General features: G+C 36.8%; 1 long non-coding RNA gene across 1 annotated transcript; it reads left to right on the top strand.

Annotated features, from left to right (window-relative positions):
• The first annotated feature begins 20566 nt into the window (after nt 1–20566).
• Nucleotides 20567–57759, top strand: LOC118904965. The gene is made up of 4 exons (XR_005022137.1): nt 20567–20788; nt 34113–34252; nt 41555–41660; nt 56269–57759. It is a non-coding gene; the product is annotated as an uncharacterized LOC118904965 (long non-coding RNA).
• The last annotated feature ends 14330 nt before the right edge of the window (nt 57760–72089 follow it).

Here is a 72089-nt window from a genome sequence, read left to right on the forward strand (position 1 = left end):
TCATTGAGGAGAACCAGGTATTATAGGAGCCACAGGCAGACTGTACAATTAGGGTTGGGTGAAAGGATTGGGTAATCCTGCAATAGTCACTGTTACATAACAAGCCAGTTGCTGCCCAGGGATATGAGCGGTAACTGAATATTATAGCGGGAACTGTTAGCTTGGCTGCAGCCAAGGGTCACTGGCTGTTTCCATTACAAATCTTGTTTTGTAGTTGCTTTATAACCCAGACAGTTTAATTCACGTCAGGCTAAAACCTGGCATTCAAATTAGAAGCCTAGAGGCATTTTTTTTTTTTTTTTCCAAAAAGAGAATTTTGAGCTAGAGAGGACCAGAGAGATCATCTAGTCCAACTTCTATTTTCCAGAGAAGAAGATGGAGGCACACAGAAAGAGTAAGATGTACGTAATGTCATACAGTGAGCAGGACACAGACTCAGAACTAGGACACAGTTTTTTCTGCCTTCCCGCTTAAAACAAACCAAACCAAACCCAAACCAAAACAAAATAAACCTCTACTAACCTATGTTAATTTAATTCCTTTTTGATGTAGAGAAGTCAGAGGAAACAGATGTTGACTCTCTTTTATTCACTAGGGATCCCTCTGGACGTGTTGAGTGACTTGCTCAGGGAAACACAGATTGTTAAGTGGTAGAACAGGAAGGAACTCAGATCTATTTTGTGACTATTTAGCAGTTTTATAGCCCTTTTTCTCCAGTCTTACCAATTATCTATTCAATTGATTTATTCAATATCCAGAAAGAAATGACTATTAAACCACTGATAAATAGGGCACTAGTTTACTACATTCTCATGGTTATGAAATGAATCATCAATTGAATTGGAAAAGAAGGAGAGATATGAAGCCAGGATCATGTTTCTATAAAACCACAATTGGCTGAAAAAGGAGCTCAGTCAGTCAACCGAACAATCATTTTATCTCCATAAAATGTAGTGGATTGTTTTTCTTTGATAAATTCCAACAATTATTTTGTCAATATTAAAGTCAGAATTTTTGATGGAAATGGAATAAATGACTTTTTTTGAATTATGTATTACATCCCATTGGCTGGAGTCAGAAATTATATATACATCTTGACTTCATGCACAGCTGGCTTTCCTGAAATCCTACCCAGAAGGGCACCTTACATCATTATACCATGGCTCAGTATTTAAAAGTGACCCGCTCTCTCAGATATGGAAGATCAGTCTATCATGGCAGTAGAGTGGGACTTTTTAAAAGTTTATGCCATAAAATCAGCATTCAAATGTCAAAACCTAGTTCTATACCCAGTATACACGTAGTACTCCTCTTCACCTGTTTTTAAACCCAAGATGCCTGAAACTTTTCTGAATGAGTCTTTTTCCTCTAGCAAATGGTTCTTCGAGAAAAGGGACTATGCTTTGCTTTTCCTATTTTTATTCCTTCTTCCGTATACCATAACCTGCCCTGAACCATTGTGCTTTTCACTGGGCATACACACCATCAAAATTTCTACTATTTATGATGTTATTTACCTGGAGATGTACCTGGGCAGAGTATAGGATTATTGTATTAACAATTGTCATTTCTTGTAGAAGAATATGATGATAAATTGAATTAAACCCAGTTTAAGAGAGGAGAAAGAGAAAAATGCTGAGGAACCCCAGACTTTACTTTTGTTTACAAGAAGTCAGAAATGAGTTGGAAGATAGAAATTAGAAATTCCCGAGTGGAAACTGATAAACTTAACCCAACCAAGAAACTTTGTCTCTTGTTTCTTGTACATTTTTCAGTAATTTTGTGCCCCTTCTCACCTTTATTTCCCAAAATAGGATGTCACATTATGATTACATTTTGTTTATACTTTCTGTCTGTGGTCATTATTATTCTTTATGTTTATGACATTGACAGCCTGAAATTCCTATAAACTAGGAAAACCATACTGAGGAAGTGGGTGGTAATTGGCAAAAGGAAAGCATAATATGGGGAGAATTAGTCAAAGGCTGTTGTAATAATCTGGCTCAGTTAGAAGATTCATTTGTTTTGCATTTCTTGTCCAATGTATTATAACATTATTGGAGATGACTTCATAGATCAAGTGTCATTAAGAAACCTCATATTTTTATTTAGCATGAAGAGATCCAAACTTGCCAGAAAGTCAATATTTATCAGAGTCACTTTATTTAATATTTTTATTTTCTCCATAACTAACCCCCATTTCTGGAGTTGACAACTTTAGTCAGTGGTTTTAGGTATCCTCATTCTGTCGGAAAAGGTGTGTGCCACCAACCTAAGTTCTTGTTGCAAAGAGTGAGACCAGGCTAAAGGTGCTTTTTTACTGAATAGCATGTCTCTGTGGTTTAAAAGGATGGGTATTAGTGGACTTCTTGGCATTACTGTTAGGTTTCAGTGGTGTTTGGGGTCTTATTTTAGGAGATTGGGGCCATCAAGCTGACCATTTATATCTTGTAGGAAGCACAAGTCTTTGTGAAAAATCCTTCTGCAGACACTCAAATTGCATAATAACAAAACCCAAAATGCATTACAGGGAGCTTGACATGTAAATGAAATTCTCTGTGCTATTTGGTTTCAAAGCCACTAAAAAGGAAAATTGGTTTGGGATGAAATGAAAACTATTCAGAATCCTTGTTGTAAATCTGAACGCTTGAAGGAGTTGGAAAAACTGACCCACCTTTCTAATGACCCAAACATTGCTTTTCTGTAATCACAGAAGTATCAGAATATGCATGAAACTCCATGCTACCCACATTCTCAGCCTGTGTGAAATTGCATCTTGTGATTTCTAGGAATCTATGTGATTTCCACAATGTTGAGAAATAATTCTATAATAAAATGTGTTTTCTGAAAGAAAAAGTGATTTGGGCATATTACACAACTTAACTGTTTAACCAGATACACACATGGTTATACTCACATATTTATATATTAGGTGAATATATTTGTCCCAATTTTCTGTCCACATATTTAGAATTCTTCCATTGTATATTGCATTCTACTACCCATTACTAATGCTATTTTTTATATGTGTAATTGTTTAATAACATCCAAAATATTTTCACATCAATCATCTAATTTTTATCTCTATCTTTTTGCTTCTCATTCTGAGAAATTTTCCTTGATGTGACTAGGTCTTCTACCAGGACTATTCTTTTATTCATCCTTTTTATGAATAACTTTATTTCCACAATCATGGTTTTAAAATATGTTTATTTCTAGGAGCATAGTTCTAAATTCCAAGAAAACTTTTGGTTCTCTGGCTTTTCTTTTTTCATAGCAGCATATTTTGGTTTTATTGATACAATGTTCTCTGGAATCTTGTTGAGGATGATTATTTTAAATTTCCCTTTCAGAGGACTTCTCTTTTTTCCCTGGGTCTTGGTTCCCTTCTTTATTCTTGTTGGTTTTCTCCCAACACTTGATGACCTGTAGTGGTTTGTTTATATATATGAATGGAACACAGAAAGGAAGAAGAGAGAAAGATGAGGAAATGGTATGTTGATTTCTCCACTGACTAGGTTTATTATTCATCCCAGAATCTACATTGTGGTATTTAATACCACAGTATGTGGGAGAGGGAAAGTTTTGACTCATACTTAAGGGTGCAGCCTAAAGTAAAGGTCAACTTAACCTCCTAAATCTGTATACTTTGATTCAGCAATTCTATTTCTAGAAATTTACACTAAGGAAATAATCAAGGTTGTATGTACGAAGGACTAAGTATAAGAATGTTCATAACAGTCACAACAATACAAGAATAAAAGCATACAACGTCAGTGTCAAAATTGGTGTGCTGGATAAATAAGCTATAATGATTCAAATAATGGGAAATAACACAGTCTTTAGAAGTTATGTCTTAAAGCACTATTTAAGGAAAAAAATGAAAATGTTCACAATAATGTTAATAAAAAGAGAAAATATCTAATTGTCTAAATAATATGATCTTATTTAGAAAATAAAATGGGAAATGTGTGTGTGCATGTGTGTACTAGAAGGAAATACACTAAAATATTAACTAAGGTTATCATTGATGGCGAGAACATTGTAGTTGTTTTTGTGCTTTATTGCAATAATTTTGTTCCTCTTATTTATAATACACAACTTCTAAAATTTTTATCATATTGTACTTAATCTATATAAAATGTATGTAACATATGTTATGAAGCATAATAAAATAAAAACAGTGAATCCATATTCAGATACATGAGCTAGAATATTATCAATTGCTTTGGAAATACCTGTGTATACTTGTGTATTTCTCCAAATCTCATCTTTCTATCCCTAAAGGTAACTACTCTCCTGACTTTTGAGTTTATTGTTCACTTCTTAAAGTTTCCCAAAATATATTTCTTAACAGGTGAATAGTTTAATTTTTCTTGTTTTTGAGTCTTATAAAATTGAATCATATGATATGTAATATTTAATCACTTTTTTCCTACATGTGCTTCAAGGTTTCATTGTTTTCACTCCTATATCCTGGTCCACTGTGTCACTATATATTCCTATTTATATATAATATCTTCTGTTCATTGTCATTTAAGTTTCAGGTATTTTTTGTTATATGAATAAAGCTGTTAGAAGATTACTATGCCTGTCTCAAGATCCAGGACATATATGAAAAGATTTCTCTAGATGATATATCCCTAATAGCTAGGGATATTGACTTTTTTATGATAGGAAAAGTCTTTTTTGAAAGTGGCAAAGTTTTTAATTTATTTAGGTTTTCCTTAATGTCTCTCAATAGTATTTAAAAGTTTTCTCCATAAAGGCCTTATACATTTTCCTTAGATATGTTTCTATGCATCTTATACTTTGTGTTGATATAACAAATGGTATCTTTTTCAAAATTACATTTTCTAATGCTTTATTGTAACTATATACAGCTTTTTATATATTAAGTTTTTCAAGCACCTGACCATATTGCTTTATTAATTATGTTGATTCTTTGCAGTTTTTTTATCTGTGAATTATAAAGATTTTAGGTTTTTCCCCCCAAACCTTAGAACTTATCTTTCTTTTTGTCTTACTTGACAGTCTTAGACTTCCATGTTGAATGGGAGTGGTCTACTTATTTCTGATTTTAAAGGGAGCACTTTTAATATTTTACCTCAAAGGTTGATGTTTAGTGTAGGTTTTCTGTTGAACTCTTTTATCAGATTGTGTAAATTATCTTTTTCTCCTTAACTTACTATGAGTTTTTAAGATCATAAATGATGAATTTTAGCAATTATTTTCTCTACCTACTGAGATTATTATATAATGCCTTTTTCTCTTAAAATAGTGAATTACATTCATAAGTTTTTCTAAGCTAGTTAACATTGTTAAATTTCTTGATCATAATATGATCATGGATTAAGAGTCCCAAAGTATTTGTTGCCAAACTATTGTCTAGAATACTTGCATATATATTGCACATATGTTTATGATCTCTAATTTTCCTTTTTCATATATGCTTGTTGGGTGTGATAGGCAGAATAATGGTCCTTCAGAAGATGTCCATGTCCTACTATCTGGAACCTGTGAACATTCTGTTACTTGGGAAAATGGACTTTGCCAATGTGATTAACATTAAGGATCTTGAGGTGGCAAGGTTTTCCTGGATTATCCAGGGGACCCAATCTGATCATACCAGTTCTTAAAAGCGGAGACCATTTCTCAGTTGTGGAGAACCAGAGAGATGTAGTGTGAACACTTGGCCCACAGTTGCTGGCTTTGAAGAGGGGGATGGAAGCCATGAGCTAAGAAATACAGGCGGCCACTAAAAACCAATTCTCCCCTAAGCTCAAGAAAGGAACATATAGCTCTGCCCACACCTTGATCTTACTCTGGTGAGATCTGTGTCAGACTTCTTACCTCTAGAACTCTAAGATAATAAGTGTGTGCTGTTTCAAGCAGCAAAGTTTTTGGTAATTTGTTACAGCAGTAAAAGCAAACTAATATGTCTGGCTTTGTTATTAAGATCATATTTGGCTTTTAAGATGAAATGGGGTTCTTTTCCCTCGATTCCATTTTCTGGAAGAATCTGTATAAGACTACAACGATGTATTAAAAGAAGGTTTAGTAAAACGTTTCCTTTAAAATTATCTAGACATGCTACTGGCTTTGTAAAAGTTTATATCTAATATATATATTCAATTTTAAATTGTTATAAGATTTGGAGGGGAGGAAAAAGTTTTCTTTGACCCTCTTAGGGTCCTGGGCTAGGTCTGAAATTTTAACTGACCAAGACAGAGTCACAGGAGAAAAGCATACAAATTTATTTAATATAAGTTTTATGTGCCATGGGAGCCATCATAAAGAAATGAAGATCTGAAGAAATAGTTAGACCTGAGTGTATTTGTCCTAGGTTTCATGAAGAGTGGGCAGTCGTGTAGAAATATGATAGGTCAAGGAGTATGAGGTAAGTGTAGTCAACTAGGGAAACAGCAAAGCCGGTTGAAATTTTTCTTGGTGTCTCTGTCTTCAGAGAAAAAGAGTGACCACCCCTCTGAGTGTAGGGAGGACACCTCACACATGAGGGTTTTATGACCTCACAGGAGAGAAATGCAAGGGAGAGGTCAGAGGGACCTTCCTGCTTCTGCCATTTTCTCAAGATCCTTTGGCTTAAAATATTCAATATGCCAAGGTGCCACATTTTGGGGTAGCCTTCCTGAACCCCATCATATTATTTTTTAATCCTATTATAAAATTAATATTATTATAAGGTTATTCTTTTATTGTCTTACTTTTTTCCAGGAATTAAAATTTTTTTCCAGGAATCAAGATTTTTCTAACATATAAATATAAAGGTTCATAGTATTCTGATATTTCTAATCTCTGCTCTACCTTTAGTTATGTTCTCTCTTCCATTACTAATACTATTTATTTGCCTCTTACTCCCTTTTATTTTTCTTAAACAATTCACCACTGGTTTGTTTATTTTGTACATAATTTTAAAAACATTTCTTTTCTTTTATGCATCTTTGGTCTTTCTTTTGGAATCATTTCCTTTTATGCTGAAGAACATACCTTAGAAGTTAGTTCACTGAAATTCTGCTGATGGTGAAAACTCTCAGTTCTTATCTATGTAAATATGTCTTTACTTTGCCTTTGTTACTGAAAGAGAGTTTGGCTGGTTGCACAATTCTAGGTTGTCAATTTTATCATTTCACTGTGTCCTGGCTTCTGTTATTGCTGTTGGGACATTTATTGTTTGTTCAATTTTTTGTTTTTGAGGAGATCTGTTTATTTGCTTGAGCTGCTGCTCTTACGAGCTTTTCTTTGTCTCTGAAGTTCTAAAACTTTAGTGGAAGGTGCATAGTTATAGAGTCATTTTTATCTGTCCCATTTGGTATACATTGTGCTTCCTCTGTAAATTCTTGTCTTTCATGATTTCTGGAAAATTTTTTGTCATGACCTTTTCAATAATTGGCTCTTGCTCTGTAATCTCTATTCTCGTCTCACTCTAAGACAAGGTTTAATTCTCTTAATCTATCTTCCCTATCTCTTAACACTCTTCAGTAATTTTCATTTTCTTTTGTCTTTGTGCTGCATTTTTCAGTACTTTTTTATGATGAAATGTATTGACCTTTTGCCTGTGTTACTCTAATCACCCCTTAAATTTTTAATTTAAAGATTATATTTTCATCCTTAACAGTTGTATTTTGTTGAAATCCATCTGCTATCTTAAGAAACATTTTACCTTCCATTTTTAAAGTATTTTATACATGTCTTAGATCTAAACATTTCAATATCTGCAGTCTATGAGATCTATATCTATTGTTTGTTGATTCCATGGACTTCCACCAGTGACAGTGGTTCTCTTTTGCTGTGATCTTTGATCAGAGATAACATTTCACTGCCAAAAATAAATTAAAATTCTGAGGACCTGAATTTCATCTGGAGTGGATTAATGCAACAGTGAGGTCCTGTTTTTACTCTATTGGCTGAGTAGAAATTGCAAGTGATAATACCCATTGCTGACACAGATTTTTCTAAAGAGAAAAACTTGAATTGTTACTGCCTGTCAGAGTTGAACAGGTTAAATCACAAGGTTTGTTATAAACAAGATTATATAGCAGTAGAAAGCTTAACAAATGTTCTCAGTGTGTTTTTGATACTACCAAGTAAGTTTAAGCCACTACAAAGGCAGTTTCAGAATAAATCAGTGATGTCTTAGAATGAGTTAATTATCATGAGACTAGTGGGTAACCTCAATCTCATTCAAGAGACATAATTAAAAACAAGTGAATACAGTGTTTTATAAGAAATATTACGTTAACAAATGTACTTTTTTTATTTAAAAAAAAACACATACATTTGGAATTACCAGTGAGAAGTCCTTAGAATCTTTTAATAACACAGAGAAACCTTTTGTCTTTCTTTTAAAATAAACAGACAAAAACTCAAATTTCATGATGACAAGATATGGGCTAAATGTAGATTTATATTACACTTTATGAAAACTAGCATGCAAATATTTCCTAGACTTTTCTTATCCTTCTGATAAGATACAATGGCTATACAAGAGCTTTGTCCTTTCAAAGCAGCTATATATGTTGTCTAACCATTATGCTTAAGGTTTCTTATTAAACTTTGCTATAGATTGAATGCTGTGTCCCTCCAAAATTGATATGTTGAAATCTAATCCCCAATGTGATGGTATTTGAAAGTGAGGCTTTGGGAGGTGCTTAAGTCATGAAGGTGGAGCCTACATGAATGGGGTTTGTGCCCTTACAATACAGACACTAATAAGAGAGCTCCCTCGCCTCTCCTATCATGTGAGGGCACAGTGAAAGGATGGCTGTCTATGAACTAGGATGTGGGTCATCACCAGACACTGAATCTGTCAGTGCCTTGATCTTGGACTACCCAGCCTCCAGAACTGTGAGAAATAAATTTCCATCATTTATAAGCCACCCAGTCTATTTTTGTTATAGCAGCCCATTTTATTAGGACTAAGATGTTCTAATTAAATTCTATGGTCTCTGCATTGAGTTGCTTTGCTAGGAAAGATTAAATTTAAGAATATGAGGCTTATCACTTATTTTTTCCACTTTAGGCACTAAGTCATTCTCGGACACACGAAATGTTAATTTTAACAGCCTTTTGGTAGAGAAAACCTGCAAAATATATTAAAATTAAATGTATCCACTTCTACCTAATCACTCCCCTGGGAAATTATCCAAAGGAATAAATAAGCAATACATAAGGGTTATTACAGCAGCTGGTACTGGTTTTTAATGAAAGTAGTGCCACCAATGGAGGAGTAGAGAGGGGGGAGTTAAATACATCTAAGTACATCCAAACCATGGAATGTATAGGGAAACAATTCTAATGGGTCTTTCACAGTTGAGCACATCTTGGGAACAGAGGCACTGACTGTTTTTCCTTCTGAACTATCTTTTTTAGGATGTTTGTAAAATGAATAACCTTGATAGAGATAGTGTCTCCCCCTGGGTCAAAGAACAGGCATGCTTACTGTCTGCTATAATAAAGATATTATCTCTCTCTGGAGCAAAAGGCAGACATGCTTATTACCCATTTTAAAATATTGGCCTTCTCTATGCTAACAGTTTCTCTCTTGAAATGCAAACCACTACACGTGTAGGCTATATCTGGGCCTTCCTGTGTCTTCTCTATAGGACTTGGGGGCAGAAGGAACTCTCAAAAATAAGCTGATGTTCATACTGTTTACCATGTTCTGAGTAATAAATTCCTTTGTCTTTGACTTAGGAGTCTTGTGTCATCTTTTAGCATCCGTAAGCCTGTGGCTGACTATCTTGTTAGCTTGCAAGTAAGAAAACATATAAGACTCATCACAATTCTCAACAGTTTTGGTGACAAGGATGGAATGCTGATTGAGATGTGCCTTTCTGGAAGAGAAAGGACAAGGGTCCTGCAGGCCAGATTTGGGACTGCGACAAGACTCTGGGATCCGACAGCAAATGTTAGGCAGGGGGTGGGGGGATGTGGTAATAACTATTCCCTGCTGTCCTGCCTGTTGATAAATGTTTAGAGTGGTGAGAGGTAGGATTAAAGTAAGCTGCTCAAACGGTGCCCTGGCTATTGCTCACTCTCCTCTGGGAGGGTGGATGAGCAAACGTTACCATGACAATGGGGCATCGAGCCTACAGCTTCAGCCAAAAAGTAATGAGGCTGCAACTGATGAACGAAAGAGTCCTCAAAGCCAAAATAACTGCTGTCAGCAATGAGGACCTTGCTATTCAACACAGAGCTTTGGGCAGACCAAAACAGTAAATAGTTAGAAGTTCTTTTTGTTGAGCTTTGAGCTAGCACCTACTCAAAACCTGCTCAAATTGAATGCAATACCTTGTTTACTGGCAAGGAGCTTCTCTCTCCACTGATGCCCTCTGATTATTCTCTTCCACTCTACTGCTGATCTCAGCTGCTTTACAAAGAGCTCTCCCTGTCCCCCAAAGAGACAAAAGATCATACACATCAGTCTTATTATGCTGGAGAACTCTGCTGGCTATAACAACCCAAGTTGTCATCTTACTTCTTCCTGCCTGGGGAGTGGGTACCCAGATTCGGTGAATGGATTTTGGGCAAGGTTCACAGTGGGAAAAGGAAGCTAATGTGATCTTGGAGGTTGAGAGATTTGGGCCAATTTAATGTACTATTGCTGCTTCTACATCTGAATGTACTTCCTCATCCCACGAGTGCCAAGGCGATTCTCCCAATCCTAGAAGAGCTGCATGTAGAGAAGTGCTAATAGAACTCACAACAGTAATGACACCTTTGAGCTCAAGTTTCATTGACAAGTTTCAGTCAATTCGGGTCCTTGGCAAAGGGAAGCAGCCTCTACCCTGAGGGGCCCTTTGAGGTTTCAGACTCACTGCCTCTCTGGCATGGCTACCGGGTAAGGCTTTTTTATTTTTGGCTGCACTGGATCTTTGTTGCTGCACCTGGGCTTTTCTCTAGTTGAGGCAAGCAGGGGCTACTCTTTGCTGTGGTGCACTGGCTTCTCATTGCGATGGCTTCTCTTGTTGCAGAGCACAGGCTCTAGGTGCGCGGGCTCTAGAGCACAGGCTCAGTAGTTGTGGCGCACGGACTTAGTTGCTCTGCGGCATGTGGGATCTTCCCGGACTAGGGCTCGAACCCGTGTCCCCTGTATTGGTAGGCGGATTCTTAACCACTGTGCCACCAGGGAAGCCCGGATAAGGCTTTTTTGAAATCACTTAATAGCTTGCTACTAGGTTCTTGGCAAAGCTTAACACGTGATCCACAGAAACCTTGTGACTCTATGGCCTGCTATTCCCATTTTTTGGGGGGGGTGGGTCAACTGGGACTCAATGACTAACGAGATGGGAAAGGCCTAATAAACCTCACTTGTCAGGTGAAAATAATATATTCAAGAGCACAGTCAGCTTGGCCCCTGCAACATGTTAGACTGACATGAAAATTGGCAGCCGCCCACAAGGGGAAATTTCATCTCTCAGTGTGATTCCTGAAGTGAATGGGGCCCTCAATTCAGAGAGATGCTTCTGAACACCTGGTCTGGTTCACTATGGTGAACATTTCTGTTTGTTTTGTTTTGACCTAAGTAATTCGATTTCTAGTAATTTAGAGTACACACAGATTGGTATGTGTGCCTACAGTCATGTTTGCAAGGATATTTATTGCAACATTGTTTTTGTTAGCAAATGACAAAGAACTACTAAAAATCTCTCATTTAGGGACTGGACAGAGATTAGTTGTTCCAGACAAACTGGAACAAATTAACCCAAAACATGACAAATAAAAATAATGTTAACTTTTTTTAAATTTTTATGAACAGTATTTTCTCAGTGTTACGTAAAGTGTGAATAAAAGCATGTTTCGTTACCTTTTCTCTTTATTGACTAGCTCCACACAACCTAACAAATAATGGTAGGCTTGCTTAGCAAAGCCAACTTTAAAGCAAGATTCTTAGTCTCCTCCTTCAAACTCCTAACCTTCTGGTGCCACAAGAATATCACCCCTATGTTCTCACAGACAAATTCTGGTTTCAAGATTTACTGTTATGGGGAAAAGCTAAGAGCTCAAAACTTAGGAAGTATCATTTTCATGTAAAAGTCGAGTATATAAAGATGTCTGCATGGACTACCTCTGAACGGAAACACAAGACACTGGTAATAGGATTGCCTTTGAGAAAAGGACAGGGAGCCCTGAAAGACTTTGGTGAAAATAAGACTTACTTTCATTGCCATATATAAAGAATCACACTTAGGTTAACAGGTATTATCTCTGGGTGGTGAAAAAATCCAAAGGACTGTTTATTTATTTACAGCCTATTATTAATCTTGTATTATTTCTACCATGAACTTAAATTTATTCCAAAGACAAAAAAATTTTGAAATATTTTGAAAGCATTTGCCAGCAAGAATATAGGAGAAGAAAGGCTATATCCGTATTTTGGTAATTGAGAGAGCAACAAAAATTGTTGTAATCTCTGTTGCTGAAAAGAAAAATACAATCCTGAATATAAACCTGGATGCTGACATTGGAACAGGGAAGAGGTAAAAATGACACACAACTAGAAATGCAGATGTCTGGCAGAGAAAATAAATCTAGATGCAAATTTACCTATGAGAAAATTTTTCAGAATATATACTCAAACGGAAATTCAAAGGCCCATCCAACAATATCTTGCTCATTATTTATTTTGATGTCTTCTTAGATACAAGGTTATGACCAATCAAAGAAACAACTAGTATTGTAACAAGAAATTCTCAGTTCCATTCATTAGGTTTCAATAGCTGAGTTTCTCCCAGAAGCCCCTCTGGACTAGCCTTGGTCATTACCATACCATACAGACAGACAGATCTCTCTGGGGCTTTTGGCGGGGATTCTTTTATTCCCACAGCACTTTGAAGGATTTGAGTTGGAGAACGCTGTGCTGTTCCCTTTGCACGTCTTCCAGACAGTGGAGAATGCGTTTGGGAGCAGCAGATTGAAGTTCATCTTCTGGGGGCCTGTGAAAATATCTTTTCTTTGTAGATTGGTGAACTAATAGAAAATAGTTCTTCAATTATTAGATTGGTATTATATACCACCAGTACCCTTCTCATGTTAATAGTAACCTGCATAAACCAGTTTATAAAACTCCAAGAATGTAAGGTAGATCCTTCATCTTTTAAGAAAATAGAACCTCTTAAAACAATTTATTTCATCCTTGGGTTGTTGCTAATGGCAACAGAAAGAATGCACTGGAGTGTCATAATAATCCTCCATTAAATCCCCAGTGTTTAAATTTTAATGCTATAATTCAAGAGCTGACAAAAGCCCATTGAGTGCGTCTATGGAGAGGAAAACAGGCAGGCCCATTTTCTCAGGGGTGATACTATAGCAACATGAAATGAATTTGGGGTCAGGGAACAAGCAGTCTCCAAGCTTTGTTTGCATTTCCTGGCTAAAAGTAGAATCCAACATTATAAATTTTACCCAACTAAGTAGTTATTTTGAGCAGCAGGAAGATAGCTCCCTTAGCACCACTGTTTATATTGAAAACAGAGCGAAGGTAACAAAACCAGAACTGGGAGAAAGACATGCTGACAAGTATATTATGAAGTGACTCTCAAAGTGACCATTTTAGAAACCCCTACATCTCTCCTATGCTGACACCCAACCCCTCTCCCCTGGACAAATGATGCTTTAGAACATGGAGAAGTATTACAATTCCCAAAATGACCTTTAGAAAAAAAGAAACAAAGTCTGGTCCACAGTCCCTGAATGTGACCCTGTTACCGTCATGGATGACTAGGCGAAGTCGGGTGTTGTCAATTACCTCTCACTCTTTATAATGGTCCTTTTGTTTTAGGGGGAGGATTTTTTTCTCCCAGAATAAGCATATGCACCTGAATCACAATTGCCTGTTGTGCAGCAAAAGGCAAAAACAAACAAAACAAAAACAAAAGCAAAAATATACCCTACTTAATTCTCAGAAGTTTGTGTTTCCAACTTTTCTTCCCCTAGGTATCTGGGTTTTCACTTTTGGTTTTAGTGTTGAATATTAGCACATTGAGTCAGTGTGCTGACTCAATAACATAAAATACTACGTTCAGGGTGGTTTTCCAATAAGGTGTATCCAGTTATGTTCTCTATTTATATGACTTGCAATATACAGAAATGAAAGATATTAGGTTTTCAAGGGCTTAGTCACAGATGGATATAGACAGATCAATAAAACTCAGAGCTGATCCTTCTTTTCTACTCCCTTTTCCAGGCCCTCAATATCTCACCTCAGCAATTAAAAATCCTTGCCTCTCTCAACCTCTCATGACCTCCAGAACCCACCTCTCGCAATCCATCCTAAATATAGTGGCAGCATTAGTCATTTTCCTAAAACAAAAACAAAATTTCTCCCCTATTAAAAAGTCTTTAGGGCTTCCCTGGTGGCGCAGTGGTTGAGAATCTGCCTGCCAATGCAGGAGACACGGGTTCGAGCCCTGGTCTGGGAAGATCCCACATGCCGCGGAGCAACTGGGCCCGTGAGCCACAACTGCTGAGCCTGCGCGTCTGGAGCCTGTGCTCCGCAACAAGAGAGGCCGCGATAGTGAGAGGCCCGCGCACCGCGATGAAGAGTGGCCCCCGCTTGCCGCAACTGGAGAAAGCCCTCGCACAGAAACGAAGACCCAACACACCCAAAAATAAATAAAGAAATAAATTAAAAAAAAAAAAGTCTTTGATGCTTACGAATGAATCAAATTTATACTCCTGCAGTTTCACTCTGCTATTATAAGTAAGCTACACTGTACAGTTTGCTGTTCCATTATTGTATCTTTATACTTTCCTAATAGTATATCTTGTTAAGGACCCTACCTAGAATTCTCCTGTCATTACTCTGTTCATCCTTCAAGCTCAGTTTAAATATCACCTTTTCCAGGAAGCCTTTGTGATACTCTCCTTCTAGAAAAATATTTCTTTTCTTTCTTTTTTTTTTTCCCCTAAGCTCACGTGGCACATCTAGAATTGTCTTTGGGAACTTATTTAATTTCTTCTAATAAATCGTCTGACTATTATCCCCGAGGACAGGGACTATATACTCAATTATTTTACTTTCACCCACTTCACACTTGGAAAGAAATGTTCTTTAAAGAAAAAATTCTCTAAGCTGCATTGCTTACCTGGTTCTGCCTATTAGCTATACCAAATATGATAGAAAAAGGAAGCTATGGAATAAAAAATATTAATAAGTAATATATTATGATCAAGTGTAAATGCCTTAAATGAAAGAATGGTTTAGCATAAAGAAAGAAATAAAGGATAGGTTAGTTTATTCTGCGTGAATAAATAAACCCAGTAGCTGAGTAGTTTATTATGATAAAAATTAAATTTTGCTCATTACCTGTACAATGAACATGGGCAAGGAGATTCTGCTCATCCTCATCACTGAGGGATCCAGGCTGATGGGACCTTCTTCTCTACACATGTTTACATGATCACTGAGTCAGGAAAAGGGAACTAGGTGAACTACACCACACCAACTTTGAAAATTTCTGTCCAAAAGTGGCACAAGTCTCTTCTGCTCACACTTCATAAGCCGAAAGAAGTCATATGGCCAACCTGACTTCCAGAGGATAAAAAAGTGCAATCCTACATGTGTTCAGAAATGGAGATATTTTGAAATGGTTGGAAATGGCACTATGACTACTGCTCCATATTTTCCCAAGAGTTAGAGAAAAACAAAAGCAATACATTTTGAAATTTACTTAAAAACAGCCAAATACTTAAAATTAGGAAATTTCCTAAGGTTGATTGAAGATATCTCTCAATAACCTTAGCAAACACCTTCCTCATGGTGAAATGTTAAATATTTCCCCTTTAAGATTAAAGATAAGAATGCTTATTATCATTTCTATAGATCAATACAAACTACAAGTCCTGGCCAAGACAATAAGACATAAAAAAAAAAATGAGATATAAGGTTTGGAAGAGAAAAATAACTGCTATTTCTAGAGGTATGATACAAATTGTTGATACTGCTTATCTTTTTTTTTGATTTTCTATCAGAATTATTAACAATTATGAGCAAATTAGCCATAAAAATTACTTTAAAAATCAAAAGCAGAACATCAGTGACCTGTGGAATAATAGCAAATGAACTGACACTTGTATAATTGGAGTGTTAGAGAGGTGAAAAAGTATGGGGCAAAAAATTATTTAAGGAAATATTGTTTGGAAAACTTGTTAACTTTATAAAAAAAAATCCACCTATAATTATAAAAATTTAAGCAAATACCAAGCAGAAGGGAAAAAAAACCCTAGGCATATTATATTAAACTGCTGAAAGCCAAAGTTAAACACAACATAAAAAGAGCAAGAGGAAAAATACACATTAAATACAGGAGATAAAATAAGAAAGCTGGCTTCTTACCAGAAACTATGAAAATCAGAAGGCAATGGAACAGTATCTTTAAATTTATTAAAAATATATAAAACCTATCAATCTAGAAAAAGTATTGATCAGCAGATACGCACTACAAGAAATACTTGAGGAAGTTCTTTTGTTTAACAGTAAATGATACCAAAATTTGATAACACAAGAAAGAATGAAAGATTAAATATTGTGATGAATTTTATGACAATAAATTAAATTAGATGAAAAAAGATACAATTTTTTTGAGAAAAACAATAAACCAAACTGACAAAAATGAAAGATAATTGAATAGTCCTATTAAGTAGATAAAATTCATAATTAAAAAGGTAGTCAAAAGGTACAAACTTCCAGTTATAAAGTAAATAAGTCCTGGGGATGTAAAGTACTGCATGGTGTCAGTTGATAATACTGTATTGTATTGAAAGTTGCTGAGAGTAGATCTTAAAAGTTCTCATCACAAGAAAAAAAATTGTAACTGTGTATAGTGATTGATGTTAATTAGACTTATTGTAGTCATCATTTCATATATATACATATACTGAATCATTACACTTGAAACTAAAATAATGTCATTTATTGATCATATCTAAATTAAAAAAACCCTTCCTTCAAAGAAAATGCTGGGCTCAGATGGCTTCACTGGTGAATTTTATCAAGCATTTAAAGAAGAAATTATACCAATTATTCTCTTCTGATTTGTTTTTCCAGGGGAATTGGCATTTAAGGGAACAGTCTGAGTTTATTTGCTGAATGGAGATATTTAGATTCAGGTCTGGCCAATAAAGAATTTCACTATAATTTCAGCTGGGCTTTAATATTTTTGAGGTTATCCATTTATTGTTCAGTTAGCACTTGACATTGGCACTTATCTTCAGCCGGCTTCTCCCCTGCTATAGGCTGATGTACAAGAAAAGAAATGAAAAACATAGTAACCTGGCACTGCTGTTGGGCAGACACATCCAAGTTATAATCTTCTTGAAAATGATTAACATCAACATTGATATAAACAAAGTCAATGCGTTGGAAAGAAGAAAGAAAAGGAACTCTGGTAAATTTAAGCCTAGATCAAGGTGAGTTGTGCATTTCATAAACACATGCTTCAGGCCAAATATTTTGTGGACTAAGGCTAATTGTAATTCCTTTCAATCTTTTTATCACAGGGTTCTTATTGTAGGTAAAAAAGAAGTAAGAAAAGACAGTCTTTTACGTGCATTTCTTTCTAGTTCTAACAATTCCTTTCTAGCAGAAATTTTCCCAAACATGAAGGAGAATAGGCAAAAGTGAGGAAGAGAATGAAAAGTGTGTATCTGTGAACAGACATCTGAAAAACAAACTTTCAGGGAAGAAGGAAAGTTCTGGCAAGCTTAAGCAGCATCCTTTCACTGAATCATTAAGTGCGCAGACTGCAGTGCATGTATTAATGTTGCAGGTCAGGTTCCCTAGAAAGCTGACTCTGAGATAGAGCTTAGTCTACAGAAAGTGTTTGAGGAGTTTCTGTCAGGATCAACACTTGTGCAGGATGGGAGGGAAGCAGAATTAGGCAAAGGGAGAAGTTGGGCTGCAGTGTAGTAGCAACAAGAACTAAGGCAGGGCTTCCCTGGTGGCGCAGTGGTTGGGAGTCTGCCTGCCAATGCAGGGGACGCGGGTTCGAGCCCTGGTCTGGGAGGATCCCACATGCCGCGGAGCAACTAGGCCCGTGAGCCACAATTACTGAGCCTGCGCGTCTGGAGCCTGTGCTCCGCAACAAGAGAGGCCGCGATAGTGAGAGGCCCGCGCACCGCGATGAGGAGTGGCCCCCACTTGCCACAACTAGAGAAAGCCCTCGCACAGAAACGAAGACCCAACACAGCCATAGATGAATAAATAAATAAATAAAAACTAAAAAAAAAAAAAAAAGAACTAAGGCAAGCCTGAGGGGAGCCCTGAGGCTGGAATGGCTCTTTAGACATATCCCGAGTTGGGGAAAGGAGACCAACCCTTCATACCGCACATCAACCAGTCTTGGGTTGCATCTTGCCCTCTGGAGGAGGAATGACGATGGGCAATATGGCTCTCTTCATGAGAGGGCAAATCCCAGGGAGAACTGACAGCTGACAGCTCACAGCCAGCAGCACACTCAGTGGTTGAGGGAATTAGCACTTTCCTTCCTAGAAAGGGAATCTGGGCAGCGTCCACTACTGCCCACTCTTGCATAGCTTGGATCCTCTTGCTTCATCTAAACCCTGAAGGTCTTCTTCCCGAGAGATGGGCCTCTTTCCTAGGGTAAACTTGTTAGAGGAAACTTAGGAAAACGATAACCTTCACTGATGCAGGCGGGATTGAGGCTACAAATGTGATATGTCATTGTTTCCTTCTTCCTCAGTTTATCTTAGATTTTCTTCTCTCACAGCTAGCACCTGTGCTGCTTTTGGTGGCTTAGCTGGTGGGGTGACCCAAAGTCATATCTCTGATTATCCAAGTCCCTGGTCATCAAGCCCTTCTCAGACCTTGGCTACTGTATTTGTCTATTTACCAACACAATTGAGCAAAGAAGTATAAAGAGATAACCAAGTGCCAAACATTTTCCTCCCCGTCCCCAACGTGCCATAACAGCCTTCCTCCTGAAGATCATGTCAATTGCTTCTATCAATATTATGTTCCTCTCCTTGCCCGCTGGCCCCTTGGTATGAGAAGTATGAAGTACACAGGCATAAATCATAGCTTATATCTCCCTGGTGGATGTTTCCCACATTGAGAACTAAGACCAGTAAACACACAGAGGTCAGAATTCAGAAAAATGAAGCAGAAATTCCCTCTGGATCATTCCTACATTCATCCCTTGGTTCCTGACCCTATGTATTCTATCTAACTAATGGGGCACAGCACTATATAATGGTTGTTAATTTGAGTATGTATTGCATCCTGGAAGATGACTCCCTATCCTTGCATGGTACCATTTTTGAGCGTGTGCCTTTTCTACGCCATCTGTAAGCTATTCTATTGCTCTTCAATGCCAGCTGTCTTGGATGCTGTGGTACATGACAGGACCAGTGGATCTCATGATCATGGGCCCACAGTTGCACCTCCTTCACTATAAAGCGAGTATCTTAGTCAAGGGTTTCTGAACAGTGGCATATTGACACTTTGGGTGAGATAATTCTTTGTTATGGGGAGTTGTCCTGTCCATTAAGATGTTTAGCAGCAACCCTGACCACTAGCCACTAGATGTCAGTAGCATCCTCCCAGTTGTGAGAACCAACCATGTCTGCAGGCATTGCCAAGTATGCCCTGGGGTGGGGAAATACTGCCCTTGGTTAAGACTATTGCCTTAGACTGATGCAATATCATATGGGATTCCATGCAGGTGGACTAAACTTTCTGTAATCATATGGATAATGGTGCTGCCTGAGGTTCTTCAGACAGGAAAGGCAAATCCATATCTAGAATATGTAGAGATGCAAGAAGTGTTAATTCAAAATGAATTGGTTCTTCTTCCAGGATGGAAAGAGTTCGATGTATTCAACTTGCCACCAGGTGGCTGGTTGGCCTCCTGAAGGGATGGTGCTGTATGTGGGAGTTAGTTTTGGTCTCTCTTGCCAGCCTTAGTAAATGGGAGCTCATGTAGTTAGACCCATGCAAAGCCTCCGTCTCTGGACACCATGGTTTCTCTGTTCATTGTGCCTGGTGTTCCAATGCTGTGATCTCAGATGACAGAGAGATGGCTGACATGGATGAGATGACATTTTGTCTACTGTGATTACTTGGTTGTTTAATGCCTATTCCAGAGTAGATGAGCTCTGGTAACATGCATGCAAAGATCTTCACACTTTGTGCCTTCTCCCATTCGTCCATCCACATACCATGACTGCAGACCTTGTTGCCTGTGATCTCTCCACCTTTCTCGTCCCAAGCTATTTGCCACCCATGAATTCGCATAGATTTTAATCTTGGGCCATTCTCTTTTCACCAAAAGAGGGTGATCAGTTGTACCATCTGGAGTCTGCCTATCAGAAAGATTTCCCCCCACAACGTAGTGAAGTTCCAACCCATTTTTAGTTTATGCACACATACTGGGATGACAGGTCATAAATCAGCTTTGCTCTTTTCCTCCTTTGTCAGCTGTCCTAAGGCATCCCCTATGCAGCATATATAAATATTGGTTCAGAGGTCTTGCTTGGTACAACTGTGGTGGATGAAATGGAAGTCTGGGCCAGACTGTGTTGCTTACTTGGGCCTCTGGTATTGCTTGTGCCAATCCTGGTTGTACTATTTTTGTCTTAAGACTTGGCGTGTCTGATAAAGTATATAATTTGACCTAGGCTTCTCGAGGCCAGAAAAGCCAAGCCAACAACTTACAATCAGACTTTGTTTGCAATACCTACAGATATGAGTGAATTCCTCCTTTCTCAAGGTCCCTAAAATATGCTGAGGCCTGCATCTGCTAGGAAGGTGAGTAAGGAAGGGTATATAGGTATGTGTTATAAGTGTTCCAGAAATTATATAGGTATGTGTTATAAGTGTTCCAGAAAAGGTTTCTCTTTACCCTTAAATAACCTGCCTAGAAAAAAGGAAAGATCTTGTATCTTGTCAAAATAATCACTTAACGTTCTATGTTGTCTTTATCAGGCCTTTGATTACTCACGTAAACCTAGTCATCTCGATACTAAAAGAGCTTTGTTTTACTCAGAACTATATAACCTTCTATATCTGCCTATGAAGTCTTTAATTGTTACCTTCCTTACTCACCTGGTAAGGCTGCTGGGAACCCTGTAAGCAAGATACCAGGCTGTTTTTCCAAGGAGCTTTATTGGCTCCATAAAGTCAATCTTAGTTGCTTAGTTCCTTAAAGCTCTCTGGTCATATCTGAGTTTATGCATTCTCTTAAATCTGACATTTCAGTCAAAGTCTTGGTAATATAACCAATTTTCAGTTGCGTCCTGTTATAAGGAGAACAGATTCTTATTGAACTTATGCAAATAACTATATTGTCATAAAAGCAAGACTACTCACTAAAAGTTTCTAAATTCTGGAGGGATCAAGTAGGGAGAAAAAAAATAAATGTTTCAATTCTGCTTATAAGGGTATAATTTACCAACCATTAGTTCTGTCAACCTTGTCTGATGTTTGAGGGTGATAGGGACAGTGATAATTCCAAGAAGTTTGCAAGCTGTTTGCTAAGGCTCATATGATTTGCCCAGCAAAGTGGGTATCTTGATCATTGGAGACTGTGGAAAATATACCCCAAGTGGGAAACACATTTTCTAATAGTTTCTTTGCCACTGTGAGGGTATCAGCTTTCTGGCAAGAGCAGGCTTCAACCTATCTGGAAAACACATACAATAACAAGAACATATTGATAACCCATATTAAGTGGTGGTTGAATGAAGCCCAGCTGCAGGTATTCAAAGGGTCCAGAGGCAGAAGATCTGAGGCCTCTGCTGGGTCAGACATTGCTGGTAGACTATTTTTTAAATTTTATGGAATTCTCCCCACCAATATCTATTTCCAATTTGTGCCATCTTAAATACACTATAGTGGGTGAAGGAAAGGAAAAACAAAAAAATGGTGTTTACCAGGGAGCTGGGAAGAACCAAGGGGCCGTCCTCTGTTTCCCACAGTCCTGACTGTTTGTTTAACCTACAGCAATTGTTTCCCATCTTAATACCCCTGATTCAGAAGGAGATTGTTGCCATGTTACAAAAACATCAAGATGGCAACAGTATGTTGCTGCTGCCTTTGCGTTAAAGTCAGCTAGGGTCAGTCCTTTCAGTGTGAGCCCCAATTTTGATGACAGACAACATTTTATGCCAGGATACGTCAGACTTTCAGGAATTTCACACAATTTCTGGAACACTTATAACACATACCTATATATCTCTTTTTCCTGAGGAGAGAAAACAAATCTTTCAGATATTTCAGAGGCCTCTGAAATGTCTCATATCTCAAAGTTAGTTCTAAATCAAAAAGACTTCATTTAGAGCTTGATTTTGGAAATTTGTTAAAACATCAAAAATGTTTTGAACTAGTCAAATAGAATAATAGGTCAATTGAAACAATGCTTACCCATTTAACCAAAATAACAATTAAAGACTTCATAGGCAGATATAGAAGGTTATATAGTTCTGAGTAAAACAAAGCTCTTTTAGTATCCAGACGACTAGGTTTACTTAAGTAATCAAAGGCCTGATAAAGACAACATAGAACATTAAGTGATTATTTGACAAGATACAAGATCTTCCTTTTTTTCTAGGCAGGTTATTTAAGGGTAAAGAGAAACCTTTTATAATCTGTTATTATCAAGAGCAGACCAATAGGAAAAAAATTGTCCTTTTAATGTAGAGAAAACCAAATTCCAATTTTGTACCAGTTTACTTTTGATATTAAAACTCATTTACTTAATTATATTCATTCCAACTTTATCCAGTCCTGACCACATATAAAATTTCTTTCCAAAGATTCCTTTTCATAGATCTTCATTTACTGAGAACACACATCCTATTTTCCTTGCATATGAAGATGCTTCCTTTTTTACCCTTAGAAACCTTTAATTTCTAGAGAAGACTGCAAAGTAAGCAATTATGAACTGTCTTTTATATTAGCATTCTGTATACTGGCAAACATAAATACTTTTTATAATTTCTGGAAATATGTGCTTTCTCATAGAAAATTTCACAGCACAGCTCAAACATGTTTACTAATACTCCCAAATATCTTTAGCTTCTCTGTAAACGGAAGCCTATGTTCAGTAATTAATATTTCAGTTTCTCATCTTATTTGGGAATGATCTAGATATTCAATGAATGTAACAACTTATTGTTCAACTTAATTTAGCAAAATTTGAAGGGTGTACATTGCCAAAGAGATGTGGGAAACTACTTAAGTAGACATATCATAAAACAATCATTGCTAAAACGTTCACATAACAACTCTCAACTCATTTACATTTATTTAATTCATTTGCTTTTAACAATCATGTTTAGTTACCTACAAAAAAACTTCATGAGACATTATACAACTTCAGTCATCATCCTAAGTTATTTTTCTGGCTGACAAATTTTGTAAGAGATAATATGAGCTTATCTGACTTTTAGTAACCTAGATTGCATAAAAGTATTATACATAATGTTGGTAACATTAAAGACATGTCTATATTAATTAAACCAAAAAACAAACAAACTAGCTTTTATTTACTAAAGAGTAATCCTAGATCATGTGAACTTGAAAAGCATTTGGGTTAGTGTCTATTATATTTTCTGAGAATTTAATTTATGTATAAGTGCTTGTTTAAGCCAATTAAATAGAACTCTTTTACAAATTACTTCTAGTAATACCATCTGAACGTAGAAAAAAACCCACACATCTATAATACATGTATAAATAAGACACACATGACATACAGACAGATACAGAGACCTTACAGTTTTTGTTCTAAAATTTTCCTGCAACTAGATGTTTGGACAAGGGTGCTTCTACAGCAGTTTGTATTTTTTAAAAAACCACCTCCCCTGCCCCTTTTTCTTCTTCAGTCTTAGGAATTGTAGATGGTCTAGATAAAAGTTCCTGGAGAGGTTGAGATAAATAGGGAGATAAAATGGTGATAGATGTAAAGGAGTGGGTGGAATTTGACCTGCCTCTAGAGCTGCATTTATAATTTTGCAAAGATTTGTCAGATGTAACTTAAATGACATTATATGATGGATAGTTGATCCATCCACCCAATCTCTTCGATTTGCTTGTTTACATCAGGGAGATTTCTAACTAAGATGTAAATCAAATGATTTTTATGTTCTGCTCAGGCAATTTTGTTGGTTCCCTTTAGCATGTCCTATTAATATTGCTTAAGGGGCAGATTTACACGCCTTCTGTTTTACAATACTAGGTAGAGGAAACATTTCCCAGTGAGATACAATGTCCATGTCCATAATATAATCAGGTAAAAGAAATGCAATTATTTTATATAAAGCCTGTTCAAATATACCAATTCTCCTATAAACTTTTTACCTTAATTCCATCAACTCTTACATTCTGAACTATAGCCTCCATCAGGATTTCATGAATAGGTTTTCATTTTACAGTATTGGGTGGGGAAAGTGTTTCCAGCCAGACATAATATCTATTCCCATAAAACATTCAAATAAAGTTGGCATAACTTCTTAACATAAAGCCTATTTAAACATTCCAATTTTCATAACTCTATCAACACTTACATTTCTATATTCTTCCACCCTAATTGTAGCCAGAGTCAGAGCTCCACCAGTGGGTTTTGATGTCACACTTTGTGGGGTTCCCATATCAAGGAATCCTGGAAACCCCTCTTTTCTACCCCTTGACCATTTTCCTTACTCTTGTGCAAAAGGCTTTGGGTCCCCAGTGAGGGGTCAAGTCAAGGGATCCTGGCCCTTTTGTCCATCTTTAATTTGATTAACTGGCCTAACTGTTGCTGGTCAGGTTTCTCATTGTAATCTCTGCCTTCTAGCTTTCCAGATTTCTCCAGTCTGGGGTAAATAGACCTGACTTGTTTAGGTTCCTTTAATATTGAGGGACCAACAGGAGATCACTTTGACCCATCCAGCCTTTGGTAGTGCTGCGTTGAAACCTTTGTTTTAATCCCATTACTGTCCATTTTATTCATCCCAATTCAATTATTTATATTGCCTTTTTTATGTATCCATTAATCTCAGGAGGTGATCTATTCATAAAAAATTTTGAGGATCCTCCATGGGTTTAAATAATTTTTCTTTCTCTTAAGTACAAGACAACTGGACCTCCAGTGTCCTGATTTTTTACAATATCTGCAAATGTCTGAAAGTAAATAGATTTTCTCTTTTCTCTTCTGTTTCTTTCTAAAAGTTTTAGAGTTCTATTTTTTACCACTAAGCCTATGATCCATTTTGATTTATATTTTATATAAGGTGTGAGGATTAGGTCAAAGTTCTTTTTTTTTTTGCCTACAGACATCCAATCACTCCCATACCATTTACTGAAAATGCTATCCTCCTTCTATTGTATTGCTTTTGCTCTTTTGTCAAAAACCAGTTGGGTGTAATTATGTGGGTCTATTTCTGGGTTCTTTATTCTATTGCATTGATCTGTGTGTATATTCTCCACCAATACTACACTATTTTAATTATTGTCACTACATAATAAGTCTTGAAATAAGGGAGAGAGTTCTTCCCATTTTACTCTCTTTAAAAATCATCTTAGCTATTCTACTTCCTTTGCCTTTCCATATAAGGTTTAGAATAATCATGTCCCTAGCTACATAAAATCTTTGCTTGGAATTTGACCTGTATAGAAATCTGTGGAAAACTAACATCTTTACTATGTTGAGTCTTGCAATTCATGAACACAATATGGTTCTATATTTATATCTTTGAATTCTTTCATCAGCATTTTATAGTTTTCAGCTTATAGGTCCTGTACATGCTTAGACCTAAACATTTCATTTTTTTTGGAGTGACCAAAAATGCCATTGTATTTTTAATTTTGGTGTCAATGTTTTCTTAGTATGTACAATTACAGTTGACTTTTACATGTTTATTGCATCCTGCAATCTTGCTGAACTCACTTAACAGGTCTAGTAGTTTTTAATAGATCCCTTGGGATTTTCTACACAGACAATCATGTCATCTACAAATAAGGGTAGTTTTATTTTTTTCTTTATGATCTGTATGGTTTAAGACTTTTTTCAGAGCAGTTTTAGATTCACAGCAAAACTGAGGAAGGTGCAGAGATTTCTCATATACCCGCTGCCCGCAACACATGCAAAGTCTACCCCATTATCAACATCCCTCACCACAGGGTACATTTGCTATAACTGATGAACCTATGTTGACGTATCATAATCACCCAAAAGTCCATAGTTTACCTTAGCATTCACTCTTGGTGTTATATATTCTATGGGTTTGGACAAGTGTGTAATGATACATATCTATTATTATAGTATTATGTAGAGTATTTTCACTGTCCTAAAAATCCTCTGTGCTCTGCCTATTCAGCCTTTCACCCTGTAACCCGTGGTAACTATTGATTTTTTTTTTTTTTTTTACTGTTTCCTTAGTTTTGTTATTTACAGAATATTGTACAGTTGGAATCACACGGTATGTAGCCTTTACAGATTGGCTTCTTTCACTTAATAATATGCATTTAAGGTTCCCCCATGTCTTTTCATGGCTTGATAGCTCATTTCTTTTTAGAGCCCATTGTCTGGATGTACCACAGATTATTTATTCATTCACCTACTGAAGGACATCTTGGTTGCCTCCAAATTTTGGCAATTATGAATAAAGCTGCTATAATCATCCGTGTGCAGGTTTTTGCGTGAACATACATTTTTAACTCTTTGGGTAAATACCAAAGAGTGCAATTGCTGGATTGTATGGTAAAAGTACATTTAGTTATGTAAGAAACAACTGTCTTTCAAAGTGGCTGTACTATTTTTCATTTCCACCAGCAATGAATGAGAGTTCCTGTTGCTCCACGTCCTCACCAGCTCTTGGTGTTGTTAGTGTTCTGGATTTTAGCCATTCTGCTAGATATGTAGTGGTATCTCATTGTTGTTTTAATTAGCATTACCCTGATGACATAAGATATGGGGCATATTTTCATATATTTAATTGGTAACTGAATATCTTCCTTGGTGAGGTGTCAGTTGTTTGACTCATTTAAAGAAATTGAGTTGTTTTCTTATTGTTGAGTTTTAAGAGTTCTTTGCATATTTTGGATAACAGTCGTTTCTCAGATGTGTCTTTTGAAAATATTTTCTCCTTGTCTGTGACTTGTCTTTTCATTCCCTTGACATTGTCTTGCACAGTGCAGAAGTTTTTAATTTTAATGAAGTCCAGCTTATCAATTATTTTTTCCATGGATTGTGCCTTTGATGTTGTATCTAAAAAGTCATCGCTCTACCCAAGGTCATCTAGATTTTCTCCTATGTTATCTTCTAGGAGTTTTAGAGTTCTGTGTTTTATATTTGTGTCTATGATCCATTCGGAGTTAACTTTTGTGAAGGGTGTAAGGTCTGTGTCTAGAATTCATTTTTTTGCATGTGTATGCCCAGTTGTTCCAGCACATTTTTTGCTCCATTATATTGCCTTTATTCCTTTGTCAAAGATCATTTGGCTATATTTATGTGGGTATCTTTCTGGGCTCTCTATTCTGTTCCAATGACCTACAGGCATACTTGTAGATTTATTGCACTTAGCTTTACTGTGCTTCCTAGATATTGAATTTTTTAAAAATTGAAGGTTTGTGGCACCCCTGTGTTGAGAAAATCTATTCGCACCATTTTCCCAACAGCATTTGCTCACCTCATGTCTCTATGTTTCATTTTGGTTATTCTCACAATATGTCAAACTTTTTTATTACTATTATATTTGTTATGGTGATCTGTGATTAGTGATATTTGATGTTACTGCTATGACTCACCGAAGACTCAGATGATGGTTAGTATTTTTTAGCAATAAAGTATTTTTAAATTAAGGTATATATATTTTAAGGCATAATGTTATTATACACTTAATTGACTACAGTATAGTGTAAACACAACTTTTGTATGCACTGAGAAATGAAAAAATTCATGTGATTCACTTTATTGTGATATTCACTTTATTACAGTGGTCTAAAACTGAACCCTCAAAATCTCTGAGGTATGCCTATATTTACCTATTTACCACACTCTCCTGATTACTGTAGCTTATGGTAAATCTTGAAGTCGAGTAGTGTCAGTCCTCTGACTTATTCTTTTCCTTCAGTACTGTGTTGGCTCTTCCTGGTCTTTTAGCTCTTTTTAGAATCACTTTGTCGATATTCACAAAATAACTTGCTGAAATTTTGATTGGGGTTGCAATGAATCCATAGATGAATTTGGGAAGAACTGGCATCTTGGCAGTATTGTCTTCCTATCGGTGAATGTGGACTATCTCTCCACTTATTTAGTTCTTTAAAAAAAAATTTCATTCATCAGAGTTTTGCACTTTCCCCCATACAGGTCTTGTACATATTTTGTTAGGTTTATACCTAAGTGTTTCACTTTTTTGGGTATTATGTTCTGTATGGTTTTTATCTCCTTTCCTTGCTGTATTGCGTTGAGTAGAACTTCCAGAACTATTTGAATAAAAGCAGTCAGAGCAGACATCCTAGTTTTTTTCCTGATCTTAGGGGGAAAGCATTTAGTCTTTTTATCACTAAGGATATCTTTGCTATAGGGTTTTTTGGTTTTGTAGATGCCCTTTATAAAGTTGAGGAAAGTCCCCTTTATTCCTCATTTTCTGACAGCTTTTATCATGAATGAATACTGAATTTTTGTCAAGTGCATGTTCTGCATCAATTGATATTATCATGTGATTTTTTGTCTTTCAGCCTATTAACATGGTGGATTACATTATTAATTTTCAAATAGTGAACTAGCCTTGTAGCCCTGAAATAAACCCTGCTTTGTCACGATATATAATTCTTTTTATATTTTGCTGTATTCTATTTGCTAATATTTTGTTAAGAATTTTTGCATCTATATTCATAAGGGTTATTAGTCTTTATTATTATTATTTTTTTACTATCTTAGCATTGTTTTGGTATCAGAATAATATCAGCTTCATAAAACTAAATGGTAAATGTTTTTTCTTATTCTATTTTCTGAAAAATATTGGGTATAATGAATTATTCTTTCAATATCTGTATAATTAGTTTTAAAATTATGAATTCAATTTCCTTAATAGATTTTGGGCTATTCTAATTCTATATTTCATATTGAGTGAATTGTGGTAGCTTGTGCTTTTTGAGAATCCGGTCCATTTATTCTAAGTTATTAAATTTATTTGTGTAGATTATTGATTTGAGATATTTGCTCCCTTCTAATATAAACATTTAGTGTTAAAAAATTTCCCCTCAAAACTGTATTCGTTATGTCCCACAGATTTTGATATGTTGTCTTTTAATTTTCATTCAATTCAAGAATTTTTATTTTCCTTGAGACTTCCTCTTTGACTCATGTTTTCAAATGTGTTGTTTAGTTTCCAAGTGGTTGGAGGTTTTCCTGTTATCTTTTTGTTATTGGTATCTAGTTTGGCTCCAATGTGGCTAGAGACCACACTTTGTATAATTTTAATTATTTTAAATTTGCTGTAGTTTGTTTTATTGCCCAGGATGTGGTCTATCTCAGTATATGTTCTATGGGTCCTTGAGAAAAGTGCATATTCTGCTGTTGGTGGTGGAGTATTCTATAAATGTCAATTCGAGCTTGTGGGTTTATGGTGTTTTTGAGTTCTTTTATATCCTTGCTGATATCCTGTTTAGTTGTTCTATCAATTACTGAGAGAAGGGTATTGAAATCTTCAACTATAACTGTGGACTTATTTCTTTTTATAGTTCTACCAGTTTTTGTTTCACATATTTTGTTGCTCTGTTCTTTGGTACATATGAATTTAGGATTGCTATATCTTCTTGGAGAATTTATCTTTTAACATTATGTAATGTCCCTCTATGTCCCTGGTAATTTCATTTGCTTCAGTTAGCTTCTTCTGACATTACTCTGGCAGGTGAAGTGCATGTGTCACCTCATTACTGCTAGAAGTGTTTCTTGTTTTCTGCTCAGCCTCTGTTGACTTCCAAAAAGAGAAGGAGCTCCTTATCACTGCTAGGCATGGATGAGAATTCAGCCTCCCCACTAGCATCATCTGATACCACCTGGCTGGTAGAGATCGGAGGGCTTCCTATTACTCTCCCATGTGATACCAGAGGGTGGGGTCTCATTACTGCTGGGCAATGGTGAAATTCCTGATGTTCCACTAGGCTTCCTGTGACAACACCTTAGTGTTGGAGGGCACTCCTTACATCCTGGTGATGGTGGAAGTCTAGACTCCCCTGTCAGCCTTTGCTGGCATGGGTGGGGAGTGGAATCACAGTTTTTTTCCCTGTGGTATTTAGCTGAGGTAGAGCAGCTTTTGTCTAAAAAATTTGTCTTGCTAGACTGCCCTATTCATGATCCTTTAGCTAAAGAGAGTAGGCTTTTGTTAGGGTTTTTTTTTTTTTTTTTTAAATAAATTTTTTTAAACTTATTTATTTGGCTGCTAGGGCTTTTAAAATTTGTATCCATTTGTGTTTCTTAGTTGCCAGTTTCTTTAGCTCCAAGTCTGGGATGTATAAGGCAAAAGGAAAATATAGAGAACTCACCACTGTGTCATTTCTTAGGTCCTGAGGTCCCTAGTCAGTCTACCTTCTTTTCTCACCTTTCAGAGTCTTCCTATGTTTGTTTTGTACATAGTGACCAGAACTTTTAATTGTTCATAGTGAGACAAATAAGGAAAAGTATGTCTACTCTATATTCTCAGAAGTGGAAGTCTCTTACTGACAATTTTGACTGAACTCCTACCTCTCTATACTGTATAAGCATTCTCATTTTAAAGAGAGAGTTTGAAATGAGCTCCATTAACTTTATTACTTGAGTAGAAAATGACCTCTTTACATATGTGCTTGGTTGTAAAAGATGTGAATCATCTTAATTGCAATCAAGTTTAACCTGTTTTCTTTGGAAAGATTCTACTGGGTCAGTGATGCATAGTCATAGCCAAGTGCCCCCACCCCATGCTTATATAACATCTTCTGACCTAATGATAATATAACAAATTCAGCCAATATGTAAGAGATGCACAATATAAACGAGTATTTCAGGCAATGAGTTTCAGAAGGAAATAAAAGAAAGACAAAAAAGATTTTATTCATGAAACTTCTAATACTGACAACAACAGCCGCCAGGAAAGTTATGGTGCCACATAACAAAATTCTCTAGTTTATTCATCTGGGCAACATAAAAGTTCTAGTAGTTTTTAGGATACCATTTAAAAATACATATATTTAATGTCATTATATAAATTTGGACTAATTTTAATAGCAGAAAAATATCTTTATTCAATAACTAAAAGCAACCCTGAGCACAAGACACAAACTAAAAGTCCTAAACCATTTTCATAATGTTTTTCTTTTAAAAATACTTTTCTAACTCTATAATTGTTTTTATAGTAGCAGAGTACAAAGTTTTAAGAAACACATTTGGGAAAATACTTGAAACTGAAAAAAATCTGCTTTTAAAATTTGAAAGAGCACATACTACTTTCTTACAAGAAAAGATAGCTTGATTCTTCACAGATATCTAATGACTTTGTAGCAAGCCACAAAACTGAAAAAGTTCTGATAAATGAATTGTTGTTTGATTTGATTCTGAGTCTCAATTGTTAACTTGAACTGCACCTGTACATTCAATCTTGTGCTTTGAAATGCCACTGTGTCCCTAATAGAAGGAAGAGAGGAAGGAAGGAGAAAAGGAAAGAATGAAGAAAGGAGAGAAGGAAGGAAGGAAGGGAGGAAGGGAGAGAGAAAAAGAAGATTACAATATTTCAAATAAATCAGCAGTTGTGGGAAAAGGCCACTATTTTTCGTTCATATACCTGACTTATGAAACAGGTGAAATAAATTTAAAAGACTGGACAATTTTTTTTGCCTTCTCAGCTTTCATTCCCATTCATCTGGTAATAGCACCCCAGTTTTACTTTGGAGGTATATGCTTCCTCATGGGTCAAGTGGTGAGCCCATTACCCAAACTGGGTCAATAAGTTACTTATAATACAGAATGTTAAAAACTTTAATAAGATACAATAAGGCAACAATATTTGTTTTCACCTAAAATTTTATCCATTAGCCTCAGTCAACTAAAATATAAAGTCTAAAATCATCTTGAATAAAACCCACCTGAACCTCTATATTGAGTGATGCCCAATGGCCTTTCAGAATATTTACCAGTATTTACCTAAAAATGCCCAGGTTTCCATAGGTGACTATGATTCCAACTTCATATTGATTCCAATATCCATAAGGATGTTCACTGCTTGAGAAATGTCTTTCTCCTTGAAAAAATTCAACCAGAGTGCTGAAGACAAATGTCCTCTGAAAAAAATTAAGGTAACTGCTCTGCCTTAAATGGCACAGGCTGGAATTCCACAGACAAACCACTGTCATAATTTTCCACTGGATAATCTAAACAGGTAGGCTGTTAATGAGACTTGTGTAGAATTTGTACTATGTTGCAGGGGAATGTTTGTGGTCTGTGTAGACTATTTTATAACGTTTTTCAAAAAAAAACTTCTAAGAAATCATATTCACTGTAGGTATTACTTGAAGGTACCAGAAGGCATCAGCCTTTGGTTAGAGGGAAATATTTCTGTTGAAAGAGAGCAAGGAATAGAAAAATATGCAACTTCTAATGGATTAAAGGCACATTCTACAGTTTATATTAAAAACTGGATTACCACAGTTGAAAATCAGAACCAGGGTGTACATTAGAGTTGAAAATTCTGGAAATTTTCATGGTTTTATTTTATTTTAGAACTATGTTGACTGGATATGGAGATGTAAAATGTTGGGTTGAGAGAAAATATACTCAGTTATTGGGTAAATAATTCCACATGAGGTATTTGCTATGATGAATTAATGCCACTACAGCCTGGGGATTTAAAGCAATATCCAACATTTAGAGAAATGTGCCTTTAAGTGGAAAAACCTAACACACAGAAACCCATAAAAGTGATGGTTCATAACCCACCCGTGCTTTCATTGTTCTGTACCACATATTGGCACTTATTCTCCACATCAAGCAGAGCAATAACCTTACCCTCTGTCAGACCCAGCCTCTTTTGGGTCATCAAGGCAAACATTTTCATCTGAAACGTCACTTCAAAGTAAAACACGTGATTTGTGACATTTCTCAATACAAATATATTTCTAAGTAACTATCCACTTTCCTATATAAGAGGAATAGAAAAAAATACATTTTCTATAGATCACCAGAATAAGGTATGAAATGAGATACAGTTTCAGGAAAATAGTAGTTTTTGAAAGATTCCAGTATGGAACCCTTGTTAGTAGATGGTAAAGAACAGAGCCTGAATTCAGGTCCCTGGAAACTTGTTCTGCCTTGACACACTGCCCCTTCAAAATAAATATATAAATCAATACAGAAATAAAATCAGAAAAATACTTAACTAACTACTAAATTTTTTAAATTAACAAAGGTTTTTTAAAAAATCCCATATTCTGCAAACAAAAAGATAATGACTATTAACAGTTTTATGCTATATTTTTACCTGATTTATTTTTCTATCCTAGCTTTTACAAAATCATAGTTGTACTAATGTAGCATCATGTAATTTTAGATCCTACTTTCCCATTGAACATTATGATAATCACACACCATAGTTTCAAAACTTTTGTAAATATGCCTGGGTGATGTTGCCTTCAATTGGATGGTCCATAGTTTAGAAAATGGTTTCGGTTTGTGGTCTAATTTTGGAGTGAAGTCCTCCAGATTTAAATATTTTGCACTGATGCCTGAACATAAAATCATTTTGACTTGCACCTCTTGGGACTTTGGGAGAGCAGTGTTCATTCTAGTTAAACTCAAGCTTTCTCAAGAATCTTAAGAAGAAAACCTCGATGGCAAAGTGTGAACAAGCAAAAGAACGGCCAATAATGGGAAAAGAACTATTCGTATGATGTTGCAATTCTCAGAGCCAAGGAATAAATCTTGGATATTTTGGGATTGGTTTGTCCAAATATCAGATTTGAGGAAATCTTCAGGTTCACATTTTTCCTGGATTAGCCTGTCTTTGACTCTTTATCCTTATATAGAAATGGCTGGACTGGTCACATTTTAAAGAGAAATGGAGAGAAGATTTTTCAGGCCAAATCAAATTTTATGTTTCTGTTTCTCCCAAATTATTTTCAGATGCAAGAAAAAGCAAACCACACAGAAGAACTGCACACTGCAATGAAGTTGGAATGCAAGTCTTCATCAGAAGGGAGGGAACAAACTTTGGATAATACAACCACAAAATATGTGAACCACAAACAAGTATAAACACACAGGTAGACACAACACACACATGCATGCACACACACACGCACACACACACTGACACAGGTCCGCCCTTTTCCCAGGAATTTTCATCAATGTAGTTTTTTTTTTTAGAGAAGATTATTAACATCCCAGTAAAAGTATATAAAAATTTCATGTCTCTTTCCATATTTAAATGCTTGGCTTTACAAATATTGTGACTATTCTGAAACATAAACCCTAAAAATATAAAAAATAAAAACCTTGGAAGTAAGTTTTTTTTTAATGATCAGGCCATATATAGTCAATTAAAGTTGAAAATAAATTAATATGCCTCAAATCTTCCTTTAGGATCCAGTCCCCAAAACTTTCCCTAAAATATAGGAGTTTCTAGCATAAATTGCCTTTTCCCCCTCTATCACATGGGTTCATTTGTGTAGAGGACAGAAAATTTCCACCAAATTAAGCAAAGATAGGGATAAAGATACCTATCAGATTGTCCTTTTCTTGAGTGCAAACAATTAAGCCAAAGCTAGGCAATTAAAGCATAGTAGTCTAATATCAAATTGCACTCTCTCTGTCAGTTGCCATAAATTTAAAAAAATATCTAGTTATGCAAAAGTTATAGATTTTTAGCAATATTTTGACTTTTCGATTTTGTCAGATAATTTACATTTTCACTGGGCTATGCAATTTCTTTTAGATACCTTTATAGTAAAATGAGAAACTCAATATGACTTCCAAATCCCTTGGGGAAATAGTAATGTCATATATCTTGAATTATTTGTAGTTTCAAAGACCTTGTGCTATAAGATTATATGATTGGTGCCATTCATTTCTTTCTTATTCCTTCATTGCCTTAAATGTGTCAGGTACTGGGTTTGGTTTCGGGGATTTCTACATGCATACCATAGCACATATCCGTGAAGGGCTTTCATTTGTCTAGAGGTAAGCAAATAATTTAAAAGATGATTAGGCACTTTTATTTTTGAAAATATGGTAGGTTAGTTGTCCAGAAAAACTCCTCCAGAAAATAATATCCATAAATACTGAATAAATTTTTTAATGATATATTTTTGTATTACTTGTCTGAGCTCATGAGAAAGCCAAGATCTTGTTAGGCAGATGGCAAAAAGGTGTGAATACAGAAAAGTAGACAAGTTCCAAAATCATTGTTTACCATGAGGGCATCTGCCATACCTGGTGGCTCACAGCTGCATGGGCAGAGCAGATACAAAACCTGGAGTCTGTGCAAGGGGAGGTATAAGAGCAAAGAGGTAGTCTAAAACCAAAAGCTTTCAAAAGGTGCCACATGAGTAGATGAACTAGGAAAGAATATCCTCACAAGGAGACTGAAGTCATACGAGCAACTACGAGTGAACATCGCCAGAAAAATCCAACTCAAAATGTTGTAGATTTTGGAAAGACACATACAGACTATGAAATGAATAACAGCCACATGTTTCAAGAAGTAAGAAAATATCAAGTTTATGAAGAAGGACAAGAGATATTTTTAAAAGTCACCAGGGAGTTAAAGAATCTGAAAATAAAGGCGTCACTGAGAATACAGGATGGGGCCAAAGAGATTAAACATCTGAAAGATAATTAAGCAAAACAGAAGACAGCGAACGTAACTGAAGGTTCAGATGGAGAGAGAGAGAGAGACAGAATGGGAACAAGGAAATATTCACAGATTTAATTATTTAGGATTTTCTAGTATTATTGATATATAACAATCTTTAGCTCCAGGAAATCCAATAAATATCAAGTAACTTAAAAAAAATAGCACACCTAGACACATTGCAATAAAACAGAATAACATCAAAGACTAAAACATCTTAAAATACAGACAAGATAAAATAACTTCATACAAATAAAAATAAACTGAAGCAGACTTCTTATAGCAACATTGTAAACCAGAATAATATCTTCTAAGCTCTGAAAGAAAATAACTGTCAACCTAGAACTTTATGCACAGTAAAACTATCCGTTAAGAATGAGAATAAGATAAAGACATTTTTTTGTATTCTCAGGAAAAACCAGTTAAAATATTGAATACTGGAATTTGAGACATAATCCAAATTATCAGAAAAAGCTCTTACTTTTTCTGCTTTATAATTTACAACATACTCACATTTATTTTCTCATTTAAAACATTTTAATGTGGTTATTTTCTGTTGCCCCAAATAAGAAGTTATGTTCTTTCAAAGTTGGAAGAACAAGTTTTACGAATTAACTGTTTGAATTGACAAAATGACAAAAATAATATGTAATCAATCCAGCTGACTTGGAAAACGTTGAAGAGTACGTACAGAGGAAGAAATCAAAATCATCTAACAGAGCATTCCTCAAAGATAACCACTGTTAATATTTTGTTCCAAAATCTTCCATGCACATGTGTTTTTGTAGTGTAATTTTTCCCTTGAAAATAGATTCTAAGCATATTACTATGCCAATCATTTTTTCCTATTACAATTTTTTAAATGGATAGATAGATTTTCATCCTATGAATGTTGCTTAATCATTAAATCACTTACTACTTAGCTACTGTGATAACTTGGATTATTGTACAGTAAATATTTACTTTCCTCCTCTCCTACTGTAGATAACTTTTTAACTTTGTTGATATTGAGCTTGGCCGTAGAACTTATTTTGGCCAATGGAAGTTAATGTATTTATGCAAACAGAGTTGTTAATTGTGCTTGACCAAGTTAGTTTGGCTCAAATGCTTTGATGACTCACTATAGGCAGCTGCTGTCCTTCCAGCTTGGACCCCCAAGTAAGCACATATGGGAACAAATCAGAACCCAAATTGGACCTTGGATCCAAGTACCACCAATGCAGAGTTTCCATTCAAGGCTAGACTAAATTAGCCAATCTCAACTTATCTGCAGATACATGAGCATTAAATGAATGCCTGCTGTTGCAGACCACTGAGTTTGGAGATGTTTTTTACATGCATTATTGTGAGCTGATGAATACAACTAGAATTGGACGTTGAGGCTGTTTTCCAGTTTTGTTAGTATGAATAGTGCTTCATTGAACATGTCACTATAGCTTTTTAAAAAGTATCATTATTCTCTTTTCACAGAGGAGGAATCTGAGGCTTGGTTTAAGTTTGTCACCCAATGGTACACAGCTATTAAGGGACAAAAGCATAATTTGAATCTGGGTCTGTCGAATGTCAAAGCCCATGTTCTTTATAAGATGCTACATTGTCACTGAAATATGTTTACTATTTTGGGTAAATATATATTAAAATAAGTCTTGTTTTTCATAATAGTATAGAACAGCTTTGACCGGCAAAGTATTAACTGCTTTTTGTCTCATTTTCACTTAAAATTAAACATTGCACTGAATTCTTATTACATGAAACACTAAAGCTTCTACACCTATCGTTTAAAGCAAACTTAGCTTGGTACAATGTTTTTTCTTAAAGCAGACATTAAATAAGACCATAATTTGTAATGGAAATTGTAGGTTCAATATAAGAACGAGTTGCCTTGCTAAAACTTTCATTTCTTGGTGCCCTTCTTTAAATACCCATCTTTTTCATAACATCATTGTAGGTTTATTCATGCTTTCACAGACATATACGGTGAGATAATACAGGCAACCTTTGCTTGTAAAAGACAAAACTGATCTGTATGTTTCACTTAGTTAACTTGGCTTCTCTTTTTCTGACTGAACACAATCAATCAAAATAGTATGTACAGAGTCAGGTAAAGTAGCACTTTAATATTTAGTAATTTTCATTAGGAGTCAATAATGTACACATTATTCACATAGGACGGGGTCATAAGAGAGTAATATACACCTTGAGTACAGGCAGACATACAAATTAGTAGCTGACGAAAGAACCCCTATATTCCACTTACGTTTGATAAATTAAACATGTTTGATGTTGAAATGGTCCATTTAGAACTAAGGGTATGTCTAGTCAAGAGAATACCATTCATTTCTTTATGTTCTTCATATATCTAACTTGACATCACATAACTCAAAAAAATAAAATTAAATTAGAATAATTTCAGTAGGCCAAAAACCATTATCTTCATGAGCCCTCTGTACAGGAGATACAGATCTTTCTGATTTTGAGGTCCATGGATATTATTGCCAAAGAGAGGGACTATGGCACTAGGGATCACTTTACAAATATAATCATTCTGCATATGGCCCTCACTTTACCTGACTCTGCACATACTATTTTGATTGATTGTGTTCAGTCAGAAAAAGAGAAGCCAAGTTAACTAAGTGAAACATACAGATTAGTTTTGTCTTTTACAAGCAAAGTTTGCCTGCAGTAAAAGCTAACAGATCACTTCCAAAATTTAATATACATTTAAGTGCACAGACCATATTTTTGAGCATGTACACAATGATCATGTCACAAGATGGAATGGAATGTGAAGTGACAGAGGTGAAAACAAAATCCTGGAAGCTAAAGGAAGACAGAGTCATTGTCTAGTCAGATCCTTCAGAGAAATTTAATCATATCTTTTTAGTTGTCTTAAAGGAGAAGTACAGAGACTGGGCTGGGGCAGTAGTGGAAATGATGCAGAATAAAGGTATGATGAAAGGAAATAAGCGTAGTTTAGGTAACATCCAGAATTCTGACAGAGTTATGAGAGTTAATATAGGAAAGGTAGACAGTGTGTCCAGGGTAGATGACTATCTATCTATCTATCTATCTATCTATCTATCTATCTTTCTATCTATCTATCTATCTATAGCTACCGAGATGAAAGTGCATCTTTCCATATAATGCTTAAAATATTATAATAATGAAGGTTTATGCATTCAGGCATAAGATTTTTGAAATTTATTATTTTTTTCCCAGAGCAAGGGTGGGCTTGTGCCTTACGCATGCCAGTGCTATGACAGGGTGTTAATTGGCATCAGTGAAACAGGGCATCAGTATCCTAGCCTTCTGGCTCCTTACATGAACATTCTCCATTAAAGAGTTTAATTCAAGAACATCTCCTGCCATATTAATCTCATTTGCTGTAAGGTATTAGGGACATGTGGGGCAGTGTGGGGTTTGCAGACATATCCAACCCTCCCTGAGAAAGCTCAGGCTGAAGGGTGTAGGCTTGGGTCATGATCAACTATTTCTCAGGCTCTAGGAACTGCTTAAAAACCAGAGTTTACTCACTGAGCATCCAAGACCATGGAGGTCTGTGGAATTTCCCTTCGCCCCACGGATTCTCAGGCTTCTTGGCCCACAGATTGTTCATCCACATAATGATGTCATAATGAATGTATTGATGAAGCCCTGTCAGCTGATGCTCACAAAGACAGAGCAAAGCCACAGCCCTGTCAAAGGCTTCCCTGCATTCCCAGAATCATTTTGGGGATAGTCTCTACTAGCCAGATGTGAACTTAATCCACCATAGTCAGCTAACTTTGGGATGACTTTACTGTCACATTGCTGACCATAATTATTTCCTGCTGTAGGAATACTACTCTTACTGCATGTGAATTTTTCTTTAATTTTCCTGTATTGGATACCATGTTAGGTTATGAAATAGTATGTTTTCAAAGTATAAAATCTATAAGACCTATTAATTAGCACCCCCAAATTCCTGCTCTACTAACATTTACCTAGAGAGAGACTTCTTTTTCAGTGTTTATAAAATGGCATTTAAGGTCTCAGTTATAGACCAAAGAAGCTGATTCCCATGGACAATCTAATTTAGCTAAAAACCACATGACCAACCACATCCAACTTCATTTTGCACATAAATGGAGGGGCAAAAAGGGTTCACTCTAAGCAACAATAAGCACACAGTACTCACGTTTAAAGTCTTCCCATCCTATTTGAAGACCTCCCCACTTCTTCCTTACTCAACAGTCAAGTGGTATGGGGGTGTATAACACACATGGGTTTCCTCTTCAGCAGTTTTGATGGATCAACAATAAATTTTTTTATCCCATCAAGAAATTTAACTATGGTAAAACATCTTTTGATACTTTAGAGTTCTACAGACAAAAACCATTCAAATTTCGCTTGAGCGAAGGAATTTGGTGCATCCCGTCATTACACATCTAGGTCAAAGGGAAATGTGATGTTGCCTACATTTCTGATGGCCAGTGGCTAAATAAGTCACTTCAGGCTGAAACTGAATTCTTCTCTGCTGTCTCTTACTCCAAAACAGTGGCTCACACACTTCTCTTCTCAGTGACACATTTATGCAAGAACATTTATGTGCTCAGTATACTCCCCTGGGCATATGTGGATTTTCATATGATCCAAAAACTCTCTTTTGTCAAGTGCTTCAATGATTTAGAATCTCCACAATTGTTAATGGTCTCTCAGTAGCAGTCTCTCTTACTTGGTGGTCAGAGGCTGCTAGTGATGGGTAATTTTGGAGCAGCTTCCTGCAACTCTATTCTCTCCTGCAAAGCACATCAGAGTGCAAGCAAATGAGAGAGACACTACCACAAGACTAGCCTATAAAGCATTCTAACTGATATTATAAAAATTAACTCAGTCACAAACTCAGTACTCTAAGACTTATTCACACCAAACTATTTTATGACAATTGATCCATTCAACTCAGAGCCAGAACAGGAATTTGGAAAGTGCTGCACTGAAAGAGAACATCAATCTGTTCTCGGGCAGCATGTGGACTCTTAGGATGGTCGTGTTGGGCTTGCAGTTGGAATTCTAGTTGCTAAAATTTCAGGCACTGTTGTGAAAATATCAGTCTCACTGCCACTTCCACTTAATCTTTACAGAAAAATCTCTGTGTGGGATGGAGAAGGAGAAGTCAGGAGATACAGGAGATAATAGAAGTCCACTCAGGTCTGATAATGGCGTAAAACAACTACAACCACAAAGATTGAGGGCAATTGGAACAGTGATTCAGCTTAAGGTGAAAAGTACCACATATGGCTTCTAAGCCAGTTCCTCTTAAGCCTGAGCATCAAAAATGCTGGTGGGAAGTTGAGAAGGACCTGTTGGTTGCAGAAATAAATGGGTCATTAACCAGGAAGGTAAGAAATGACTGATGGTCCCTGCAGACTTACAGGCTTTGGGGCTCCTGAGATTCTTTTGGCTAAACATAATTTTGGCTTGTAATATTTTGCTGGTGAGCTTTTTGGCTTGAACATGAAAAATGGTGAAGGTTGGAGGAAGAGGGAAAGGAATATGGGCAAAAAGAGAGAGGGAGAAACAGACTGAAAGAGAGAAAACAAAGAGGGAAAAGGAACTTGGAGGTAGGGTGGGAGGATGAAGAGTTACCATACATAATAAACATTTTCTAAGTTATTGAATTACAGTCTTGTGTATAATATTCATGACATCTTCTGAAATAGATGTTTTGTTATAGATGAGGAAACTCAGATGGAAGAACCATCTTGCCCAAAGCCACCAAGCTTCTAAGCTGGAACACAAATCCTGGTTTCTCTGCTGCCAGAGCCCTGTGTTCTTAACAGGTAGGTCCCCAGGTGTTCAGGTTCCTGGGCCTTTGGGAGAATCTTCCTCTCTTTGAGGATGGAGTGGGTGTTGGTGAGTGAGGGAGACCCTTTGGCTCTGGAGAGTTCAGGGGTGAGACCCCATAACAAGAAAGCTGGGAACTGACTACAGGCTGCTTTGGGGAGGAAGGGGAGAGATGATGGTGTTTTGCAGTCTTTTTCATTTCCTTCCAGGTCATCCTGAAAGTTCACTAAGATCAGTAACAAGACAGGGATTCAGGAGAACACTATGTAGGAAAAAAATTGCTTTTGGCTGTAGCTTTCCTTTTGTCATGGCTCTTTGGAATCAAAGTGTTTTAATGTGGGAACGCAAGGATACAGAGTTCTCATGGTTTGGGAATTGTTGATTTAACTGATCAGTCTCATTTTTCAGGCACTTTGAATGGTTTGGTAAACATAAATGTGTTCATTTGCATTCAGACTAAAATTGGCTTGTAGTAACAGCAAAACTTGTGAAGCCCAAGTAGGGGCAACTCTTTGAAGACATCTTAGGTAGCAAATTTTACTTCTCTCTCTTTCTCCTTCTCTCTCCATCTCTTCTCCCCATCAATCCCTCTCTCCCTGTCTCTTCCTCTCTCGCTCTCCCCATCTCTTTCTTTTCAAAGTATGAGAACTCTGTATCCTCCTTTCTTTCTCATTCTCTCTCTCCCTCTCCCTCCTCTTACTCTCTCTCAATAATTTCAGCTCTAAAAATTCATTACCTGTGTGTCTCTTGAGTAAACCAGTACCATTGTGGAATTAAATGATGCAGGTTGGACCTTGCAAGCTACAGTTCACCCTTGAACAAATCAGGGGTTAGAGGCCCCATCCTCTGTGCAGTTGAAAATCTCCATGTAACTTACAATCAGCCCTACATACACGTGGTTCTCTTATCCATGAATTCAACCAACAGCAGATCATGTAGCACTGTAGTAATATTTACCATTCGAAAAATCTGCATATAGGTGTACCCATGAAGTTCAAACCTGTGTTATTCAAGGGTCAACTATACTTCTTACTCTGTTTCGGACTCCTGTTAAAAAAGTCTGATTGAGGAATATAAATGAACTGGACCTCACTTCCAATCATTTAATCACGTTAAGTATGAAGACATCTTTCCACACCTTCGTGATACCACAGAGTAGATTCTCAAAGAAGACATTACTCTGAGTAGCCACAGCAAAACTTCCGGCTACCACTGTACAATCCTTGAGATCTTGAAGTACATACAATGGGTTTAATAATCTTAGCAATGGAACCTTTGAAGGAATGAATAGAGGGTATTTTAACTAATTGCTGAAACACCACATATAAAGTCCACTTTTATCCTATTCTTAGAGCTACTGATAAATACTCCAGTAAATACTGTGGTATCCATCGTATTCCTGATATAGACACTGAATAGATACACCCACTTGCTTCCATTCTTAGATAAATAAGATAATTTAAACCTGTGCTCCTCAAATCTTAATGCCCATAGAAGTCATCAGGCAATCTTGTTCAAATGCAGATTTTGATCCAGTTGTCTGAATGTGGCCTGAGATTATGCATTTGTAGCAAGCTCTCCGAAGGTGTTGCTGCTGCTCTGGGGCCCATACTTTAAGCAATGAGGCTCTAGAGGATGGCTAATGTGTGCTGCAGAGGTCACCCCCGGAACACATTCACATGGATTTTAATGGCATGCTCCTTCATGGGGGCCTTGTCCTAACATATGAAACAGATGTTAGCAGCCTTTTATTTGGTTTGAATTTTATAAATTCAATATAGTGCCAGACAACCCAAATTTATTGAAGAGACTAGTCAAGCGTGCAAACCCAACTGGTTATCATAGCCACACATATTATTTTGTGCATTTTCTGGAGTCTATTTGAGGAACCTAACTACACATAACTTTTTAAAAACAATGTGCACAGTAGCTCTTATCCCACTTGATTGAGAACACATTGGAAATGGCAATCTGAAGACGTCATAACCTCATCTTAATAGCAAATTTTCAAGACTCAATTCAGACAAACAAACAAACGAGAAAAGCCTTTTCCTGTCTCTAAATCCACAAGTCTGATATGCAGCCGGGGCTATTTCTGGGTGTAACCTTCATAAAACCCACATCCCAAGATGCTTTCATGAAGCCATCCAAATAATTGAAACCATTATCCTCCTTCTATTGTTGTGTTACTTAATATACACAGAGACATACAGAGTCATGCACACATGCACCACCATGCACACACACATACATGTGCACACACATAAGCCTGCACATTGCCTAGAGGTATCTGTTATACAAACATCTCAATATCATCACTTTTATTTATCTTGGATTCAGGCACACAACATTTTTCAGGCTTTTCAATAATATGCTGATAGTGAATTAGGCTTTTATATGATCTATGGATTATGTTCTTCCAGGAACTGCCAATTTTGCTCTAATATTGATTCTAGTATGCTGAGAGAAAGTTATTCCAACTAGAATATGCTGAGGGGATGAATGTGGCTTCTATGCAGGGCATATTTCAGCTTTTCCCAAATAGCATTCTTGTAGAGATTAGAGGATAATCTGGTAGCTGGACCAGCCAATTAAAACAGTAATTGAAATGGTTGAAAATGTTTTCCTTGGCAAAATTTGGTTATTTTGCTTCATTTTGGGTTTCCTTGAATAACAGAAAAATAAGGTCAATCATAAGGCTCCTAATTTATTTTCTTGGTTATCTTTCCTCATCAAACAAAAAAAGGACTGCTGTGAAGCTTAAATGAAAAACTAAAATCTGTGGTATGGGATGGTATGAAGACAGGCATGAGAAAACATAAAATGATTCTTAAGCTAACACAAATCAATCTCCTCTCAGAATTGAATATGTGGGAATTTCTGTTTGGGGTGGTAAGGGTAAAGTGAGAAGCAAGACTCAAGAGGAAATAAAAATACAGAAAGGCATTCTTGTAAAATGCAAGTTCAATTTCCCCCAGATTAATAGGTACTTCAAACTTAAGATTTGTAACTTTAAGATAGCTGGGATGAAGAACTAAAAAATTAATTTATGTGCCATAATTTTTTTCCAGTGGAGTTAGTTGAATGCTATCAAATGTTTAATAATCATCTTTGGGATGAGAGAGTATCTGATTTTTAGCATTTGCCAATGTCCGTGGTGTAAACACTTTCACTGTGGCTAATTTCAATCTACCAGCCTGACGTTTCTGAACATAGAGTTAGGAAGACACATGCACAATCAACTTTTGCAGGCCACTGTGAGCTGCTCCAGCACATCACTGACCAAAGTCATAATTCTACCAAAGGAGACAGATATGAAAATGCTATCGATATTGACATCAAGTAAAAATATGGATAGAGGAAATGTGTAGTCGAACATCATCATCTCACAGATTAATTCATCTAAGTTTTGCTGGGTGAAATGATAAAACTTGAGAAATCCCAAATCACAGAATTGATGTTAAAAGAAAAACACATATCTATGTCAATCCATGCTTCTTTCCTTTAAAACCCTTCTTACAAGCTCAAATGCTCTATGAACCTACTCTAAAGAAGTCTGAAATTAGTCACTGTACACATTTTAGCATCCCCTTAGAATTAAGACAATTTCAAAATACCATATAATAGTGAGTCTAACCCTACACATTAGAATCGTGTGGGGAGCTTCCATAAAGTACTAATTCCTTGGTCCCACGCAGCACCAACTAAATTAGAAAGCTTTGTGTGGGGCTTGGCATTGATATTTTTGAAAATCTCCCCAAGTGTTTAATTTGCAACCAGTGTTGAAAACAACTACATTATATATTTATTTGTCTAGATTTTCATTGAGAGTGCTCTGAAGTATGGCTATGTTTTATCCTCTTAAATTATGAACTTTGGATATATATAACATTTCTTTTTTTCTCTGTGCCTTCTCTCATCTCCATAGTACTAGCAAATGATGTCAATAATAAAAACCCCACTTTTGAGTAAGTTTTCAATGGGCTAGAAATAGATATATTCTACGGATTATAAATTTGATGAACATTTATTCATATTCTCTTATTTTTAGATTTCAAAATAAGCTCAGAAATTTTTGAGATGGATTACATTCACCAGCCACATGTACTAATCAGTAATGGTTTTCAATTATTCCAGGCAACACATGCAAAACAAATCACCATTTTACTATATGGAAACTGATTATAAATTTGATTTATTAAATGACTAACTTATGGGATTTATCTACATATATGCTATGAATATTCTGCAAAGCAAAGAATAGATATTTTCTCCTTTAAAAAATATAAAAACATATTAACAACATAGGTGAGGTTTTAATTTTTTCTTGGAAGGACAATCTATTTGATGTTATACCATCATTTTATGTAATTAATTGATTTGAACAAGTTTCACTCTGAGAAAAGAATATTAGACTATTCAAAAATGATCCTCGCCTATTTTCCAAATACACAGTCATCATCATGAGTGGCTGCATTGATCAAACCTCTATCTATGAATCTTGGAAAGCTGCATGGCGTGTGTAGAAATCTATGCCACCCCAGTCATTGCAGCAGAGCCAAGAACAGCAAGAAATACAAAAACAGCAGCTGTGGTTCTTTGCATGTGTGGTACCATTAAGGCTAATGCCCAGGATATCATATCGTTTGTCCAAAGGGTACAGCTGTACCAGCTGGCAGACCGTTGAAGGTGGCAAAAACACAGAAGGCAGAAACTGGCACCGATTCTTACCGCTCCCCACACTCACTCAGTCCCTACAGCACTCCTGTGGGCAATGTTCACAGAGAACCAGGCCAACATTTGGGCAAAACGTAATATAATTCAGTCAGGGAGCAGGTGTCATCACTTGACTCTGTTACTGGTAGGTCATCTGTGTAGGTACATCTGAAATGAAGCATATTAGTTCACTATTGCTACATAACTAACCACCCCCAATCATTTATTATTGCTTCCCCCTCTGTAGGTGGGATGGGGTTCAGATAATCTAGGTTAGGCTTGGCTGGATGGCTTTATTTATTACTGCAATTCTGTGGATTGACCAGTGCAGCTTTGGCCCCTATGTATTCATTCTGGGGCTCAGGTTGAAGGGGCAGGAACAACCTGGAAGGGAACTTTTCTCATGGCAATGGCAGAAATTCAAGGGAGCAAGTGGAAACACAGGGCTCTTAATGCCTAGGCTTAGAGCTGGCAAATTACTTCTGCTCATATGCTTTTGACCAAAACAAGTCATATGGCCAAGTCCAAATTCAAGTAGGGAAGACCCACACTCTGCTCATGAAGAGATCATGGCAAAAGATGTAGAGAGGAACGAAGAATTCAGCCCAGCATATCAATCTACCACATAAACCTGTCAGTTTTTCTGGAAAAGAGTAAAGATAATGATAATGATGATGAGGATAGCAGCTATCTTTTATTATCCATTTACTACCAAACACTATCTTCTTCTCTCTCTGTCTCTGTCCCTCTTTCTTTCTCTCTCTCTCTCTAATCTCATGAAGTCCTTACAGCAATCCTATGAAATGAGTACTACTATATTCTTACCTTGCAGACAAGGTAACACTGGTAGGGAAAGGCTTTATAAGCAAATAATGGGAAATTATCAATTTAAAATAACAATAGTTGCTAGCTTTCATAAACAGTTATATAGGGATATTATGTGGATTATGTATAGTGCCTTTGTGATTTCCCACCTTTATACTTCCTGTCTTGGGAGAAGATATAGATGGTCTGGCCCTTCATGTCATAGTTATCAAAGAACCTGAGAAAGAATATGTTTGCTCAATACTGGGGTTTACCTACAGAATGTGCCCATGAGTAGAACTTAACAGCAATGACTTTCATAAACTAGCAAACACTGTCAGCTCAAAAGTTAAAAAAATTAGAATGGGCTTAAGAAATATAAGGATGAAATTCTGATGAAGAATTCAGTATTCTTTCTCTTTCTTTCTATTTCTTTTAGGTGTAAGGCTTATAGAAATCTGTATATCAAGGGATCTCTGGAGATGGATAAGGGTAAACCTTTGTCCATTTATATCACAGAGAACATCAGGAAATATTAATTCCAGAGACAGGGGAGAAGCAGAGCCATTACTGTTTCTCTAGCAGAAGTGGGCGATGCAGGGACTGGAGCAGACAGCGTATGTAGGGTTTCACAGTAGCTTCTGGGAAATCTGCAAATGGCTTGCCTCAGTGCTGCCAGCTGCTGCTGAGACTGGGAGCAATGGGATGGTTTCTTGTAAATTGCAACTCCCTCAGTTCCCAAAGGTCACAGAGACTTGCTCTGGCCCTCGCTTCTCCAATGAATTTTTTCAGTGCTTACTTCCCTATTTTAAGTCGTCTGGTTGAAGTAACTAGTTAACTACTCTAGTTGATTAAGCCTTACTGTTTGAGGTGATGAGCATTGAAAGCTTGTAATCATAGGTAAGTCTAAACAATTAAGGCAAATTTGTTCAGAACAGAATGATTATGTCCAAAATATTCTCAGAAGTTAAAAATCTATAAATAAAAGTATAATATCTTAAAAATCTAGATTGTAAAGTATTGTTCACAAAGATGAGGATAGTGGCTAGGCAGAAGAGTTGTGAAGTAACAGAAGGAAAAGTACACTTTCCCTCGCAATAATCAGAGAAGGTTATTCTTGATTTTCAAAATATACATCAAAGAATGTTTTCAAAAAATTTAACAGTAACCATTAATAGAATTTAAAACTAGATGTGTTAGTCTCAAATCACTTAATAATATTCAATCAAGAGTAACAAATTGAAAAGCAAAACTCATTCATTCTCTCTCCCATTTATTCAGCAGTTATTTCTTGAACAACCTATGATTGCCAGGCAGTATTTAGATGCTGGGGAAAAGCAGTGAACAAATCAGACAAATCCCAAGCCTCATGGAATTTAGTTCTACTGTTGGGATATATACAATAAAGATGTTAAATATATTACACAATACTTTAAAAGAACATAGTTACTATGAAAAATAAAGTGGATGGGGGAGTTCTGGGTCTTGAGATTACAATTTTAAATAAGGTGGTCAAGGCAAGCCCTATTGAAAATGAGATATTTGAGTCAAGACAAAGTAGGTAACAAGTGAGCCATACTGATAAAGATGAGATATTTCCAGGCACTGGAATTGTTTTTGCTAAGAATCAGAGGCAGGAATGTGCCTGGTATGTTCAAGAAAGAACAAGGAGGTCAGTGTTACTTAGGTACAGAGTCTCTCTGACAAAAAAAAAAAAAGAGGAAATAAGTGATTTAAGAGTTAAACGGAGCAGTTAGCTAAATAGTAACAGAGGAAGGTCCACGTGTTTCCAGTTATTTAACCTTTCTTTTTTTATTATATCTTATTTAGTTAATTAATTAGTTAGGAAGTAGCTAATTTTAAGGAGGTAATTTTTGCGTGTGGTAAATTTTCAGATTTTCAATAGTAAAAAGTGTACATTGAGAAGCAAGCCTCTGCCCTGCCCTTACCCAGAGTTCCCGGCTCCCCACCCCAGGGGAAACAATGTTACCAGGTCTTCCATGGATCTTTCCAGAGACATTCTATGAGTTTTTCTAATATGATCCCTCCATTGAGATAATCTGGAAAAGTAGAGTGTGTCTTTGAAAAAATCGTGACAGAGTCTGCTTTCATAGATGCACCTTCATCTTTGTACTATAATTATAGGCCCCCAAAGAGGATGGCAGCCCTGGTCTGGCTCATCCCAGTTGGGTGTGAAAGGGCCTATCCTGTGAAGTCACCAACTTGCCTCATGAGGAAGCTACCTGTGGGTGGTCACTATTTATTTTGAGAGCTATTTCTGCTCTCATATCCAGAGGAAGATTCCATAACTGTCATTTCTTGTCTGTCATTTTCTCCCAAGGATAAGGAGTGATTTCACTTAGCACTTGAAAACAGGTGTAATGAAGTGAAAAATCAAACTGTGGGCAAAGAGTAAATAAATAAAATAATAATAAAGTGAAAAATAAATGGAAAGTTTCTGTGCTTCACCAATGGATATGGGAAGGAAGGGGACAATATGTTCTCTGTTTGATAAAAGTTAGAAGGTTCAGGCAATCCAAGATTTTCCTCTAAGTGCAGCCAAACTATGTGTAATATATACTTCAGGTTTTCAGGCATTTCCCTTGCAGGTAAATATACAGTGAGTCATAAAAGCTCCTATATGTCTTTGATATCACAGCTGGTCCACTATTTTATCATGGGCCTCACAGTCTGATTCTGCTCAAAGAGATGTCCTGCATAATTTTCTAATAGCATCAGGAAAAGTGTTATTTAATCATAGTCTGTACTCCTCCAATCTATAGGATAAAGAAAAGGAAGCTGTATTCTTCAGAAAGATTCTTATGACTCTAGCACTGCCATCACTCAACAAGCTACCTCTGCAATGACTAGTTTGCATAAGGCAATCCCAGGAAGATGCAAAATCACCATCATCATCATCACCACCACAACCAGAGGGTGAGAGTAAGAATGGCTCCAACTGATTTAACTTTGGAAATTTTTTTTTTTTTAAATCTGTGGCAACATGTCTCAAACTCTGAATGCCATGAGAATGTAAGCTCCATAAGATAATGGCTATTTTTATAATAATTAGAACTGTGCCTTAGCACTATGAGATGGTTAATTTTATGTGTCAGCTTGGCTAGGCCATGGTACCCAGATAAATGAGCAAATATTATTCCAGATGTTTCCGTGAAAGTATTTTAAAAAATAAGATTAACTTTTAAAAAAGCAGACTTTGAGTAAACCAAATTAGCCTCCATAATGTGAATGGGCCCCATCCAATCAATTGAAGGTCTTAGTAGGAAAAGACTGACCTTCCTAAGCAAGAAGTAATTCTGTCAGCAGACTCCCTTTGGACTTGAACTATGACTCTTCCCTGGGTCTCCAGCTTGCTGGCCTACTCTGCAGATTTTAGACTTGCTAAGCTTCCACAACCATGTGTGAGCCAATTCCTTAAAATCAATCTCTCATAGATAGAGATATAGATATATATAAGATTTATAGATATATATAGACATAGATAGTATAGATACAGAATATATATGTGTGTATATATATATACACAGTATATATATATATATATATATATATATATATATATACTATCTATATAGTAGAATGAACTACTAATACATGAGCAATGTAAATACATTTCTTCAGTGGATGTGTTTTATATGTGTTCAAATTTTGATTTCAAAACAGTCATTAAAGCTATTATTGTACAAACTCCATAATTCAGAAGTAAAATTTAACTTTTCAGACTCTTGTTACTATTTTTCCTGATGACCTGTCTAGGTGGCATCCAGCCTCCTACAGAGAGAGGCAAGCAGCAGTAGTTTTATTTTCAGTCCCACCAACCCACCACTCTGGTTTTGTCTTTACTCCACAGTGAGATTGCCAGAGTTTAACAAACTTCCAAAATCAAACCTTTAGAAGAATTTCTGTGCCCAGAAAGAAGCCTCCCCCCCCACAAAAAAATTCCATTTTCTGGAAACTAGTGGTTGCATATCACTAGAATTCCTTTGGTCTGCTGGGTATAAATAGCCAATCCTAGCTGGCAATGGTCATTTTTCATCAAGTGAATGTTAGGAATATAATACATAGCTTAGGGTTTATCTGTATCTTCCAAAATCAACGTGAACACACACACAAAAGGATGAAAGTGCTGATATATAAAAATGCATTTTGTTGCTTCACCTGAAAAGAACAGCAATGAAAGCAAGGCCACAGTGGTCTCTTGATTGGGCTGAGCTGAGACTTATTTCTAGGAGACCATCTCTGGGATGAAAGTGTATTTCTAGTTTGTACTAGTCTTGCCAGACCTCTCATTCTCCCAACTTGTTTTTTTTTTTTTTTTTTAATGAGAGGGTGAAGATCATTTTTTAATTTTTTTTTTTATTTTTTATTTTTATTTATGGCTGTGTTGGGTCTTCGTTTCTGTGCGAGGGCTTTCTCTAGTTGCGGCAAGTGGGGGCCACTCTTCATCACAGTGCGTGGGCCTCTCACTATCACGGCCTCTCTTGTTGCGGAGCACAGGCTCCAGACACGCAGGCTCACTAATTGTGGCTCACGGGCCTAGTTGCTCCAAGGCATGTGGGATCTTCCCAGACCAGGGCTCGAACCCGTGTCCCCTGCATTGGCAGGCAGACTCTCAACCACTGCACCACCAGGGAAGCCCCCAACTTGTTTTTCCTTAACCTAAAGAATGACCTAAATTCCCTTGTTTTTTACATTCTACCCCTTGCTTGCCTCCCCCAACCCGTGTAAACCACCATAAAATTTGACTACTAGTCTTCTTGTTTTGCCCTTTAAAATTTTTAATTACTCTAAGGCAAATGTATTCCAAAAGCTTCTGGATCTAGCAAACTCTCAATGACATGTAACTTATACTTCTGACTCAATCTGAAGATTCAAATAGATTAATGGCAATGAAGACCTTTTCAACAGAAGTAAATAAACGTATTAAGGATGCTTGAGATAAAAGTAATATAAATAGAGCCCCCCCCAACTGGGTAAAGAGACCGGTGATGGTTTCTTTGGCACCCTCTCATTTTAATTTGCAACTTGCAAAGATTCTCACCTAATCTTCCACGGCTACTGCCCAACTTGGGCTTCCTTTCCCCAGCATAATCAATCTAGGCCATTTACATTTACTATCAAAAGGTAACTCTCCTTTGACTCATGGTGAGACCCAGGATATAAAGCTAAGGTATTGTGGGTAATAATGGGTTAATATTTTGACACTGCCAGATGCCAACTGGCATAGTTTTCTGGCAACTGTGATGATGTCTTAACCTGAACAATGGAATCCAATGATTGGGATTTCAGTTGCTTACTGATCAACAGAAGAACCATTTGGGATAAGAATGGCTTTTGAGGGACTTCCCTGGTGGTCCAGTAGTTAAGACTTCGCCTTCCAGTGCAGGGTTGCGGGTTCGCTCCCTTGTCGGGGACCTAAGATCCCACATGCCTTGGGGCCAAAAAACCAAAACGTAAAACAGAAGCAATATTGTAACAAATTCAATAAAGACTTGAAAAATCGTGTACATCAAAAACCCTTAAAAAAAAGTTAAAAGAAAAGAATGGCTTTCGAAGCCTTTAAATCAAACCAACTAAGAAATTGCCTATAGGGGGAGTCCACTGAAAGTATGATTTCTTAAGATACTGAACAAAGACTCTAAAAAGTCCAAAATAGGAAAGAGAAGAGATATTGTAATATTAATATCAGCTTTAGGTGAGAATTTTATCATTTAATGTTTTAATTTTAATTTTACTTTAATTTTACTTCTCATGTATTAAAAATGCTGGCTCCTAAAGTCATTCATAAGAAAATGAATCTGTGAAGCGTGACTTCTGATTGATAGTGGGATCGAGGAAGTCCTCCAAATACAGCTTCCATGGAAAAAACAAGAGGAATAATTCAACTAGTTTCCTATGTGAAATGGACAAATTACCCTCCAAGATAAAAAAGAAAGGAAGGAAAGAAGGAGAGGAGGAAGGAAGGAGGGAAGAAAGGAAGGAAAGAAATAATTTATAACTTAGCAATTAAAACTGTTGAATGTTTTCTAATATCAGGCAGCATTATCCATTTAAAGGATTATACAACAAAAGAGAGGTAAAATTAGGTGAAATGTTGCATTTGTAGAGATGAAATAGAACTTTTTCCAAGGGAAGTTAATAAACGTGAGATTAGACATCAAAGAAATTCCTGAGTTTGGGGAGAAGAAATATATGAAACAGATTTGTTTGGGGAGTTGCTGGGTAAGCCTCTGATGTTGGGCTAAGTGAAGGAAGAAGTTGTTGGATCTTGAGTTTAATTTTTAAATTTTTTTAGTGAGTAGAAATGAGCTCATCTAAATAGCATTTCCTCTCTTGTACTTTGCCTAAGCTACTCTTCTAAATTGTAATATTTAGCCATGCCAATTCCCAGAGATTCTCATATTTCTGTCTCAGTACTGCTTATGAAATAAACAAAATTCTTATAAAATGGAACTACATCTTAAATAGATTTATGTGATTCGTAAAAACAAAGTATAGGAAAAGACACTGACACAGGGAGCCAAGGGGGTCTGCCCAGCTCTTCTGCTGGCTATCTGACAATGAACTCCCGGTGCCCAGGTTTTCTCATCAGTGAAACAAGAGGGATGGAATTAACAACTCTTCAGTTATCTTCCAAGGAGGAGAATCTGACTTTGTTATGTAAAAGTAGCCTGATCAAGAATAACAACCTTAATAGCCATGAGTCATGCACAGAGTCACTTTTCAACAACTTTGAAAATCTTGTGTCTTGAAGAAAACCTTGGAAATCATAGAACCTTGTCCCCATCTCCAGTCAGAACCACATCTTAATCATTCCAATATGCTCTTCCAGGCTAATGTTAAAGATTTTCCCCAGGAGGCAAAATTCACAGCTTCTTCTGTATCCTTAATGCCGAAGTTCTTCCTTATGTCTGGTCTGAGCCTCCTAGCAAAATTTTCAACTTATTTTTGTTTATTTTATCCTTTGCAGAGAGGGAATACAACTGGGGCAGACCATTCAAGTGCTATCTGATATTAATCTGAGCCATGGTAAATTTGTTTGTACTAGAGTTTCTGTGGTCTTACATTGCATTCCAGTGAAATGATAGAACTTGATTCCCTGATGGAATGTTCTCTTTCAGGTCTAAAATGACTGGGCGATAAAGGCTCGCAGGCTGGCAGAAATACTGAGCAGTTCTTGATAGTGGACACAGGGAAGGGCATTGTTTCTCTTACTGACTGGTCTCCTAGCAGCCTAGTGCACAACGGCTCCTGACCTGTGTTCTCAGAAACCCCAAATTTTGAAATATTGAAGGAATTCTTCTAAAATGAAATATGGGCTCAAGGAATTATGTTAAAAAATATGGCAAAGGGGTATCTTTTTAGTAGTGACCAGTGCTTCAAAGAGATAGGGAGAATTGATGGACAGGAGCCTAATGATATTGTCTAGTTCTACTTCCTGCTTTCTATAAAGGTGAGCTCTTATGATGCCCATTTTATAGACCAGGTAGATAACACGGAACAGTAACCTTATCAAAAATGAATGCACCGAGTAATAGGCAATGTTAACACTATAAGCTGTTTAAGAAGGAACCCTACAGGATTTTTAAAAGAAAAAGCAAGCTGGTTTACTTTGCTGACTCTCAAAAAGTAACCAGAAAGAGCTCTGTTGTTCACTTCCCACCTCCCCTTAGTTGTGTGGGTGTCCTGTGAGAGGCCTGGAAGAGGAAAAACTGGGATTCCCTGAGGATGGGCTTTCCCAGCCTCCTCCAGAGCGGCCCAGTTTTGTGAATCAATGCCGGGGGTGGACCAGGCAAGGCTTTCCCTTTACCCACACAGGCCATGATTAAGAAGGTCTCCATCTGTCAACAGAGACTTTCATCTGCATTTCCAGACCAGCTTCCTCCCAACTGACTCATTCGGTGATGCCACAATCTGATGTTTATGACCTAACAGTTGATCACCATGGGAGTAGCACAAACCTTAAACTGTTGAGAAGCAAAACCAGAGTTGAGATGCTGGACAGTTTAGGAAAAGAAAAAAAGAAGACCCTTATTCATGGAGACCACATGTCAAGACTGAACACCCCATGCCTCGTGTGGGCACTTCCACCAGTTGCTAAAACTGATATTCGGATGCCTTTGTGCCTATTGGAGAACCCAAATAAGAATTTAGGGTAACCAAGTATAAACAAATGCCAAGGCATTTAGAAATGGAGGGCAAAAATGTCGAAGGGAAAATGTGTATGTAGCAATTTAATGAGATTTGGATTACAAATTCTCTTTCCTCACCTTTTTGCCAGCATGTGGCAATGGTTTTACAAGAGAAAGAAAGCGCGCTGAATGCCAAGAAAAGACTAAGATCCCCTAAAACTCAACCTTACAAATAGCCCTGATGGTATATTCACAAACTGGGAGCGTCAGGATAAACTTTCTGGTTGTTCCACGCCCCCTGATGAAAATAAAAGCTAAAATGAAAAAGAAAGCCAATGGAATGAAATACTGCTTTTTAGTAAAGACAATCATATCAAATGCTGTGAGTGGCAGGAAGTCCTGGCACAGATGTCAGAAGTAGATGAGGACTGTGGTGTAGTCAAGGTGAAGTGAGTCTGACTTCCTGGCTTGCCCTGCCCAGACTAATATTCAAAAAGAGCTGCCCTTCCCCAGCCCTAAACAGCCCTGTACGAACAGTGTCTTCCAGTAGTGCTGTGGCTTACAAGTAATGTGAGAGTCTTTTTATAACTGCTGAGGTTTAATTTAAAAGGAAGCTCAGAATCAGCGGTGAAGGGAGGGGAATGATGTGAACTACAGACCATCTGAAATGGGGAAAATCATAAATACCAGAGTGTCTGATTATTTGAGTCTCTTGAAGCCGAATAATGAACCTTCTTCATGTTCTGCCTTTCTGGACTTGGCTCCCTCTGACAAATTTGCAGGCATCAGGGTCTGTCTGGAATTCATTCCAAGTTGGAGGGATATTTTTTCCCTTGACATTTTGCAGCTGAGACAGTCCCGAGCAGGAAGCTGAGGAGCGTAACATTACCAAATATGTCTTTTCTCTTGCCCTTATATTTTATTTCCACAGGAAAAGAAGGCAGATGCTGGCCAATGAGACCTGGCCAATGAGAACGTCGCAACGGCAGGCGGCCTCTATTGGCAGTGGAGAAATTGATCAGATGCCATTTTTCACACACAAAAAGAAACTATTCTAGGTACCACCCGTTGAAATTTGTGCTACGCTGGAGGAAGAAGTCTGACAGTTTCCTACAAGTTGCCCAGCTATTTCGGGGGATTTATTTATCACCACGTTGGTCTCATTTTCTCAAGGACGTGTCCCTTAAGAAAGCAGGCTGTGTGGAGTAGTGGAAAGGGTGCAGGAATGAGAGTTAGGAGAGAGCTGGCCTCTGTTGCTTGCTTACATACCCCTGCCTCTGACCAGAACATCCCACCTCTGGGGGCTTCACATGCTTTATTTGTATAATGAAGGTCTGGATGTGATGTCTTGGATTCCTTCTGGGTTCCCAAGACTAAAGGCAACAAGCTAGTTTGATCACATGCCTCAGTCACTAAAACAAATTTGAATATCTGTCCAGATGTGTGTGTGTGTGTGTATGTGTATACATGTAATGCTTTATAACTATATTATAAACTTACAAAATATATAAAATACAAATTAAAAAGGAGATATATGTAAATTCTAACATTTTCTCTCCAAACTGTAATAGTTTACCTTAAATACAGCTGGGGCAAGCTCATACCTCTTTGGAAATGTGCTTTAAGGCACATTTCAGCTCTGTTTTTGTGATGGGTGTAAGATATTAGTCCTAAATCGCCATTTCCACATTGGCTACGGAAGAGCATAAATCTGTCAAGTACCTGCAGGTTGCATACCTTTTGATTGCATATTAAACACGTGAGACAACTTTTTTTTTTAACATACCATCTTCTTGGTTAATCCTGTTATAACAATTTTAAAACAGAATAGTTACAGAGAAATTTCTTTGCTGCAGAAAATAACAGTGGAAGCTAGTTATAAACAGCAACTGACTTCTCATCTTGAGTCAGGGAAATGTTTGGGAGCTGCAGGGGTTGGGGAAGTCTGCAGCGTGAATGCCTTGTCCAAGGACGGAAGCTGCCTTTCAGCTCCAGTGGGCTGTCGTCATGCAGGACTGAAGGCTGCATGCTGCCAAATGTGATTTCTCAAGAGACTCGGGAGACCTAGATGTTAACGTGAAATTAAGTGAATTTCTCAAATGAATGTTTCTCAAAATTTTAGAGCCAAGCATATGATGATGATGGGCCACCCCCAGCTAATGGGCAGGCCATTGGCAATCCTTGATCTCATATTCAGCTGATATAGCTTTGTAATTTTTTGTGAGAGTATTGGGACTTCGCAATCAGAAACCCAAGTTCTGGGCAGGGTGATTATGGATGTGTAAGACTGAAAAACATGAAATGTCATTTCATTGAGATCATAATGTTTTTCTCTCACCAAGTTTTCAAAAAGAGCCACTTGAATCCTCTTAAGGCTGTACCATCTATGTTGTTTCATCATTAAAATATGGAAAATATTATATTCCCCTTGATATATCTGTCATTTTTGTATATGGAAATCTCACAGAAAGATACATTCTTTTAAACAAATTTTGATGTTTTACTAGATCAGAGATTGGCAAGCTTTTGATAGATATTTTCCACGAACTATTTAGGCATTGTGGGCTATATGGTCTCTGGTACAACTCCTCAACTCTGTGTGGCTACACAGAAGCAGCTGTAGACAAAACAGATGAATGAACCTAGCTGAGTTCCAATAAAACTTTATTGACACAAACAGGCTCTAGGCCATATTTGGCTCATGGGCTGTAGTTTGCCAACTCCTGCAATAAATCATAAGGTCTTCTTCAAAGGGGTAATCTGTGTCTGATTCAACTCTGTATCTTCAGTCCATACAACCCGGGCACAGAAGAGGCACTCCATGAACATTTGCTAAAATAAATGGAAGGTTGTGGAACTTATATTTATGTCAATAATAATTAACTTCCCATTTGGGTGACTGAAAATCCATATTAGGGGTTACGGGTGTGTTCACTCTGAGGCTTACATCAGTATATAGATTCCCTCAGGGGGTCTGTGGTTCATCCAAATGTTCCAAACAAGGGAAGGGGGAGCTCAACCAGGCTCCTGAAGCAAGTGACCTTAGGGAATGCTTAGACCCCACTCTTAGACTGATGGGCCGAAGACCAAGAGCCACAAGAAGATCCTTATAATTTCACAGACAAGCTTCTCCCAAATCTTTCCTCAACTCTTTCAATAACTTAAATGACCAAATACCAAGTATCTATTGTTTCCTTACACTGTAGTGCAGTGCACATGCACTGAAACATTTCCCCATAACAATTCTCTCTTATTATGAGAAATTCACTGGAATATTTTCTCTCTGTTTATATTTTATCTATTTTTAGTGCTGGTGACAGCTCTCTAAATTGATTTTATTACCCATCAGGTAGGGCATTTGGTTTGAAAATCAAAGAAACAGACTCGGTGCTTGTCCTAAAGGGCTTACAATCTAATTGGAGAGATAAGACTTGCATACACCAAAGTCTATAGAAAAGTCTGACAAGAGACAAGTTGTAGCATTGGTGGCACTTGGGCTTCTTCACTGGTGGTAGTTACAGTTTTGAAATCACAGATGAGTGGTGGTATTGGTTTGGGCTGGAGCCCTGACACATGGAAAATCTGCCTGAAAGGGGTGGGCGGCAGGGGGGAGAAATGTGTGAAGTGGGACAAGGCCTCACTTTAGGAAAATAAATAAATTTTCCAAGTAAAAAAGCAACACAGGACAGTTTCTTTCCTCCCAGTTCCATTCCCAGGGTGAAGGAGGAGAATCTGCATAAAAATTGATCAAGGATTTGTTGACTGGAACTGTGTATGAGAGGATTAAAGAGGAATGAGAGGTCCACACGGTTCATTTCCAAATGGAGTTACCAGAGGGAATATCTGGAGAAGAGTATGATTCGTTTAGTGAAGGTAACTCTTTGGAAGAAAGAGAAGACAAAATGTGAAGATTGGTGAAGTCAACCTAGACATGATAACCTAGTTATCAAAAATATTTTTAAAGTATTTTTTTGCTCATAAGATTTTTAAGTTAGGAAAATATAGAGGCATAGCTTCATTTAGCTGGGGGACCCAGTTTGTTAAATCTTATATGGTTTTGGGTGGATAATGGAGAAAGAACCAATCTAGAGGCTTTGGGTAGTCAAATGGTCAAGCAGATTAATTAGCTTTGATAGCCCCATTCAAGTTACGGGTAAAAACACACCGATCAGAGCAGTGAAGGGGCAAGAAATGGAAGGGATGGAATTGGCAGAAAGGGCTCAGTGCTGGTGACAAACACACTAAAAGCAGCCTCATGGATTTTCATCAACATAAAGAAATCAGAAAGCAGAGAACCCTTGTAGAAAAGCTCTGGAAGTGAGAACCAAGTCAAGATGGAAAAAAATAAAATAAATAGAAATGCCTATGAAATAGCTTGGAACAGATAAATTAATGCTCAAGAAAGACATATATACTGGAGAATCAGAACACTAATGAATGTATAAAATAGCTTAAGAGAAAGGGAGACAAGACAATAAGAGAAAATAAGAGGCTTAGTATTGAAACCTGGAAGAGGAGGAAATAACGTGAATAGATAATTGATTTTCATTATTATGTATGATTCCAATTTTATGGAGAAACTATCAGACAGCAACACATATCTTATTTAAAGATCATTTTCACTTTGACAATTGTATAATGGGGTTTTCAGTCTAAAGGTCTTTATGAAAAAAAATAAAAAATAGGAAAACAATAACAAAGCAAAGCTGATGGCATTCTCTATTACACAGAAGATGGCATCATGGAAATCAGTAGTCTGGTTTATAGACACTTAAGGGAGCATGTCTGTAATTATGGCCCAATGACTTGAACTTCTGCCAAATTTTTCTTAAAATGAAATTAATTTTAAACCACTTTTGAAAAATCTTGGGTATTATGAGTACATCTAATGCTACTAAGTCCACCAGAAACCAGTCTTCATTACTTCATTGATATACTGTGTTTCAAGCAACACTTTTAGGAAGAACCATATATATTTTTAAAGTATGTATGGTATTTTCTCTTAAAGTTTAGATATCATTATCTAAGTGTTTTATCCTAAATTTACAAGGCTTGTTGGGAATAAACACAGAGTCTTTAGCAGTGATATTCTCAAAGTTATGGTTTTAAGGGCAAGGCTTATTGAGTTTGGTTTCAAAGTGCTGCTAAAGATTCTTTAACTTCTCGGAAGAAAAGGCATAAGTCTTTATCCCAAGACTAGTTAAGAAATAACTGAGAGTGAAAATCAAGCAGCAGGACAGGTCCAAGTAGTTCTGGACTTGTAGGAGGAGAGAGGAGAGAAGGGGCACTCATCCTGGAACCTGGAATCTCAGGGAATTCTCTTGTTAGCCAAGATGCATCTTGTTGGATGGTTCATTCATCTCATTAGTAAAATAAAAAGCAGTAGCAGGAGGTTTGAACTTTCCATCTTAGCTGTTGGACTCTCCCTCAAGATGGGGGCCCATCGTTGTCATTTGCCCTTGAAGACAATCACTATATTCTTTTTACTCTGGGAACTTGCCCTAATAGATGGCTTTTAGTATTTTTTTTTTTTTGGAATTGAAGAAGAATTTATTCTTCAAAAGCCACTCTTCACACCGAATATATACGATGAACAGCAGATAATTAGGATCTGCTAAGGATCCCCTAAGCCTGTGTTTCTTCACACTGTGGCCAGGGGGTTTTGGGTGAGAGTCAATGACAGAGTTTACTCAAGTTATAGCCTCAGTAGGGAGCACTTTTCTGGAGCACCCACTTTACTTAATGGTGTCATTTAAAACAATTTTATATTAAAACAGATCTTCAGCGTAAAACACAGGACTTCTAAGAGGCTTTTAGTATTGTGGAAAAATTTTTCCTGGGCAATACATCTGCTCCCAAGGTAGATTTAACATTTCATCACTTCCCTGTTTTCTCATTATCTTGGTTTATTTACCCAGGTAAACTCATTATAAACATATATTTGTAATTTATAATCTGATTTTATTATTCCTGCACACAACTCATAAAACAATATTTCTAAAGTCCCGCTAAATGAGAGGTGTTGTGGATGGTAAGGAGTGGCCTTTGAAAAGTGAGCATTTCCCTAAGCCTTTCTCTATGCAGGACAAGAATTTATTCTGCATATGTTGTGTATTGCAACTCAAAGCATGGAAATTTCAGTGACAAAACTTTGTCAGAGACAGAACATAAAAATGACTGATTTTTCCAGGAAAGAAAATGTTTAGAAAGGAAACGATATCACCAGAGTCCAAGGCAACTAACAATATTTCCTGAGTACACAGAAAGATATTGTCAAATTAAAAGGACAACACTTCCTTTCCTTGTTGAGATGTCAGTAAGCCAGGTCACCTAACTCTGGTAGCTTGGATAGTACTGGGTCAAGTGTGGTCAGGCTGGGGAGTGCAGGGCTCAAGTTCGGAGTGAAATTGGAGGTCATCCTACCATATGTCTTAATATTTAAGTTATAAATAAGCTAACACCCTGTAAAAAAATGTTTTATTCTCTTAACGTTGCTGTATGTAACTGTCCTAATGACAAAGTATAAATCTATGATTTTTATATGACTGGAAGGCAGCAAATTATCAAAGATAAGCATATTAATTTTTATTGCACATGTCTGGGTGTCCAGTGATACCTGGATGACTGATAAAATAGGTGTAGAAATTTAAAAATAGTATGAATTTTTTAACATTTTGAAGTGTTCCACAGTCACCATATGCAACTGTTATGAATACCACACTAGTTTGTATCTCCAGGATCATGAATTGGAAAAAGGAATAGCATGAAAAATGGTTGCTCAGTACCATGGGAAACAACACTTTGATGAAAGAACGGATATGTTTATATTATCTGAGGGCAGGGATTTGATTAATTATTTAATATATTTTCTCTTACCTAAGGGCTTCTGCTGTTCAAATCCACTCCAAAGCAGTTTCTCTCTTCAATGGTAATAGTGACCCAGATACAATCACTTTTTCTAGGACACAGGGCGCAAGACAGGCAGAAGCATTTCCCTGAAGCCTGAACAATGTCAGTCACAAGTGCAGACATTTAGGGTTCCAGGTGCGCTATGTCAGCACTGGGTCAATGGTAAGGGCATCATGTTTCTTTACCAATCTTATTTATCACGTATCTGTGAGGTGCAGAGCCAAGGGCAGAGGCCCTTTTACTTGCATGTAAAGGCAGTACTATTCGAAGGTGATTTCTCAAGTGTTTTCATGGATGTGTAGAATCCAAAAAGGTTTAAAGCATGAACAAACTTCCCCAGAAGGATGTTATTATAAGGTTCCTTGGCAGACTAGAATTTGGTAATTCTGTATATTATGTTGTATTATCAAGGTGGCCATTACCATGTAGGAACAGAGCTATAGATTCACTTCTAGCAAAAGAGCTTCAACATTTTTTTTTTTCTTCTCATGGTCATGGTCAAGTCTACTGCAGAAGAAACCAGGTTTCCTCCGGTGTCTTGTTTTCTTATGAGAATTCCTGATCTAATTGAACCTGGCATCTCCTTGATCTTAACCCCTGTGTTCTTGCTTTCATGCCACTGTATCTTCTCACCCCAAAATCCCTCTGTCACCACTGGTTTAATTTCAGTTTAATTACAATCATTTTCAATTTCTGATCCATCAAAAGGTTGGTCTTCCCTATGCATGCATTTCCCACCCCAGTCTCTTAACACTTTACAGGCTCTGAACAATGGCTCTCTGTTCCCTCCTGCTAGGTTTCCAGAAACAGGCTTTAGAAAGCTGCCATGTGTTGATCTTTCTTAACACTCCAACAAGGACCCCTCCGTGACTCACACACACAGAAAGCCAAAAGCCCTGAATGGTTGTTTATTCTCACCAGCTGGATGACCCTGCACGTGGCTCTCAGCATGGGCCAGAATTAGAGACCCTTGGAGAGGTGCGTCACATATATTTAAGTACAAACAAAACTGCATCAACTTGTGATTTGCTTAGATCCTTTAAGGAAGTTCAGAGTTAACCATGAAACTCAACCCAGCTTGTCATCTTTGCCTGTCCTCATTTATGCTCAAATGGGTAAGGAAGGATTAGGGATGGAGACCAGAGAAACATAAAAAAAACAGTGGGGGCTTGTCATTTTCAAGAGCTTACAACACAATATTCAGTCTTGAGAACTGACACTCTGTGGATATAGAGCACATGACTCTTGAGAGCCTGAGTGAAAGAACTTGCTATATATCTGCTTCAGAGAAGTAAAGATAGATGATTTTTTACCCCAATCCTGAGTTATATGTAAGCTCTAGAAATTGTTCAGCTTACAGCTTCCCTGTCATCTGGATGTTTTCTGCCCAGTTTTGTGGAGTTTTGTTTTTAATTGAAGTATAGTTGATTTACAAGGTTGTGTTACTTTCAGGTGTACAGCAAAGCGTACCTGAAATTAAAGAATATATATACATTCTTTTTCAGATTCTTTTCCCATATAGGATATTACAAAATATTGACTATAGTTCCCTGTGCTATACAGTAGGTCCTTGTTGTTTACCTATTTTATATATAGTAGGGTGTATATGTTGCTCCCAAATTCCTAATTTATCCCTCCCCCTGACATTTCCCTTTTGGTAACCATAAGTATGTGTTCTATGTCTGTGAGTCTGTTTTTGTTTTGTAAATAAGTTCATTTGTGTCATATTTTAGATGCCACATGTAAGTGATATCCTATGATATCTGTCTCTCTCTGTCTTACTTACTTCACTTAGTATGACAATCTCTAGGTCTATCCATGCTGCTGCAAATGGCATTGTTTCATTCTTTCTTTATGGCTGAGCAGTATTGCATTGCATATATGTACCACATCCTCGTTATTCGTTAGTATTAATATTCAGCAACAGACTCAAGGGACCCCAGTGCAGAAAGGTGAAGGTCCTTCTCTGCATAGTATTCTCCTCATGCACTGAGGGTCTACCTGCAAATTCCAGCCATCTCTCCCTCCCTCAGCTCCAGTCTCTACCGCCCCAACTCAGTGAAACTGAGGGACTCTGTTTGGGTTCCTGCTTCATGGAGCATGGTTCGGTAAGTGCCTTTAGGTAGAAAACAAGGACATTTGCTGGGCTTGTGTTATTTGTTTTCCTTCTCTGAGACACCACAGTTCTGGCTGCTTATATCCAGTTCCAGTTGCTAATGTTACATGTTTTAACCAGTTTTCTAGTTGTTTATGGCAGGAGGGTAAGTCTGCTATCAGGTACTCCATTATGGATGGAAGCAGGAGTCTCCAATCATGATTATGATTTAATAAGATAACTGAGATAAAGACTACTTATGTATTTACCAAATCCATTTTCTCTTTTCCACACTGGAAGAAAGGAGTAGGCAATCAGTTCTGGAAAAAAAGTGTCTTAATCTCAAGAAGAGTCACAGTAAAGAAGCACACCCTTTTTCTGCCCCTGGATATTGTTTTGAGGATGCGAAATCTGGAATTGCTGACGTCAACTCATAACTAGCCTACAGAAGAGGTACATATGCCAAGAACGGCCACACAGAGAGATGAAAGTACCTGGGTCCTTGATGATGATATTGTGACAGTGAACTAACCAGTCATGAAGTACTCTAACTTTAGACTTCTTATTTGGTGAGATAATAAACTCTTTTCCATTAGAACCAGTCAAATCAATGTTTTCTATTACTTACAAACAAATGCATTGTAACAGATACAATCCTTCTTATGAGTAGGTGACTTTGAGAGTCTTTAACAGAAATGAGAGGGAAAGGATAATTATGAGGATATGGAGAGAAAGTGAGGAGTTCACTTCAGCACGTGTTGGGTTTGAGTTACTTAAAGATTATGCAGTGGGATGTCCAATAGGCAACCTGAACATGTGACCTGAAGAGGAGAAATCATAGAGATTTGGAGGTCATTAGTGTACGGTCTTTGAAGCTATGAGTATGGAGAATACTGCTCAGGAGAATAGGTTAAAATGGAAAGCATCAATATTATTGGGGTGAGTAGTGAAAAAGAGCTAACAACAGAGCCAAAGATGACATAGTAAGAGAAGAGCAGGAGATTAAGAAGAAACTGGTCTCACAGATGTCACTTTGTTCGTTGGAGATATCCATCAACTCTGATCTTAAGGAGAGTGTACTGTTCTCATTGTAGAGGTAACCTAATTTTATCTTGTCCTTTCCTCGCAGACATCTGAAGAAGGTTGGAATAAGATCAGAGATGAATCATGAGGTCTGGCCTGGGGAAAAAGTCAGGATTACAGAGTGGATGAAAATGGAGGAACTCATGGAAATAGAGATGAATCTCAAAGATTTAATGCAACCAGGTCAGGTTCACTCTTGTTAATTTTGGTTATGCAACATGCTGTTTATCTATTTTTTTTCAAACTGGTATGTATAAGGATCCAAAACAAAGCCATAAAGGTTACAGTCTTTTATAATTTAAAAAAAATTGTAAACTGAAACCTATGTAGTTAACCAGTAGTACTCATAATTCTTAGATGTACTTTTCTAAGTTTGACAAGTTTATACAATAAATTGAAAGAGCATGTTTTTTTCTCCTAGGAACTAATCCCCTAGTTAGTAGACTCCAAAACTCTCTATTACTAAAGAAATGTAACCTGAAATTACTATTATAATAATATTGATTTGGTGATTCATTAATGATTTTGATTTATGGAATCATGAGTATCGTGAAAACTGCAAGGCTCCGAACAACTTAATGCCATAGCACAAGACTTTTAAAAGTTTTGGGCTGGGTTCAAATAGGTTTAGAGGAATACTATTTTCCTAAACTAAACTAAAGGGAAATTTATATCCTTTGACTGTCAATCAAAAACTAAAGTCTTAAGCTTTAACATATAAGTTAGCAATTGTAGATAGACACAACCGATCATTTTAAAGCCTAGAAAAATTTAATATTTATTAATCACACATGTAAGAAAAAATAACATTGGAAATAAATGTATTGAGAACTGACACTCTCCAGCATTTGTTTGTAGATTTTTTGATGATGGCCATTCTGACTGGTGTGAAGTGATACCTCATTGTAGTTTTGATTTGCATTTCTCTAATGATTAGTGATGTTGAGCACCCTTTCATGTGTTTGTTGGCAATCTGTATATCTTCTTTGGAGAAATGTCTATTTAGGTCTTCTGCCCACTTTTGGATTGGGTTGTTTGTTTTTTTGATATTGAGCTGCATGAGCTGCTTGTATATTTTGGAGATTAATCCTTTGTCAGTTGCTTCATTTGCAAATATTTCTCCCTTTCTGAGGGTTGTCTTTTCGTCTTGTTTATGGTTTCCTTTCCTGTGCAAAAGCTTTTAAGTTTCATTAGGTCCCATTTGTTTATTTTTGTTTTTATTTCCATTTCTCTAGGAGGTGGGTCCAAAAGGATCTAGCTGTGATTTATGTCATAGAGTGTTCTGTCTATGTTTTCCTCTAAGAGTTTTATAGTGTCTGGCCTTACATTTAGGTCTTTAATCCATTTTGAGTTTATTTTTGTGTGTGGTGTGAGGGAGTGTTCTAATTTCATTCTTTTACATGTAGCTGTCCAGTTTTCCCAGCACCACTTATTGAAGAGGCTGTCTTTTCTCCATTGTATACTCTTGCCTCCTTTATCAAAGATAAGGTGACCATATGTGCGTGGGTTTACCTCTGGGCTTTCTATCCTGTTCCATTGATCTATATTTCTGTTTTTGTGCCAGTAGTATACTGTCTTGATTACTGTAGCTTTCTAGTATAGTCTGAAGTCAGGGAGCCTGATTGCTCCAGCTCTGTTTTTCTTTCTCATGATTGCTTTGGCTCTTCGGGGTCTTTTGTGTTTCCATACAAATTGTGCAATTTTTTTGTTCTAGTTCTGTGAAAAATGCCATTGGTAGTTTGATAGGGATTGCACTGAATCTGTACATTGCTTTGGGTAGTATAGTCATTTTCACAATGTTGATTCTTCCAATCCAAGAACATGGTATATCTCTCCATCTGTTTGTATCATCTTTAATTTCTTTCATCAGTGTCTTATAGTTTTCTGCATACAAGTCTTTTGTCTCCTTAGGTAGGTTTATTCCTACGTATTTTATTCTTTTTGTTGCATTGGAGTGTTCTTTTAAGCTGTTACGATTACTCTTGCGACGGGATTCCCCATCTGCTCAGCCTCACCTCTGCCAAGCCATTGTGCCCATCCCATCCCCTTCTGGATTAAGAGGGTTCCCAGAAAGTGCCAGAGGAAGCCAGCTCTACTTGGCAGCTCATTAACCAGTATCGTCGAGCTGTCTCTTTCCAAAGAGTGTGAAATAATTTGTCATCTTTTCAGGCTAATTATTATTTCCTCTTTTGGACCCTTTGTACTACTAACTCCACAGTCCTCTCTTTATCTTTTCCCTATTTAATCTCAGTTCTAAATGAGACTTTTTTTTTCCTGATAAAAACCTGAAAATACTGAAATGGCTTCAGGATATGCTTCAGTTTGGGTCACAAGGATCCTGTAATTACCGCTCTTACCTCATTTTAATATTCAGATTTTGTTTGGGTCTTTTTTTCCCCTAGAGGGTCTATCACAAAGTTTGATACAGGGTGAGTAATGCTTAGTGATTTATCAGTAACATTTATCGAAAGAATATTGGCCATGCTACCTCTGTCTCATTGTGGGCCTAATGTTTCTGAATGTTCATTAAATTTGGTGTTCTTCTGTACTTAAGTCTAGGCTCCCTTATCTTACCCATTATATTTTCTTTCTGGACAATCTTATATTTTCTTTCTGAACAATCTTATCCTTCCACATGATTCAGTTATGATCTATATGCTGATGGCTTTAACTATATATTTCCAGTCTAGTCCTGTATATAGAGCATAAAGTACACATCTTCAAATATCTATCTACTCTTGGATATCCCACAGATGCCTAGACCCCATCATTTTCCCCCAAAAGCCTGATTAAGTACAGGAAATATTTCCTGAAGGCCTACTGCACAAAAGAGACTCTGGCATCTTAACAAGTGCCAGGCCCTGGGGTAAGTACTTTACAGATATCTTCTCATTAAATCCTTACAACCTTAAACATAACCTTTACTTCCATGACTTTCTGAAGTTCTGCATCAACCATGTGGGTGGGCAAAATTGATTTCAAGTAACATGGCAGTAGTAATCAGTGGCATCTAGAAAAATGGCTGGCAATAGATTGAGTGAAAATGTCCTCTGAATAGCTGCTATATTGCTCAAAAGCAAGTGAAAGGGAATGTAAAAAATACAAAGTCACACCAAAAGATACCTTTAAGCATCACTTCTCAAAATGTGGTTCCCAGACCACTAAGCTTCCAGAAACCCTTGTAGTAGTCTGCAATGTAAAAATTACTTTCATTATAATATTAATATTATTTGCTTTTTACATTGTGTTGACCTACTCAGTGCGAAAGCAACAGGGTTAAAACTTGTTGTGCTGTAGCATGACTCCAGGGCAGTGGCTTCAAACTATACTAGTAGTGATCATCTCCTCACTACCGTGCACTTGCAGTTTTTAAAAAATTCAGTTTTACTTAAGATGCTTTTGGTGAAACAGTAAAAAGTATTAGTGTTATTAAAGTTCAACCTTTAAGCGCACTGCACTTCTGCTAAAATATGACGGTTGTCTCTAGGAAAAGCACTTTGTGATCTTTTCGAGTTAGGGCTGCACTAACCGCTTTTCTTCACGGAACATGATTTTCATTTAAAAAATGATTGACAGACAAACTATAGTTATTTAAACTTGGGTATTTGTCGGACATTTTCTCAAAAATGAATTGAAGTTATCCTATTACCTTAGAGAAAACAACTGACAGTTTTTGATACCCATGACAAAATTAGAGTGAAAGTGAAAATTAGGATTTTGGTAAACTTAAATCTGTCACTTTGAGTTTGACAGCTTTCCAACATGTTAAGACTTCTGATGAGACAGGTGGGGATATGGTACGTGATATTAAATGTTTTAATATACATATCATCTGTATATAAATAAAATTATAAAATAGATCAACATTTGTATGATCTGCAAAACTTAGTGAACTAATAATATGTTCCAAATGATATATGTGTGATTCTGCAGAATAAAGATACAGTCAAAATATAGGACAGCTCAGTGGATTTTAAAGTAAGAGTATGAAAGTTCATTGATATGCTTTAAGATTCCACACTGTAACTAACTTTTTTGATTTCTGTGTCAGAGAAGAACAGCCACGACTATCTGAAAGGGCTATTAAAATACCCCTCCCTTTTTCCAACTACTACCTATTTGTGTGAGGACAGATTTTCTGCATAAACTTGAATCAAAGCAACGAATCACAACAGATGGAGATACAGATATGAGTATCCAGGTTTCTTTTATTGATCTAGACATAAAGGAGTCTTGCAAAAATGTAAAAATGTCACTGTTCTTACTAATTTTTTAGTTTGGAAAATATAGTTATTTTCCATAAAGGTAAGTTATTAGTATGTAATGAACTTATGACTGTTATTTTAAATGAATCAATCATTAAGCATTTTTTTCATTCTTAGTTTTGATATCTAATATTAATAGAAATAATAGCAATAGATAGAACCCACATAAACAAAAGCTCTTTAGGACTCTCAGTAACTTTTAAGATTATAGAGGGATATTGAGGCCAAAAATTTAAGAACCACTATCTTTAGACAGTAAACTCATGACAGCTGACCAACATAGCTGGCAACAAGCAGTGGAGTGGCTCAATCTGAACAATCGGAACCAATTTGAACAAAATGAAGGTAGAAGCCTGAAGAGTACTCTTCAAAAATCAAGGCCAGTCCTCACCATTCTGCAAAGTCAGCAGAAAATGCCTGATCCTCTCATCCTGCTGGTACTACCCCTTCAACCCCCTCAGGTGACGAAGAGCATCAGTATGGCATCATTTCCAAGCACAGAGACCACAGATATATAAACAACCTTCCACCTCTTTCAGGCAATCAAAGGATGTGTCAGAGCTCTCAGCTCTGTTTACATGGGGAGAAGTCTCACTCTCTCTTGCTGGTAAAAGAATTGTGATTTTGCCAGTGCTGCCTGGAAGGTGGGGGAGTGGAAACTGCACGTGAAATAATATCAGAAGGTTTCTTTTCCAAAGCTGCAGGACCAAGAGCGGAGTGGGAAAATGGGAAAAGGACAAATGGAGGCAGCAGTCCTAGGGGGTAATACTTCAGAGCACAGAGATATAAAATATACTCTCTAAATTCAGTGATACTATGTAGTGTTCTGTGTCATTAGATTATAACCGTCTGGAGTAAATTTTTAAATGTGCCACTTACAACAGTTACCAAAATGAGCAAAGGCAATCCCTTTATTTTTAGTCTACTTAAATTGTGTTTAGAAGTACTATTTCTTGGAGAAATTTTCAAAAACTATAGCAATCTCTCAACTTAATGACCACTTCAGTTTTGTATATTTAAATACTACCCACAATATTAGAGTGAATCTGCCGTAAACTTAAGAAAATAATTCAAGTTTATTGAAGATCAGGCCAAAGTATATTCTATTTAGCTATCTTGTTTTTCAGCTCATGCATATTAACAGGTATGAAATATGAGTAAATTCACTCATTTACTGAATTTACTGAAGCACAAGTCAAAACCTGGGATTTGTGTTGTAACTGTGTGAACTAATAGACTTGCCAAAACTTGTACGGACGGAAACTAACAACTCTTTCTTTCTAAGCATATCAAGTAGTCCTGGGTATTTTGATGTATTTACTTTCAAGCTTCTGCAAAGATATTCCCAGCCTATGAATAATTGTGCTTCCCATGCAAGTAAGTGAAAAGTAGGATTGCTTTCTTCAGAATAATGGTAGGTAGCCCATTGTAAAAACCCAGAAACACAAGATAGAAAAAATATGATGAGATCATTTATCTGGTCAAATCCTGTTTTGTGCCCACATCACTATAACGATAGCCTTAGCAGCTTATTCTTACCTAGCTGTTAGTTTTCCCATAGACCTTATTCTTCAAGAGTAATTAATGTTTTGTTTTAGACTGCTTTGTTTTTGCTTTTAACCATCCCCTTTCATGCTTATTTTCTGTAGGTCTTAGGTTCCAACACTGTTTTGGGAATCTGACAGTAAGTAGAATATTACATTTTAGAATCTGAGGAAACACAATTCTTACTGTTTTACAGCATGATTAAGAGCAAAGAAACAAATTTCCAAATCATTTAAATATATATACTTCAAAGCTATTCAGTTCCCTTAGATAAAGCATTCTCATTTTTATTCATATTAATTTCTGAAATAGAGACTAAAATATCTCAAAAAGCTTTCCAAGAATGTTATCTTTTACACTCCACTTAGGCATTCATTGCCAACCACAAAGCTCACAAAGCTTATTGTATAAAAATAGGCTCTGAATGAAAGAGACATATATAGCAAAGCAATTATGTGTTATTTAGCCCACATATGTGTTTTTATCTCTCTTGTTTTAACTCACTAGCCTGGATCAAAAACAATGACATGTGAAAAGAAAACAGAGTTTGAATTGGCCGACTGTTATAATACTGTTCAAATGATTCACTGATAAGTACCCTTCACTTACCTTCTATTTCTGCTTTGATTCTCCCCCACTAATACTGGACATTAGCATGACTTCCTCCTATAAATTATTCTTCATAAAAACCTTCTTTACACTCATGTTTTATCAGATCATGTCATTCTCCTGAAGCTCTAAGACATTGTTGTCTCTACTAGCAAAAATGCTTTGCAAATCACTGCTGTTTTCCCTTTCCCCAGCTGAATAACCAGAGACAGGAGGACATGACTGTGTGATACATGGCCGCACGTT

Source organism: Balaenoptera musculus, chromosome 12 (genome assembly GCF_009873245.2).
Source record: "Balaenoptera musculus isolate JJ_BM4_2016_0621 chromosome 12, mBalMus1.pri.v3, whole genome shotgun sequence".
NCBI lineage: Eukaryota > Metazoa > Chordata > Mammalia > Artiodactyla > Balaenopteridae > Balaenoptera > Balaenoptera musculus.